The 72,089-nt window shown below is 35.8% G+C and overlaps 1 pseudogene; it reads left to right on the plus strand.

Moving 5' to 3' along the window:
* The first annotated feature begins 35,392 nt into the window (after positions 1-35,392).
* LOC128593920 (heat shock protein HSP 90-alpha-like) lies at positions 35,393-37,468 on the plus strand (annotated as a pseudogene).
* The last annotated feature ends 34,621 nt before the right edge of the window (positions 37,469-72,089 follow it).

A 72,089-nucleotide genomic window follows, 5' to 3' on the forward strand; every position in this document is an offset into this window, starting at 1 on the left:
GCTGGTGGGACTGCAAACTAGTACAACCTTTCTGGAAGGAAATATGGAGAAACCTCAAAGCACTCAACCTAGACCTCCCATTCAATCCTGCAATCCCATTACTGGGCATCTACCCAGAAGGAAAAAAATCCTTTTATCATAACGACACTTGCACTAGACTGTTTATTGCAGCTCAATTTACAATCGCCAAAATGTGGAAACAACCTAAATGTCCACCAACCCAGGAATGGATTAACAAGCTGTGGTATATGTATACCATGGAATACTATTCAGCCATTAAAAAAAATGTAGACTTTACATCCTTCGTATTCATCTGGATGGAAGTGGAAGACATTATTCTTAGTAAAGCATCACAAGAATGGAGAAGCATGAATCCTATGTACTCAATCTTGATATGAGGACAATTAATGACAATTAAGGTTATGGGGGGGGAGCATAAAGAGGGATGGAGGGAGGGGGGTGGGGCCTTAGTGTGTGTCACACTTTATGGGGGCAAGACATGATTGCAAGAGGGACTTTACCTAACAATTGCAATCAGTGTAACTGGCTTATTGTACCCTCAATGAATCCCCAACATTAAAAAAAAAAAAAAAAAAAAGAAACACCAGGAGGCAGAGCGTGGCCGGATATGAAAGAAAGGGACTGGAGAGCAGGGAGAATGATGTTACAACCAAATGTAATTGAGATTAGAAGTCATAAGCCAATAATAGATTTTCTACACAAATCTTTTGTTGTTGTTGTTTTTGTAAGACAGTCTCACTCTGCCACCCTTGGTAGAGTGCCATGGCATCATAGCTAACAGCAACCTCAAACTCTTGGACTCAAGCAATCTTCTTACTTCAGTCTCTCTAACAGCTGGGACCACAGGTGCCCACCACAACACTTGGTTAATTTTTCTATTCGTTAGTAGATTCCGGGGTCTTACTCTTGTTCAGGCTGTTCTCAAACTCCTGATCCTAAGCAATCCACCTGCCTTGGCCTTCCAGAGTGCTAAGATTATACTCACTAGGTGTGAGTCACGGTCCCCTGCCCCTACATGAATAAAAAAACAAACAAACAAACAAAAAAAACGATCAAGGCTGAGGAGGCTTCAGGAAGATAGTCTCTCATGCCTTGGAGATGCTGGGCCTGATGAGGAGTGGATTCAAATTTTCATTTTTGATTCCCTTCTAAGTAATAGAAGGTATCAGAAGGAAAGTTCCACCCTCAGCCTCACTTCTTGGGGCAATAAAGGAAAGTTAACCATTCTTATGACATCCAAAAACAATTTTGCATCTCTTAAGAAGAAAAGAATATAAGAAAGATGACCTGGTTGATTGGGTGAGGCCAGGATGGGGCAAGGGCAGGATTCTTCTGCATTTCCTCATTCTACCCTATAGGAGGTGATATCCAGTCTCGCCTTCTCTGGTCTCTTCCCCTCTCCTTCCAAAGGTCCATAGCCAAGAATTTCCCACAGAAGTGAGGAGTGTCCTCAAACCTCCATACAAAGACCACGAGATGACCTCTGGTCCTGTTCCTGGTTAAGTGACCCCTAGGTCTGTGTCCCCACCCAGCACAAGCTCCTTCCCTGTGCCCTGCAGCATGGGGGTTAAAGGAAATTCCCAAGAATCGCTTAAGACCAGGAGTTGGAGGTTGCTGTGAGCTGTGATGCCACAGCACTCTCCCAAGGGTGACAGCTTGAGGCTCTGTCTCAACAAAAAAAAAGAAAAAAACAACTGTGAAAACTCTCATTTCAAATGCATGACCACTGGACTTGGTTTGGAACAATTGCCAATGTTTTTGTGCTTATCTGGTATTGCAAATGGAGGAACCATCTTTTGTCCTTCAAATCCTGACTATGAGGTGGCTATTCCTGTCCCCATACCCCCACAATGATTTTATAGTTGGGATTTTTACAAATTAAAAAGCAGACCATCTGGAGATCTTGCTACATACAGTTTGCTTTAATATAAAGGACAACAGCTTAGGCTGCATCAATATAGGAGAACACAGGTGTCTAAATAGAAAAAGATTAGCTTCTCATTCAGCAAATGGGAAAAAATTTTTATGTTCTTGAGGGGGAAAAAACAACCTCACATTCTCTAACGTCTATGGTAGTTTATCAACTTTTCATTATTTTTCTTGTTTCTTCACTTGTGCATGTAAATAATGGAAATTATAAAAACATAGATGTTATGAGGAATGTATATATAATTTTATTATATAAAACAGCACACACTTTCCTATTAATGAAGAAGTGCAAAATTGAGTGAATGAGTGAACCCATTTTGGTAATTATATAACTGAATCTAGAGAGGATAGAAAAAAATTTACTTAGTTAAGAATAGTTTTAAAAAATAATCATATTTGCCACAAGTTTAACATTTTTAAAGTCATGCTTTAAGATACTCAGGAAACAAGAATTCTTTATTGCATTCAACATTCACATAGACATATAAAATTTGGTAAATACATTTAAATATATATATACACATTCACATGTAGATGTATGAATATGAATACGTATGTATTAAATATATATACATATATTTAAGTTTATAATTTACTCATGAAGGTATAGGAATGTTAGCAGTGTTTTTCAGATAGGATATGGTCTCAAGAACTGAGAGAAACATTATTTTTTCTAATTTATGAAAGATGATTCCCCTGTTGGGACAGAAAGATAAAAAACAAATTTCGCCCAAACAACCAGAAGACCCAAACTTTGTAAGTTTTTTCCAGTTTCACTAGCCTATCATATGCCAAGAATAATAGATTGTACCAACAATATAATTGTATTATTGAAATGAAAATACAGAGTACTGGCGGTGCCTGTGGCTCAGTGAGTAGGGCGCCGGCCCCATATGCCAAGGGTGGCGGGTTCAAACCCAGCCCCGGCCAAACTGCAACAAAAAAATAGCCGGGTGTTGTGGTGGGCGCCTGTAGTCCCAGCTGCTCGGGAGGCTGAGGCAGGAGAATCGCATAAGCCCAAGAGTTAGAGGTTGCTGTGAGCCGTGTGAAGTCATGGCACTCTACCTGAGGGTGGTACAGTGAGACTCTGTCTCTCCAAAAAAAAAAAAAAAAAAAAAGAAAAGAAAAGAAAATACAGAGTACTTTATTTTGGGCATAATCGGGAGATGGCTACCACAGTACAAATCTTAACTAATGAGATGATTTATTTGTCTTACCTTTCTTTGTTGCAATGCATGGTTTGGTCTTTCATAGAAGTAGTTCTGCAACTAAAATCTCTTTTAGTTTGTTGTGTTACAATCATTTTTCTAGCCCCACCAATAACTCTGTTGGCTTTTGGAGCTGAATATTCCCTCAGTATTGGTTGAATGGACGTGTGGATGGATAGATGGATAGATGGCGGGATAGAGCTAGTGACCATGTTATGTTAGGAACACTACATTTTCTCCTATCTCGTCAGATTTGGTGGGAAGTGTTAGGCAGGGGGCTCAAAGAAGGAGAGCACCTTTATGTAACAGAAGGGCAAAATCAATCACAATAGCATTTGGGTTTCTGTAAAATCACTTTGGTATAAATCATTTGACTATCATTCTGCATTTCCTTTGAAATACCAAGTACCACCCACTCTACTGATGTAGAATAGTTTCCTATACATGAGATCGGCATATGCAAATTAAAAAATCAATGACTAAAGTGACATATGGCTTAATTTTTGCTTTAAATGAAATCTTATCAGGCGTGAAAATCTTTAACTGGAGTTACAATGTATCCTGACAGCATGAACTTTAGCTTTTTTTTTCTTTTTCCAACAGCAGCTATTGGTTTATCATTAGTTTAATCAGAGACAGACGAAAATGTGTTTGTTTTGCACCCTCATTGCAGCTGACTTGCTAAAACTAGAGAAGCAGATTGGAAACATAATATGCAGTGACATTCTGAGGCTAATGCTTAATTCTGTCCACCTGTTACCAGGTAAGTGCATCCAGGCAGCTCTTGAGCTGTCTGAAAAAAACATCTAAAGTAGAGAAAAGATAAAAGGATCTTTTAAAATATGCATATGTTATAAACTACTCCTCTCCAGAAAAGTTGATCATTTGGCATTTTTCTATCACTTCTTTTATAAGGGAGCCCCCTCCTTTTTAACTTCCTTTTATCCACCTTCTCAAAATCTTATTTCAAGACTTGAAAGTGAATGTTATTTTCCATCCTTATGGTTAGCACTCTTTATTTTTTATACCTACTCTCAATGACTACTTTCCCTTTTGCAAGTGTTATACTAAAAATTATCACTACTTTCATTTCAGCAGTTAATATTTTCATTGGTTAAATATGGAAAATGCATGTGCTTTACCTTATACATTTATTCTTCTCTAATGGTGTAGTCATATAGGGAAGGGAGCAAATATAATTTTTAAAAAATCATTATGTATTTGGACGTACTGTTTGCCTCTGACCTTTTGATGTATCATTCTGAGTTCTGGGTAATTTATCTCTCACAACTAGGTCTAAAATACATTATTAGTAGCATCAGAATCAGGGCCATGCCATTATTATTTATCACTAATAGTAATTATGTAACTGTAATATCAGCATACTCTTTATTATATACGAGAATAAATGTGTCCTGTGCCTCACCAAATATGCATGGTTGAATTAGTCTTGTAGTATGACTCATTCTTTTTTAAAATTAGAAATCTTTGTTTTGAAAACAGTAGATACTCACTTTAAGTTATACGAGTCCTGGGTTAGGGAAAGGTTGAAGAGTGAAAAATGCCATCACATATGTAAAAGAGAACAGCTTTAGATAATGAATCAAAGAATTTACAGTATATAGATAGACTTAGTTTATGATTTATAAACTTAAAATGTTCATAATAATAAATTTAGAAAAATGAAAACATAGTCTTTTTTTTTTTTGGAGACAGAGCTTCACTTTGTCACCCTCCATAGAGTGCTGTGGCATCATGGCTCACAGCAACTTCCAACTCTTGGGCTTAAGCAATTCTCTTGCCTCAGCTTTCCAAGTAGCTGGGACAACAGGCATCCGCCACAACACCTGGCTATTTTTTGGTTGTAATGGTCATTGTTGTTTGGAAGGCCCAGGCTGGATTCGAACCACCCAGCTCTGTTATATGTGGCTGACACCCTAGCTGCTGAGCTATAGGTGTGGAGCTGAAAACATAGTCTTATTGATGAAACATGCTTACTCTTTGGAATGATGACTCCTATGTTGAGTTGACTAATTTTGTAAAATTTCATCTGCCTTGATACATATATTTTTAAGTATTATACTATCTTCAATATTTGGTTCAGTTAATGGGTCTTTTTAAAGCAAAAGAATAGTAAATAATATATCATTAATAAATGTGCCTATTTTTTAGTGTAACAGTAAAATAATCTCATTGTAATTTTGTTCCAAAATAATACAAATAGAAAGTTTAAACATTCCTGTAATCTTATAAGTCAGAGATAGTGACTATTAAGAATTCACTTGAGCCACTACCACGCTGTTTTGATCTGTATACATTTGTAGTATAACCTGAAGCCTGATAGGATGATGCCTCCAGATTTGTTTTTATTTCTAAGTATTGTATTGGCTATTTGGAGTTTTATTATTCCATTTAAAATGAAGTACTATTTTTTTCAAATTATTTAAAGTATGACAATGGTGCTTTTATGAGTTGTAGATATATGGCATAGAATAGAATCTAGAGATGAACCCAGCCACATTTTTCATTTGATCTTTGATAAGCCTAACAAAAACATGAATGGGGAAAAAGAATTCATATTTAACAAATGATGCTAAAAGAACTGGCTACTCACCTGCAGAAAACTGAAACTGGACCCACACCTCTCACCACTAACAAAAATTGATTCTTACTGGATAAAAAATTTAAATATAAGACATGAAACTATAAAAATACTTGAAAGTGCATGGAAAATGCTTGAAGATATTGGCCTGGAAAAATATTTTCTGAGGAAGACCTCCCCTCCCCGCAATTGAAGCAACACTAAAAAATAAACGACTTGGATTCGATTAAGCTAAAAAGCTTCTGTGCAGCTAAAAGCACTATAACTAAAGCAAGCAGACAGCCTTTGGAATGGGAGAAGATTTTTACATGTTATGATTTTGACAAAGGTCTGATAACTAGAATCGACAGAGACCTCAAATTAAAAAGAAAAGAAAAAACAAACCCATCCTAATGGCTAACAAATACATGAAAAAATGCTCATCATCTTTAATCATCAGAGAAATACAAATCCAAATCACTTTGAGATATCACCTAACTCTAATAAGGTTAGCCCAAATTGCAGATGCTGTCATGGATGTGGAAACAAGAGAACACTTCCACACTGATGGTGGGATTGCAAATGATACAACTTTTATGGAAAGAGGTATGGAGAATCCTCAAAAAACCTGAAGTAGACCTTACCTTTGATTTTTCATTATCATTACTAGGTATCTACCCAGAAGAACAAAAACAATTTACCATAAAGACATTTTCACCAGAATGTTCATTGCACCCCAATTCATAATTTCCAAATCACAGAAGCAACCTAAATGACCATCGACCCATGAATGGATTAACAAATTGTGATATACCATGGAATACTATTCAGTCATAAGAAATGGCAGAGACTTTACATCTTTTATGTTTACCTAGCCGAAGTTGGAACACATTCTTTTTAGTAAACTGTTCCAAGAATGGAAAGAAAAGTAATAGATGTCCTCAATACTATTATGAAACCAAATATAAACACTTACATACTCATAGGAATGATAAAACACAAATATAATCTAGTAAGGAAGAGTGGGGAGGAGGGAGGAAGGAGGACGATTGGCAGGAGGAGGGAGAGCATTTGGTGGGATCTCGCCTAATGTGCACAATGCAAGGGTATATTTCAAAATAACTAAGAGTACATTTTAAATGGTTTACCACAAAAAATAAGTGAGGTGATGGTTATGTTAATCAGTTTGATGTAAGCATTCCACATTTGTATATCAAATCATTTTATTGTACCCCATAAATGTTTACAGTTATGATTTCAATTAAAAATTAAATTAAGAAAGAATTAAATCAAGCCACCATGCTCATAGCATGGTGCCCATAGACGCTGTCTCAAAAAAAAAAAAAAAAAAAAAAGAATCCCATTGACTCTTTTTTAGGTTTTTTTTTAAAATAGGTTCAATATTTTCTTGCAAATTTGAGATCGTGTGTTTCAAGTAATCTTTATTTTATGTTTTTTAGTGATGCTTACCTTAGCATTTTTCCTTTTCATGAAATACCTTAAGTCATTATTTGCTGTGTAGTATTTCATCATAAGGATGTGTGCTAATTTACCTTAATTTTAATGTTCTTGTGAATGATTAGGTTATAGCATGTATTTATTATTATAATAATCCACACACAACCATTTTCTTTATATATAAAATATTTATATCTGTATTTTGTATAGTTTCCTCAAGAAAATTTCCTATAAGAAAAATAATTTGGTGAAAACTCTGAACCTTTCAATTTATGTTTATATATGTTTCTAAATTATTTTTCAGAAGAGTTTTATCAACTTATACCTATTTCTGGGTGGCACCTGTGGCTCAGTGAGTAGGTTGCTGGCCCCATATACTGAGGGCAGTGGGTTCGAATCCAGCCTCAGGCAAACTGCAACAACAAAAACAAAACGTTACTGCATTAAAAACTTATACCTATTTCTGTAGTTTATAAAAGTGGTTGTTTTTATAACTCCAAATAATAGCAAGTGTTATTTTAATTTTATTGGCAAAATATGGATTAATTTGTATTTATTTGCTTCTAACTTTGAAGATATTTGCATGTGCTTTTAGCCCATTTTATTCTCCAGTTATTTTTTGATATCTGTCCTTTGCTGTTGACATTTATTTGATGTCCTGTGCCCATGAATTTAATATGACTTATTTTTTAAATGTTACTACTATAAAATAATTTAATACAAAGATACATTACATAAGCTGAAAATTTATTTTGAAAATTTTCTTAAATGATTAAGTTTCTAAATATATTGCATTTTCAGAATATGCTTAAAAAGTGAATGATGACTTTTGAATTAGTGTTCTTCAACTTCTGACTACTTTCCACAGTCAGTATATCTATGAGTGATTTTAAAAATTGATCCCAAGTTTTAAGAATCATCTAAATGTAAGCCATTTTGAATCAAAGTAAGAGGTGATGCAATTTTGGGTCACAGTCTAATAAACACCTGAAAATTAATGGAATTTCTTCCCCTTAACCTAAGCCGAATTTACCCCAAGATCATGAAGATGAAAGGCGCTTGTTCATGCAATTACTATGTCATAGGACCTTCTGATTTAGAGTCTGGTAAGATCTGAACATTTTCAGTTAAACTGATATACTTGACATTAACACATGAACTTGTAAGAACTCTTTACTTTCTTCCTTTACTAAAAGTTCCTGTTTATTTTGCAAGGAAGTCAAGACTCAAAGTAAGAGACTAATTTTTTTTAATTTTTTTTAGTCTCTTCTTTCCTCACTCATCATGAAATGTACTGCAGAGTTCTTTTTCTAGGGGAAGCAGGATTAATTTGTTTTGTAAAATAATGGATACATAATGAACAAACTCTTGAATAAATAGACTTTAAGTATCTTAGGTAGATTTTCCATATGGTTTCTTTTAAAAAGAATGTCATCAGATTATGTTTGCTAACTTAGCCCTTTAACTCATTACAGAATAAACTATACAACTTAATGAATAGTAGCTATACCTCCAATCAAAAAAAAATATTAATCCTGTATGAGAATTGAGTTCTTAGGATTCTTGCTTCTCAATTCTTATGGTGCTTTACTAAGAATAATGTGTTCCACATCCATCCAGGTTAACACAAAGAATGTAAAATCTCTCTCTTTTTTAATGGCTGAATAGTATTTCATAATATACATATACCACAGATTGCTAATCCATTCCTGGGTTGGTAGGCATTGAGTACAGTTGATGATCCAATACACGGTTGGGGGTGGGGGAAGGGGAGAGTAGAGAGAGAGAGAAGGAGGCGAGGTGGGGGAAGGGAAGAGCAGAGAGAGGGAAGGAGGGAGGGATGGGGGAAGGGAAGAGCAGAGAGAGGGAAGGAGGGAGAATGTGGTGGGTGAGTGACAGTGTGTGACACACCTTTTAGGAGCCAGACACAATTATAAGAGGGACTTTGCCTAACAAATGCAATCAGTGTAGCCTGGTCCTTGTACCCTCAATGAATCCCCAACAATAAAAAAAAAAAAAAGAGGAAATATTAATCCCATTCTCATTTGAGTTCTAAGAGTCATTTTACTTTTTATCATCCTCACAACTATCATAATAAAAAGGTGAGTTTTGATATTTAGTATCTATCTAACAGAAGTGCTGATAGCAATTAAATGAGCTATTGGATTTAGGTGGTGACTGGCACAAGTCAGTGTACAATAAATAACAATTATGATGCTGATAATATATTTACTTAACCAAATAGATGACTTTAAAATTTCATATATATAAAAAATACCTTGTGACTAGTGAGAATACAGAAAGCGATTGTATTTTTAAGGATCCTAGGGCCTTTGTTTCTTATCTTTTTAACCATATTTCATTTTGATGTAATGTAGCAGAGAGAGCAGTATTTCAAACAGCAAATAATTTTATTTAGGATGTAAAGTATATGTCTCTGTGATTTATCTACCAAGAGGTAAGGTTCTTAATTGCTTTTTTATAGTTTTGACATTAATTAGAGGATGAACAACAGATGAATAACCAAAAGCCCTGCCCACCTAATTAAGTGCCCGATCACTCTTTGCTTTTGGTTTATCTGGATAATACCAAAAATACTAGATTTCCTCTTGGCATCTTGGCACCACCACTCTTTTGAGGGATAGAAACTCTTTCCCAGTACTCTCTTTTTTTCTGTGCTTCTGGCTTGAAAATTGCCAATGTCAGGAGTTCATGTTAAATTTGGAAGGTAGAAGTGAAACAGAAGCCACTATTTTCTGGAATTGATCACAGCCAGGCTCGTGGGCAAAGAATCACAGTTTCTTCCAGCAAGCTCTTGAAAACCACACTCTTTGGTGCTTCTGGCTGAAATGATTACTGTTAACTCCTGTGACCACTGATGGCAATTCTTCTATGACCTGGTCTGACAAGTTTCCTGAACTTCACATGCTCAGCTTTTCAAATCATCATGTAAGAGTTAATTAACATTGAAATCTTCATATCTGGAATACCAAAGTGGCTTCATTTCCTGATCAAATCCTAAGTAAAATGGACAATTTTTTTTTTTTTTTTTTTGAGACAGAGTCTTGCTTTGTAGCCCTTGGTAGAGTGCTGTGGTGTCACCACTCACAGCAACCTCAAACTCTTGGGCTTAAACAATTGTCTTGCCTTAGCCTCCCAAGTATCTGGGATGACAGGCACCCGCCACAATGCCCGGCTATTTTTGGAGGTGAGGTATCTCTCTCTGGTTGGTCTCGAACATGTAAGCTCAGGCAACCCACTCACCTCGGCCTCCCAAGTGCTGGTATTACAGGCATGAGCCACCATGCCCGGCCCAAAATGGACAAATTCTAAGCACAACTTGCAAACATTTTTATCTGAGGTCCCACCTGTGTTTACAATCTGTTTGAATAATTTTAGATTTTGATGGTATAGTACATTTCAATAGCCATACAAATTCTGTTGTTTTTTTTACAAATTACAAAATAAACTAATACAGTATACATACGTAGTCTAGAGTAAATATGTTAATCTAAGTGCTTTTATATTTCTTTTCAATATTTTTTTCATATATATAGGCAAAAAAGACACCAGAGCTGTTAAGATTTTGGGGGCAATGTAGTGGCATGATTAGTTCAGACAAGAGGACAGTGAATTAGGGTGGTCCCTAAATTCAAAGATTGGTTTGGCTAATAAGAAGAGGAAGCACCAAGAAGGCCATGTAAAGGTGAAGGTAAACATTGGAGTGATTTGTCTATAATGTAAGAAATATCAAGGGTTGCTGGGAGTCATAATCCCAGAGGTCAGGAGGGATTTTTTGCTGTAGACTTCGGAGGAAGGATAGTTGTGCCAACACCCTGATTTTAGACTTAAAGCCTATAAAAGTATAAACAAAAAACTTACTATTATTTCAAGTCAGTTTGTGATAAATTGTTAGAATAGTACTAGGAAATTAATACAAATTATTTCTAATAAGCTTTCAGGAAATACATCCCATGATATGTTAAATGTTTTAGAAAAAATTGAAAAGCCTTTTAATACATTCACCTTACAAATTATTTATTTATTTATTTTTATTAAATCATAGCTGTGTACATTAGCATGATCATGGGGCACCATACACTTGGTTCATAGATCGTTTGACACATTTAATAATGCAAACAATAAAGCAAATAAACAACCCCACTCATGAATATAAATGCAAAGATGGTAAATATATTAGCAAACTAATATTGCTATTGTTGAATTAACACTAATTTGTAAATTTAGTGAATATCTAAATTACCGCTTTAAATTAAGTGTTAATAAATATTACCAAATAGGATTTATTTTATGAATTCTAGGGTGGTCCAATATCTGTATGGTTTATTGATATTATCTATTGTCTATTAATTTTATTAAAATAATTTCTCATTTAATCTAAAATATTAATTCATAAATCCTATGAATAAAATGAAAGGCTCTTTAAATGTTACAGACCATTTATGTTAATCCAACAGCCATCACTGGGTGAGAGGCAGAACACGACCCTTTACCATTAGGGACATGAAAATCTGCTGTCGCCAACCTCTTCAGCATTCTAAGAGAACTCTAAATCAATTAATAAGACAGTAAAAAAATAAGAACTGGAATGAAAGAGAAACACTTATTTCATCTTTATTTGTAAATTTTATGGACTACTTTGAAAAAACTAAATAATCAAATGATAAGTACTATTATTAAAAGTCTGGATGATACCTAACCATAAAATATGTATACAAAGTAAATTATTTTGCTACAGACCAGCCAAAAGAAGATAAAAGTAAATTTGAAAAGTTGTTCACAATCACAACCTCAAATATAAACAGCTTAGAATAATCTAAATGAAAAATATAGATTGGTTTTATATAAAATTAAAATATATTACTGTGCTCTATAATGACAGAGTTGGATAAGAACAATGATCAACCATATGTCTGGAATAAAAATATATCACTTTACCCCAAATTAGTAAATAAATTAAGCTCCTTTTATACTTTTTTTTTTCTTTAAGAAATAATAGCTAAATCATTTTTAGGAAAAAAGAACTGTAGCATCAGAAAATACACCACACTATATATTAAATTTAAAATTGGATCAGAAAAAAAGTTAAAACAAAATAAATACTAAATTATGAATAACATAAAGCTGATAGACCACTGCAGATCAGTGGAGAAGGGATAGATTATTTGAAAAACCATATTTGTGGACAAATAGATTATTATTTGTAAATAAAAATGTAGAATTCTTCTTACATTGCATACCACCTAATTGTACATATTCTAATGGAATACAGATTTAAATGTATAAAATTAAATCTTAAAATTTAATTTTAAGGAAATTAATACAGATTATTTCTAATAAGTTTTTTAAATTTAATTTTAAGATTTAAATTTAAATCTTAAATTAATATATAAATTAATCTTAATATATAAATGTAACTAACATTTATATATTTCAGGATTGGGAAAATCTTTTTGTGTCTGACACTCAAATAAGTAATCCTTCAAAATATGTTAAGATATATTTATTATATGACATAGTTAATATATTATTAAATTTTATATGACAAAAAAAAAGAGAGAGAGAAAAGAGAAAGTTACAAATGAGCACCATTAGCAAGGTAAAGAAGTAGTTACAAACGCAAAAATGTTTTATCAAAAGCAGATACCACCTAACCCCAGTGAGAATAGCCCTCACAACAAAATCCCAAAGCTGCAGATGCTGGGGTGGATGTGTAGATAAGGGTACACTTTTACACTTTTGGGTGGGATTGCAAACTAATATAGCCTCTATGGAAAGAAGTATGGAGAACTCTCAAGGAGCTAAAAGCAGGCCTTCCATTTGATCCTGCAAACCCATTACTTGTTATCTACCCAGAATAAAAAAAAAAAAATCATTTTATAAGGACAGTTGCATGAGAATGTTTATTGCAGCTCAATTCACAATCACTAAGTTGTGGCATCAGTCCAAATGCCCATCAATCCATGATTGGATAAATAAACTGTGGTATATTAGGAGATATGGGATACTAGTCAGCCATTAAAAAAGATGGAAACTGCATCTTTTGTATTTACCTGGACGGAGTTGACCCGTACTCTTCATAGTAAAGTATCACAAGAATGAAAAAGCAAGTATCCAATGTACTCAATGCTAATATGAAAGCAATAAACAACTATATGCCCACATGGGGGAAAAATACAATTATATTCAGATGTGGGATGGGGAAGAGGGAAAAGTGAAAGGGAAAGAGGGAGAGACACTAATAAGCTCTCACCTATGTGCAGAGAAGGGCTCAACTACCACCTGAACTTCACTTTAGAAATGCAAACTGTGTAACCTAATCATTTGTACCTTCATATTAATCTAAAATAAAAGTAAATAAAAATAAATACATTTTTAACCTATATTAAAAAAAACTCTGAAACAACTTCTATGCCTAATTGAACAACCAAAAAAACAAATAATCATTGCTGTTTTGATACTTTATGATATAAACAAGAAAAAATGATTTGTTGCCTTGAGCATATTTAAAACACACGTGTGTATCCATATACATTTTTCTTCTAATGGAAATCTATAAGATTATAAATGTCAGTACAACCATTTCCAGGATGTTGAAACCTAAGAACAGAATAAACTTTAATTACGAATAGAAAAAAATAGAATCACTCATATCTAAAAATATAAGTTTGAATAAGAATAGTGCCTTCTTATAATGGAGCATCCTACTCTTAAGAACGGTATTTTGGAAATTAAAAAGCAAATTACGAATCATATATGATGCCAGCCCCTATTACCCTAAATAACCATGACGTACATGGTGTTGCTGGACAGGACCTGGTGAGGCCACATGAGCCTGTGCGCTGCTGTCTTCAGTTGTTTATTCACATACAAGGCCTTTTGTTATAGATAAACTTAAGAAACTGTATGCTTCGTGAACCATGTTGCCAGTCAAGGACCCAGCGTACAAAGTACACTTAGTAACAGGCTTAGTAATGTAGTGACTAGCTATAAATTTAATCTAAAGTAAGAATGCTTTGAAGATACAACCACTTTAAGATAGGAGGCTATTGTGTAGCCTTGTCACCTATGAAGAGAAATCTGTTTAATGCATACTGTGATGAGTAAAAACATTGCTAATGTTGACTATTACTGTGAGAATATAAATAAAATAAAAGTAACAAAGGGAAACAGGACAGCAGAATAGTTCTTTGAGGAGGTACCCTTGCTGTTCTCTCTAGAATTGCAGGCTGTTCTATAAATAAAAATAGAATAATTGACCTCTTCTCTGCTCCTCCATTCACTGGCTTGAGTGACAGATGGAAGGACTCTTTAATCCAGCAATAATATATGTAGTAAGTTTCTTTTTTAAAAATTAAAAGTTGTTAGATATACACATGGAAAAATCTGGAAATATATGAAATATGTGAATATCTGTAATTTTAAATAGTGAGGATAGGATTGATTTTCCCTTTATGCTTTTTTTCTATTTTCTTATCATAAACATACATTTATTGGGTTATTAAAATGCTAGTCACTATGGAAAAGAAGTTTATGAAGACTAATGTTTATTGACATTGAACTGTGCATGGTATATTAAATTTTAAATGATTAGTTACACAATAATCCAGATTGCATAATTCTAACATGTTAAAAAAAAAAAAGCTGGCGTACATAAACCAGAAGTTATCTCTAGGGGATGGATTTATAAGTAACTAACCCAGTTTTATTTTTATCTATTTTTACTGTTTCAATAAAGAAAAAAGAACACACAATAAAATAAAATTATTTTATAAATATGATCAAATTCTTTTGGGCCACCGGCTATTAAATAAATAACAATAGTTGATTTCTGTCCAAAGGGAGTTCAAGTTATAGTTCCTTGGTTAATGTATTCAGTGGGAATTTTAGCTACTATGTTAATATGACTTCCATTTTTCATAATTTACTTTTTTTCGATTCATGCCCTATCCTAGTTCCAAAGGCAACAGCATGAGCATCACCTGGCTGGTTGTTAAAAAAAAAAATGCAGGACCTCTGGCCTGCCTTACCCCTGCTAAATCAGAATCCTCATTTTAGCAAGAACTTCAGATACCTTGTCTGAACATTAGTTTGTGACACCCTGAATTATATCTGCCAAGTTTCCAAGTCACCTCCTTGTGATGTTTGTCCTGATCATCTCAAGAAAAACAGAAACTCATTCTCCTGAATCATTTTTCATCATGGAACCTACCACTACTTGATCTTATAGTTTATATTTATTAGTTATTATATACTAACTGCTTTGTTTATAAATTTTCTGCCTCTGAGTTTATGAAAACTTTGTCAGTGGAATTATGTGGTTGTAAAAAGTGTCGGGGGTTCAGAACTGAAAAGCAAGATTGGTTCCAAGTCACAAGTAGAAAGAAGATTAATACTCACACACTAAATACTTCTTGAACTATTACTACAGGCAGAGTATGTGCTGTGTACAGATCAGTCGAACATTCCCATCCTTATAAAATTTTTGTTCTAGTCAGAGGAGGTAGGTAATATGGAAAATAAATGTTTGATACATTGCGTGGTGAGAGTCCCAAGGAAAATTAGTGCATGAGGAAAATAGAAAGCACTGGAGAGTGCTAACAGCATGATTAGGAAAGGTATCCCTGAGAAAGGGGCTTTGATACCCACTAATTTATGCCCTAATGCCTATGGGATAGTATCCATAGAGGTACTGGAGACATGGATAACTTATTTCTCATAAATGTGGGAAATTATGATATAGAACAGTGGAAAGTTACAGCAGCTCACAGTACACAGCTTTGGGTTTTATTGGCATGTAAGAAGCATGCATGCCCAGCAAAGGAAGGGTTGAAGCTAGAAGGAAATATCTGGAGTAGCCAATATGGAGTTGATTTGATGTACATATTTTACCCTGGCTGCTCCCCTCTACTCTCCCATATGGAAGGTATAAACGATGGCACCCAGAGAGGAGGCTGGAGAGGAAATGATCAGGCAAGGTGTTTTTTTTTTTTTTTCTATTATTTCAAATGAATATGAGAGTACAATTATTTAGGTTACATTGTTCTCACTTGCAAGATAAAGTTTAAGTCGTAGAAGACCCCTTCATCCAGAGGGCATGCTGAACACCTTCACATTGCACACTTTAGGTGAGATCCCACCAACTGCCTTCCCTCCTTCCACCAGTCCTCCTCCCTCCTCTCCCCTCCCCTTGCTAGACAATATTTGTGTTCTATCTTTTGTATTGGTGTGTAATTATTTATATTCCAGTTTTATAGTGGTATTGAGTACACTGGCTATATATATTTTTTCTCATTCTTCAGATACCCCACCAAGAAGAATGTGTTTCAACTCCGTCCAGTTAAACATAAAAGATATAAAGCCTCAATTTCTCCGTATAGCTAAATAGTATTCCATGGTGTACATATGACACAGATTGTTAATAAATACATGAGTTGATGGGCATTTGGGCTGCTTCCACAACTTGGGAATTATTAATTGGGATGCAATAAACATTCTGGTGAAAATGTCTTTTTGGTAACATTATGTTTGTCTTTTGGGTAGATACCTACTAAGGGAACTGTGGGTTCAAATGGCGTGTCAACTTTTAGTTCTTTCAGACTTCTCCATACCTCCTTCCATAAAGGTTGTATTAGTTTGCAATCCCATCAGCAGTGGAGAAGTGTTCCCTCCTCTCCACACCCACACCTGCATCTACATATTTGGGACTTTGGATTTAGTGAAGGGGAGGGTGACCCACTTGGGTAATGCAAAAATTGCATTTGAGCCCAGGGGCAGATAGAGACCCCTTTTATATGGGGCTGTCGCTGTCGGGGATGGGAGAATTCCACAGTCTGGAATTTAGGGTCTTTTGGCGCAAACTTCCTCAGGGTGGGTCTAGCCAGATCCCTTGTGTCTTTGTCTTAATAGAAGAGAAGGAGGAGGAGGAAGAGAAAGGGTTTGTGTGTGGCTGTGTTAGGCCCCCCAACACCATACATGAATTGTGTACTCCTCAGTGAAATCTGTGATAAACCTGCCACTAAATCCCCATGTCACAACTCAGAGCCTGACATGGAAAAGATTAAGAAATGTTTGATGAAAGATAGGAGGAAAAACAGGGAAAGAAAATTTCAGTGTTTCCTTTGGATTGCAGAGTGGAAACATAACTGCTGCCGTCCCTCCAGGAGAATGAGAGAGCATGCGATGCTGAAGGTGGCGTTGTTGAAATGATTGGGCTTGAGGTTCTGGGGGTCTGAAGGTGTGGTCCTACATGTGGACTGACGAACTTGTAAAATCACAAGAGTATCATGGGAATCAAACTCACAGAGAGGCAGAAAAGTGAACTTAGGCAGGTCCAGGGATGAGAGATAAGTAGGTTTATACGGAGTTGTGGTCAAGAAGTGGAATTAGCACATTTCATGCCGTTTCTCCCGCGTGTGTTTGTGATAATGGCCTAAATGCACATCAGCTGTTGACCATTCACAGCTTAAATAGGCATGGAGTTTCAGGCAGGGAACGCCATATGTAAATTTTGCTGAAATCGGATTCTCGTTAAAGATACTTCTGAGGAAACATAACTTTTAACGAGGGGCTTGATTAGTGTACATTCTCTGGAACAGCACGAGAAGGGAAAAGATGTGGGCTCTCTTTCCTTGATGTCAGAAACTGCAGGTAGGTGATTATAGACTTAGCAGGCTCATGTCAGTGTGGTGCTAACCATCCCTCTGACACTGTAGGATCCGCTTGGACTGCAGGCACAGTTTTTGATGAGGCCGCATAACTGGGAACAGAATTTTATTGCTTGCAAAAGAAAAGAGAGACAACTTCCTCACTGGATGCTCGTATCCAACAGTATTCCCAGTTGGCTTTACATCTTTGGAAGCTGGCTCTGCTTGTGCATGTGAATAATAAGACAATTTTTCTTTTTTTTTGGAATTGTAACATATAAATACAAATTTATCGTGAAAATCAAGAGCCATTGAATTCATCGAGTACCACATTATTTTACTTACCTACATAGCACCCTTAGGCACCAGCATTCCTTTATCAATTCCAATTGCTTCCTTGGTTGTATTTTAATAGTTACCATTTAACATGATTTTTTTTTTTTTTTTTTTTTATGACAGCAGAACCTTTGACAAGATGCACTTACAGATTTCAAGTTCTTTTCCCCTTGGTGATGAACTTGGATGAGCATTATGACGGAACATAGGAAAGCCTTTGTCTGAACGGCCAGTCAGGGATTTCTTACCAAATGGAGTTTTTATGGTTTAAGCAGCAGTGATATGTTCTCCACATTAGTACTTGTTGAATGCTTGTTGACTGCCTGGGAGCCTGGGCCAAGGCTGCTGAGTTATAGTTCCTGTTCTGTCATGAGCAGACTGTGAAACCTTGTCCAGGTTACGTTACCTCTTAACATTTCATTTGTAAAATAGTTGTAATCCTGCTCTCCTGACAGGACTGTTGTAAGGGTTAATTAATTACTGTGTGTTAAGTGTGCTGAGATTGTCAGATTAAAGCATTAGGGAAGTGTCACGTTTGTGTTATTATGGCATTATTTTTCTTTGTTTGATAGGAAATGCCATTTCTGTGTAATTTGCTTTAACAGTAAAATAAGCCACTTTATTCAATGCACAATCAAGCCCTTATTCATTGAGGACAAGGCTGTATACAGCTAGAAGGAGGACCAGTGTCAGCTGACACAAGGGCAGCGATCTGAAAATTAGGCTTTGGATACAAAGAAAGCCTAGAAAATGAGAGTTAGGCTAAGCAGGTTCTGAGTGCCCAGGAGATTCATGTTACAGACCCAATGCAGTCTGTTATTAGCAGAGGGTAAAAATTCACGAGAAATTTTTAACCTTAGCAACAAATAGGCAACCAAAAAATAAAAATAAAAATTCATTTCACCGAGATATTTTTGAAGCATTTGTACATTTGGCCCCAAAATTAAGTATCACAAATATTTGATTAGAATTCAAAGGAGATTTTAAACATATGAGGTTATTTAAAGACTTAATAACTTAGAAGTATACTTGTTTAGATATCGTTTTACATGTATAAAATACATTTTAGCCATAGTTTAGGTTATGAAAATAGCTGGTTAATCTCGATTTCTCCAAAAGAAACACTGACTCTTATATCTGAAAACGTTACAGAGCAACACTTAGTACTTGCAGTAATTTTTAGACACTAGTGTTCTAATAGTTACTAAATATAATAAATAAATTGACCATTAAGTACATTTGCTAACAAATAATCATTCGGCACAACTATTTAAAGTGAAGGAGTTAAATAGTGTGACAACTAACTGACTACAGATAAGAATTTTATTTTTAAGGCCCAAAGCAATAGTAGGATCTATAATCCTAGCACTCTGGGAGGCCGAGGCAGGTGTGTTGCTTGAGCTCACCGGTTCAAGACCAGCGTGGGCCAGAGTGAGACTCATCTCTAAAAATAGCTGGGCACTGTGGCCAGCACCTATAGTCCCAGCTACTCAGGAGGCTGAGGCAAGAGAATCCCATGAGCACAAGAGTTTGAGGTTGCTGTGAGCTATGACACCACAGCTCTCTACTAGGGTGAGAAAATGAGACTGTGCCTCAAAAAAAAAAAAATTATTTTATTTTTCTTTTTTAATTTTCTCTTCTCCTTTCTCCTCTCCTCTTCTGTTCCCTCCTCCTCCCCTCTCCCGTCATCTCCTCTCCTCTCTTTTCCTGCCCTCTCCTCTTTATAGAGAGGATGTCACTCTGTCTCCCAGCAGATAAGAGTTTTCTTCTTTTATGTTTACATAGATGGAGCTGAAAAATATTCTAAGTAAAGTATTTCAGGAATGGAAAAAAAAAATCCAATGTACTCAGTACTACTGTGAAATGAATTTATAATCACTCACACTTGCATATGAAAAATGAAACACAACTATAGCCCAGGATGAAGGAGGGAAGGGGATGGAGAGGAGAAGGGAGGGGGTTGGGTTGATAGAGGGAAGGGTTAGTAGGGGGACCACACCTACGGAGCTTATTGCAAGTACAAGTTAGATCTATCAGGTGTAGAACACAAATGTCTTAATGCTATAATCGGGTAAATGAGGTGAAGGCTATGTTGATTAGTAGGATGTAAGCACACCAATTTGTACAAATAATCCACACATTGAATCCCATAATGTCATAAATGTATTCATGATCTATGTACAAATGACTTAATAAAAAAAAAAAGAATTTTCTAAACAAAGTCCTATCCATAATGCCTTGTAATGGCTTGAATCTAAAGATGTATTCAGTATCTTTGTGATATTCAAGAATCATAGTAAGTTATTCATAATACCAGAATTTTACAACTTTTCTTGGTCACAGGGATTTAACTTTATTATCATTTTACTTCAGTACAGAGAGGTCTACCATCTCCATCCTGAAAACCTACAGGAATAGATTTTCTATTGAACCAGTTAGTTTGCTGGTAAAGAGCCTATGCTCATATTTCACTTGCACAATTGCAAGGGATCCCTCATGTTGTCTCTACTCTCCTCCTTGCAATTTTGTAGTCCATTTGCAATGCATAAGCCAGATAAATCCCCTTAAACTATAATTCAGATCATGTTACAATCCTGTTAAACCCCACTAATAACTTCCCAGCATTCGCAGAATGAAACCCACTAGGCTCTATATGGGAGCATCTATTTATCTGCCCTCATTTCCTACCACTTTTCTCCTTACTTGCACTGCTCTCATCTCCCTGCATTTCTCTGTGCTTAGAAAAAGCACTGTACTTGCTCTTTCCCATGGCATTTGTACTTTTTGTTCCTTTTGTGTCTCTTCTTTCCTCCCTTCATCCAGGGATGTGATTAAACACCACATGAGAATGTTTCCATAGCCGTCCTATGTATAACACGACTACATCAGTTAGCTCTTACTTTATTCTGCCGTTAGCCTTCTGTATTACTGTTTTACTCACCTACTGTTACAGTCCTCTCTTGGAGAATAAGGATTTTGTTTTGCTCACTTCTTCAGTGATTAAAGAAATGCTTGGCATATAGTATCTTAATCAATATATATCAAATACTTGAATACATGTTGATATATTGGTACTTTTTAAAACAGTCCACAACCTCTTAGTTGTTACCAACACTATTATTTTCTATTGCATGTTCCTCTATCAGCAGAATCCTGTAAACTGAGTAATAGTTGATACTCAAGCCAAGAGTGGAGTCCCCCAAATATACACATCTTTGTATCTGACAAAATTTCCTCAAAAGCATTTTTTTCATAATGTGATGACAGGCTTGGTTTTGTAACAACAACAACAGTAAATAACAAGTCATTTAATTGTATTCACCTATTAATTACATGTATTACATTTTCAGAAATGTATTTTTCTAATAGAGGGATCAACAATGAAATACAGATATTAAAATCTGAAGAGACTGCCTCAATAAGAAAGTTGTTTGAGTCCTACATACATGTATAACCACCTACAATTAAAGCATGTAGGGGTAGTAATCATGGAAATATCTAGAATAATAAAATGTGTAATTATGAGAGCATGAGAGATGTATACCTTGACATCACATAATACAATCTACTCATCTTGCAAAGTAAACAACCAATCCAGATTCACTGTGACTTACCACGAGATGAACATTCTTTCAGGTTTTCATGCTTCTAGCCCTGTTATACAACCATGTCTCTTTCTCAAGTCTTATCTGCGTGTATTACATGGAAATCAAATTCTCGTAAAGACCAATATATACCTACATGCATACTTTTTCTCTTAATATTTATAATGGTTAAGAGGATTTGCATTGTAACTCCACACATTTAATGTATTCAATTAACACGGCAGGCATGTCCATTGGTTTTTTTAAATTATTATATATACATACAAGTATAGTGTGTGTGTGTGTGTGTATTATTTTCTACATAGCTTTTCAAATACAATGGTTTATGCAATCAAATTTGTAATTCCATAAAATGTTATATAGCCACTAATCTTATCTACATTTTACTATATATAATCTGAAGTATACATTTTCTGAAAATATTAATATGCAATTTATAAAGGCTTCAAAATTTTATTCATGCTAAAAGTTCTCGCAGTATTTTCAATCCAAAATAATATATATGAGGATATCTTTTATGTTTTTAAGAATAAAATTCCGAGGGATGGTCTTTTCTTTTTTTTCAATAAAAAATATATTTTATTTAAGAGAATATACATGCTCCGAATTCAATATGTTAGAAAAGAAAAAATTTAAGGGGATACAAAAGATGACAACAATTTTAAAAACCGAGAGGTTTATGAAATCTTTAGAGAATAAAGAATTGAAGTATCTTTTGGTTTAAAAACAATGCAAACAATATCTTAACATAAAGAATTTGTCTTCTGAGTATCCTCTTTAAAAAAAACACACGTGTACACAATAGAGGATATAACACTTGAGTTTGTTGTGAACAAATAGATTCATGAAGCATAATTTAAATAAAAAGATTCATGAGAAATAGTTGGTGAATCAGTGAATGATTGACTAATTTTACCCAAACACAGCTTCAAGTTAAAAAAAAAAAAAAAAGTTGGTTTTATATAGTAATCACAGTATCAGCAAACATAAAGCCTGCCTTATTTGGTTCTGATAACTACACAGTATGGACAGCATATAATAAAATTTCAGCTCAGTATCTCATAGAATTGTAGCTGATTTTGTGAATAGATGTCATTGGTGAAGCTCCGGCTTTAGTTCCAGTAATACACAATGATCCAGGCCCCTTATGCCTCCAGTTGAGGTCAGAATTTAAAACAAAACCCTTATTTTGCAATAAGAGGCTTCCAGGATCCCCAACCTAAATTAAATTTGCATGTGATTTTATTTCTAACAGAGAGCCCTCAAAGTGCTAAAGACAGGTATGTATAGGATTGAAGATCAGTATAAATTTCTGTGGAGAAACATGCGAATTATTAACAAAAGCAATAAGTTCTGTAATGTCTAAAATCAGATTATGGTGAATTTACTATTTCCAAATCAAGTACCTAGTTTTGACCTGGATTAAAATTAGTCAGCATTTTATTAAGGGGTATCTGTTTGGAAATTCTCCAGAATTCAATCTTCCATATTATTAGACAGCAAGGTATAGATGTGATGGCTACCTATCATCCCTAAAGCACTTTGTGTGAAAACACCTACATAGTTGACTCTGGAGCTTAAGACTATTCACCAAAGTAACCATTGCCCTGGTTGTGAAGGGTGCTATTATCCATCTTCAGGCTTACATTTTGAAATGCAAAAAGTTCAGAAGAAAGATGATATTTATCATATAACTTTCCTAGAGGCTAAGTTGGCTAGACCTTTTGGGTTTGATTCACCTGATACCATCGCATGGTTCCTGAGGAAATAAAAGAAAGTCCATTACCACTTATGTGACTAGTTGCAATCTGGACTATCCTTCAAGTTCAGCATCAAATGCTACCTTCTCTATGGATCCCGTCTTGACATTCCTTTCAGCATTATCAGCTTTTTCTTTATTTTCCTTTTATGTATATGGAAAGACGTGAAACACAGTAATTTATATATGTTTGTTTTGCCGATCAACCATGAATTTATGCAGGACAGATTCCATTCTCTATATAGCCTTTCCCCATTTAGCCTTTATCTTCAGCATCTAGCTCCCTATCTAGCCTAGAGTGACCGCTTAATGTGTTCGCTGGAGGTTTATGTAAACAGACATTCTTTTTTTGTTTTGGCTGGGGCTGAGCTTGAACCCGCCACCTCTGGAATATGGGGCCAGCACTCTACTCCTTTGAGCCATAGCCACCACCCATAAACAGACATTCTAATTGATTGAATTCTTATACATCTATCTTTGATGCATGTATGCTCAGATTACTTCATAAATCAGTAATTAAGACAGTGTTTAGAGGTGTCAGGAATGTGTTATGATTGGCAGCAACACTGTTATCATTATCTACCTACCTATCTATCTATATGCTAATTAAACACCTATTCTATCCAATTCTGGGTAGTATATACATTGTTGAAAAGTTGTGTGTATAACTGATTTCTATGATCAAATAATATTTTAAGTCTAGTATTAGAGCTGTGAAGTGCAAATAACTAGAGGAGTTTTTTGTTTCATCTGTTTAACACAAGAGGAATTGTGTAAAATTATGAAAAGACCATTTCTTTTAAGTTACAAGAGCAAGTAATGGGAGTTTCGTGGTCATGGTCTTAATGGTCCACTATTTATATAACTTTGAGCAAATATAAACTCTTTTACGTTTCCTACCTGTTATTTGTGAAACAGGAGCTTTAGATGGATGATGTCTGTGGTAGGAAGAATGATAGCCTCCAAAGATGCCCATACCTTAAACCTGGGGAGCTGTTTATTATAAATAAATATAAATATTACTGTATGTGAAAAAGGGGATTTGCAGATGTAATTAAGGATAAAGATCTTTATATTATCCTGAATTATGTTACATGATTCTTTAAAAGCAAAAAACCTTTCCTGGATCTTATCAGCGATGAAGATGTGACCACAGGAGAATGATTAGAGAGTTGCAAATTTTGAAGACAGAGGAAAGAGGTCTTAGTCAATGAACTGGGGTCCTCTCTAGAAACAGGTAAGAAGATGAATTCTTGTCTAGAGCCTCCAGAAAGGAATGCAGCATCCCAGTACCTTGATTTCAGTCCAGTATGATCTGTATTGGACTTCTTACTTACAAAAATGTAAAAATAATACATTAGGGTGGTTTTAAGGTGCTAAATTTGTGGTAATTTGTTATAGCAGCAATAGAAAACTAATGTAATTTCTCATTGCCTTTTGTCTTAAAAAATCACCTAATTCAATATTTTGCTATATTTTCTGTTTAAATCATGATGATCAAATATTGTGGTTGTTCAAAAGTGAGATGCATTCATACTAGTTCTGCCTTCAAATTTTTGTATTTGACACACTTCAGAAAATCTCTCCATTCATCACTTGAACAAAGGATTTTGTAAATAATTCCTATCTTCCTTTTACACAATAGAAATCAAAGCCTGCAAGAGCTCATGCCATTTACTTTAGTCAAAATCTGAATGATGCATTGCATAAGTAACAACATAATAGAGCCCTCATATTGTAATCTGGATAGATGTCTGCTGTGCTTTGAAAATCAAATATCATTCCCTTTGACGTTTTGACAAGTAATTTCGACAACAATATACATTTGGCTAACTCATGAATGTAGTACTTCTTGTCCTCTGGATTGTGCGGGGTTTGCACTATGCTAAGAATGACAACAATTATAGAACTGACTTGCATCTGCCAAGTGAACAGATGGTCTTGTGGTTGAGAGGAACAATGGTGGAGAAAGAAAAGGCAAAGGGATGGGGGTGGGGGAGCTGCTAGGGTGGGATAAAAATCTCACAATCCAAAATAGCACTAGTAAAGCTAGAGAAGAATGTAGACAAAGGCATGTTACAATTTATTATTGAAAGGTGTGAAAAAAGAGGGGAAAGGGCCTGCTTATTTCACTCTTCTCATGGACAGATACTGAATCTACAGTATCTACACTTGAATGTAATCTACACTTGAATCTAATTCAAGTGTACTTGAGACCCATAAGCAATGAAATTATAGGGTTGACATTCTCATTTATGAAAATAGTTATTTTAAAATATTGTCATTGTGAGTTTGATATGGAATGACATTTTGCCTTTAATAGTCTACTTTTTGTTTGTTTGTTTATCTGGGGAGCAAACAGAGTTCAAGTAACAGAAACTTAAAGTTACATAGGCCATCCAATATTTTTAAATGAAAAGCAGAAATCTTCCTTAAATATATTGCATTCTTTCTTTATAATTTGAACTTCTCATGACATCTTAAGTTTGGAAATGTTAATATCCATTATTGTATTTTTCCTCTTTAATAAAATGAAACTGACTTTCTGGAGCTAGAGATATTAGTAGTTCATTGTCCCTGTTTCAAAGAAGGGTATGCATCTTGAATCTTGGTTTTTATTTTTTGTAATTTCTCTTTTTGTCCTTGAATTAATTTGTCACATTTTGTACTAATTTATTTCAGAGTTTTATGCAAAATATGCATTATATTTCATATAAGTTTATATTTAATCCATTGAATAAATATCATACAGATTATATTTATATATTTCTACTGATTTGTGTTATAATTTACTGCTAATCTACCCATCATGGGATAAGAAGAGAGTATACCAGTCCAAAGTGTGTTAATGATAAGGATCTAAACGTAAAGAAATTTGCTTTCTGACAAGCTCTTCTACATGATATAAACACAAACTTAGGGCATGGATTTTATGAAAATTATTTTCGCCCTTACTCTTCTGAGTGTAGGGGGCTTATGTTTCATTTCCTATTTTCATTCATGTAATGAGAATGGTGAAAAAAGTAACAGTAAATGATAGGTTATTTTATGTCTCTAGAATACATGATACCAGCCCAGTCAACAGCAAAGAAGCCCGAATTTGCAGCTTAAATAATTTCAGTATGATTCATCCACTTTTATTTTCTTCTCTCTGCTGAATTTGAAGATCTCTGTTTTTTGAAGTAAAACTGATTATAGAATTATTACTCATGAGATGAAGGGTATTTTAGTTCTTCCACATTATACCAATAGGTTGATAGTTTTTTACAAATATTTCCATGTTTCACATTTTCCATGACATTACTCCCTCCTCATTCAACTCCTCCCACTTCCACAAAGTTTCTCCTCAGTCTTGTTCTTATTTTCCGAAGAATCATCAGTTCCTGACAGGTTTTTGTTATTGTTCTTTTTTGGTAGCTATTTCCATTGCAACTGTAATGAATGTCTTATCATTTATTCCTCAATATTTTTTCTCCAGAAAATTCAAGTTACTTTAAAACTAGGTCTTGGGCATTTTACATTAATACACAGCTTTTTTATTGTAAAAAGCATCTCACTATCATCTGACAAAGAGACAATATTATAGTTGCTGTGCCAAATTCTGATTTGGGTAAAAGCTCAAATACACATTGGAGGGAAGTGATCGCCTTTGTATTTACCAGTTCTATCTTCCTTGATTTTCATTCCATCTGTAGCATCCCATCCTACCATCTGGCAAAACTCACCCTACCTGCTATTATACATTTCCCTCCTGAGAAGTCCTGATGTCAATTATAAATTATTTAGAATTAAAAATAATAAGTCATTAATCATTGTTTATTGTAGAAGGCATTTTTCTGAATATTACGTATATTTAACTTACTGAGTCTTATTATTGCAATACTTCTAGGATGATAGGATTATCACGGCCTATGTTTTACAGGTAGGAGAAACAAGGCATAAATAAATTAGTACACATTACCTAGTTGGGTCTTAAACTCAGGCAACACAGGTCTGTGCTAACGTTCCATAAGAGGCAGAAATTAGCTTCAGTGACATGGACATCTGACTCTACATTGCATTATAAATTAGTGGCTGAGGTATTAATTAGTTTAACTTCTTCTCTAATTATATAATAAAAACCTTTGTCCTATTTTAGAGTTACAAGTATCATTGGGCTTAAAAGGAGCTATTTGTGGACAATGAGTCTTCTAATTTCTTGGTATTGTATTATTTATGCAGCTATGTCTATAGTGTCAGGTGTAGGTATACTTTCCATTAGTTACCCTCTGCACCTGGTTCCTGAGATAGGAAATCAAAGGCCTACATTTGATATACCCATCTACTTCCAATCATGCATGCATTTATTCATTCATCATTACTTCTTTACTCAGCAGATATGTACTGAAGGTTACCTGGTCCCCAAACACTATGGTTATTTCTAGTTTGATTGCTTGCAAAGAGGAATATGACATCATTCTTGCCCTAAAGGTCCTCACAACGTTTGGGAAAGTTAGGCATCCAAATATCTTGTTAGAGTGCAATTGATAAATGTTACAGTTGATGTACAGAGGTCTATCGGAACATAAAGGACAGATGAACTATGTCCCTTAGTTGTCTCAGGGATCTAATTAAGGACTTAAAAATAAAAAAAATTGTAGGATATATAGGATTTCATCACATAAGGAAGTATAACTTATCACATCAAACATGCTCAGAATATGAAAGGGCCAATTATGTTTTCAAACAGTTGAAATATTGTAGAATGGCTGAGGTGTAGGTTAGCTAAAGTCTAGAGTTATCAAGCAAGGTCAGAGTAACTGTGAAGGGTCTTTTGTCAACCTAAGAGGCTAGACTAGTCCTTGCGAGTAGGTGGGAAATGATGTCCACAGATCCAATCTGGGTAAAAAAAATGGATTTTTGTAAAAAATTGGAAGTCCATATTTTGGTTAGGAGTCATGGAGAGATAGTGGATATGAGGGAAGAGATTTTGGAACTTTTAGAGCAAGAATGAATAGGAAATGAGTTGAAGGATATGGCAGCGTTAGAAGTGGAAGGTCATGCTCTCTAAGGAGATAAGAAATACAGGGAAAGGAAGTTTCGAAAGGAGTTGAGCATATGTCCAATTTTGAATGTGTAACTTGAAGTGCTTGTACTTACTTTACACAGAAGGGCACAGTACATTTGAGTCTGGAACATAGAGGAAAAAATGAGGAATGGAAATATGTTCCTCAAAGATTTATAACCAAATTAGTGATAATTGCAGCCAATAGAAATTGATAAGGTTATACAGAGAAGAACACGAGGAGAGAAAGGTGAAGAGAATGGAGAATTCTGTTTAAATTGTAGTGGTGAATTGAATTCATTTCACAGGTGACAGGTTAGGAAACATTTAATGAAATGTTTGAGAGATTTAAAGAATAGAGTTTCGGTTATTCACATATCTTGACATTTATTTTTCTTTACCATACTATTATTGCTAAAATACTAAGTTGGTTATTTATTTTTCTTTTGTATAAGTATCCCATGCCCTAGAATTTGTTCTTTGAAGTGGGGGTTCTCTGGATGCCATTAGTAGGTTATTTAAAATTTCTCTCTCTCTTTTTTTTTGTAAAGACAGTCTCACTTTGCCGCCTTCGGTAGACTGCCATGATGTCACACGGCTCACAGCAACCTCCAGCTTTTGGGCTTACACGATTCTCTTGCCCCAGCCTCCCGAGCAGCTGGGACTATAGGCGCCCACCACAACACCTGGCTATTTTTTGGTTGCAGTTTGGCTGAGGCCGGGTTTGAACCTGCTACCCTCGGTATATGGGGCCCACTCCCTACTCACTGAGCCACAGGCGCCACCCATTCTCAGGATGTGTGAAGAGAGGGAGCTTATTCTGTACTCAGTTTCTAGCATTGGAAATAATTCTGAACTAGGAAATAAAAGACTCAGATTTTGTTCTACCTTTGTGCAAAATTTCACTAAGTGAAGCTGACAAGTTATTGAACCTCTTTGAATCATTATGTGAGCTGTAAAAAGGTCATTCAGATGTCTTCTGACTCCACATTTCTATGACAGTCTTTCACCTGTTTTGAGATTTTGCTGCATATTTTCAATTTTCTCTCTTTTTTTTCCCTCTGAACTTTTTTCTTATAAACCTACCACAACATTATATGGAGAAAGAATAGCCTCTTCAACACATGGGGCTGAACCATTTTATTTTAATGTACAAATTAAGAAAATTCATAACTGGCCCTGTATTAAATAGTAATTCAAAATGGATCAAAGATTTAAATATATATTATAAAATTATAAAGCTTCTAAAAAAACACACAACCAGGGCAGCACCTGCGGCTCAAAGGAGTAGGGTGCCTGCCCCATATGCTGGAGGTGGTGGGTTCAAACCCAACCCTGGCCAAAAACTGTAAAAAAAAAAAAAGAAAGAAAGAAAGAAAAAAGCACACAACAGTTAACTCAAAATGGTTCAAAGATCTAAGTATAAATTATATAATTATAATGTTTCTAAAAACACACACAGGAGACAATGTGGGGGATTTTGCTTAGGAAAATATTTCTTGGGTATTACAACAAATTAGTACACAAAAACAGATTTTGTTAAAATTGAAAATGTACATTTAAAGAAACATAGTAAACAGAATAAAATATTCTGAGAAAAAATATTTGCAAATCACATATTTGATGGAGGACTTATAAGTGAAATATGTAATTAGCTTCCAAAGTTCAATATCAAAACAAATGACATAATCTTTAAATATGTATATATAAGGTTTAAACAGATATTCCATTGAAGAAGATATGTAGATATGTAGAAAATGTAAATATGAAAAGAAGTTCGGCGGCGCCTGTGGCTCAAGGAGTAGGGCACCGGTCCCATATGCCGGAGGTGGCGGGTTCAAACCCAGCCCCGGCCAAAAATCACAAAAAAAAAAAAAAAAAAGAAAAGAAGTTCAACATTATTTGTTGTTATGGAGATGCAAATTAAAATCATAATAAAACTCACCATGACTATGGTATTAAAATGGCATAAAGGAAAAAAAAAAAGACTGACCATATTAAGTATCAGTGAGATGCTTGGAGGTTCTATAATAGAACTTTCATATGCTGCTGTTGGGAATGTAAAATGATACACTTTTGAAAGTTCTTTCTTAAAAATCTTAAAATTTATATACACACCTAACATGTGAGCCATCCATTCTACTCCTAGATATTTATTCAAGAAAAAAGAAAGCATATGGTCAAATAATAACTTGTACACACACATTAACAGTGGCTTTCCTTGTATCAAATAATAGCCCAAAGTCTGAAACAATCCAAACGTCAGTCAACTGATAAATGAACAAATGGTGGTATATCCATACAGTACTGTAGAAGGCCTCTGGCATTAGAAGGAATGAGCTATTGATTTATACCACAACATGAATGAGCCTTAAAATATTCATGTTGAATAAAAGAGTACTTACTATATGATTTCTAAGTCATTCCAAAAAATGAAACAACTATTGACAGAAAGTAAATCAGTAGATGCCCGAAAGAGAGTAGCTAAAGAGAGGAATTACAAAAGGGCAAGAGGAAACTTTTGGGGGCTTTGAATAAGTTAATTATTTTGTTCATGATGGTGGTTGCAATCTTATAAAACTGTACAACCGAAATATGTGTGGCTTATGTACTACAATAGAGTTGTTAAAATATATAATTTTTTGCAATGCTGAACATCTAAACTTCTGGAAGCAAATTTATTCCAAGAAATGCTTTTGCAAGCCTATGGTACATATTTATTAATATAAATATTTCTTACACCCATGATATATATATAGGGGTGCATGTGTATATTTGTGTGTGTATGTGGATACGCTGCAAAATGATGCTTCAGTGAATAATGGACCACATAACCGATGGTGATGTCACAAGATTAAAATGGAGCTGCCCTATGCAGGTGTACCCTTTTTTTTTTTATCATTTATGCTGTACTTTTTCTGTAACTTTTCTATGTTTAGATACACAATATTTACCACTGTGTTGCACCATGCTGTACAGATTAGTAGCCTGGGAACCATAGGCCATGTGACACAGCCTAGGTTTGTAGTAGCTATTTCTTCCAGGTCTGTGCACGTACACTCTGTGATGTCTGCACAATGGCACAATTGCCCCATGATGCATTTCTCAAGACATACCCCCATTAAGTGACGCATGACTGCATATACAATTTACAGACTATCTATGTAGATACAGATAAAACACAGGGTTTGGACTAGCAGTTAATTGTTGATTTAAATTTATAAGAACTCAACTCAGTTGTTTGGCTGCTTCTTACTTCTGATTTGATATATACTTTTCAAATATTTAAAAATAATAGTGACTGAGGCTGCTAATCACGTGCTAGCTATTTCTCTTTCCTCCTTTTTTTAGCCCCTCAGGATGAAAAGAACAACTCAAAAGGGAAGATCACAAAGCCTTAATAGGACTTACTCTATGTGGTACAGGTGCCACCACCAGAGGAGTTTATTAAGCTACTGATTTTAGAATGTTTCCAGCAGAGTAGAGAACTAGGATCCAGACTTCTCCAACCCTCTATGGTATAGGACCTAATACCATAATCTTCTTCTATAGCTCTACAGCGCTATGATTTTGTTTTCACTTTTTATAGTTGCTCAAAAGTGAAATGATAGTGATTTAATCAAATTTGAAAATTAAAGATATAATTTATGCAACATAAAATTAATTGATGGAAACTGAGGGAAATTTTAATGGTTTCCCCTTTCAAGAAACCATTTACACAGATCAAATTAACTCAATTTTAGGAGTACTTAATCTGGAATGTGCTTCAGATTTGCGTATGGAGGTTTTTTCAAACTGCACATACCTACACCTTCATTTCATACCTATTGATTTAGAAAAAGAAAAAGAAAACTGAAAAAGCCACAAAAGTGATTTTGATGTGAATTACCAATAAATAGACTGATTTAGAAGAAAGAAATTAAAGGAAAATGTGCCTCCTTAACTAGATAATATAAGAAGACTGCAATTATCTTGTCAGCTCTCATTCTGATGTTAGAATAAACAGCAAAACCTTGGCCGTGGGACAGATTATGCGCCAGCTGATCCAAAAACTGGTACATAGACAGCATGGTAGCTCAGCCCCGTGGAATGGAGCATGTAAACTATAAAAATGCCTTTGATATCTGACGCTTTAACACAATTTAGTGTTATACAGTTCCAGGAGCCCAATGTCACTAATATAAGTGTCTAAGTGTTTCACATTAGTGTTAAGGAAGTTTCATTTTTTGAATATATATGGAATCATTAAGTCAGGTTATTTTGAATCTTTTGAGCTTTGCTGCGCTTGCAAACTTTAGGAGCCATGAAGTTGTGGGTCATAATAACGCACTTAGTGGTCTGATGCAGGGAAAGCACAGACATTTTTAGAACTTGAGAGTGTTTTATGCTTTATCTGTAAAAATGTTTATGTTCTATAGGGTTAAACTTGATTAATAATCTGAACCCAAAGCTCTAGGGTAAACATTTACTTTAAATACTTACATACTTTTGTTTTTCATTTCATGCTCCCAATAATCCTCCTGTGTGATAGGTATTATCCCACCTTACACTTGAGGATGATGAAGCACAGAGAAAACAGAGATTTACCAAGAAGAACACTTCTTTTTAAAGGCAAAGTAAGGATTTTGGTCCATGTTTAAACAACATCAAACATCTACTGTCCTTGGTTGGAGTTTGTTGAAAAGTATTAGGCAAAAAAGCCTGGGTTTACAGCCCTGATTTCTTGATTCCAATACTCCTGAGGGTAGTATTGGAAGGAGGGGCAAAACTTCCCCATTTCTCAGATTGTCGCTGGTCTGTTGCCCTTTGGCCTCTGTGGTCCTATGGCTCTAGGGTACCTATGTACTTACTCAACGGAAGGGTGACTGAGAGGCAGACTCTAAATTCTAATTTTTCTTTCAGGAATTCCTGGTATGTGACAACGTTATGAAGGACTCATGAGATGAAATTCAGGTGATGTTAAAGAGGAGAAAAGAATGGCTCTATCTTAACATTCGAAGAGACTTTGGGAAAAATCACATGTAACAGGGCCACCCTTACTCTTGTTGCTTGCATACAATCTATTCTCGTTAGAGTTCAATTTAGATTTAAAACGTAATAATAAAATAATAATAATGAAAATAATAAGCATCCTGGATTACTGAACATCTGGCTATGCACTATGATATTTACTAATATTCTTACTTCTTTCCTGATAATACAAAAGCATTGTCTACTTTCTTTGAGGAAGATGTATCTAACTTTAAAAGTCAAGTGATAAGGGATTGGTGGTATAGACTCATAGCTCACAGTCACCTTATTTTTGCTATGAGACCTCTGAAGACAAATTTGGTCTCTGGACTACCATAAAACATGGCCTAAAGATGCCATGTATATCTCACTATTTGATTAATTATTCATCTGGATAGCTGATTACCACATTGTCCAAAATATTAATTGATAGCCAGTTACACAATACCTCGAATTTGGCTTAGGAGCAAATGGTCAAAATCGAGGAACTATGTGTCAAATACAAACTGGCAACAAAACCTCCATTCTCACTGCTGAAACTCATCACAGATTTTTTTGGCATTATCACCCAAATCAGGCTTTTGGAGTTTAAGTAAATCAGTTTTCTTAATTTAGCAAAATATGTGCTGTATATATTCCCCAAATGAATTGGTATTCTGCATTCTGTGACAAAGGAAAATATCTTGCAGACCTGCATCATGATTACGTGCAGGATTTGTGTGGGAAAATTCAGAAAACATGCATGAGGTGGATATATAGCAATTTTCCCCTAGGCGGACCATGGCTTATTTTCACATTCAGTTATAAATACAAAAACTGTTCAAAATATAGTGGCATATAGCAATATTTATTATTCCTCACAAAATTCATGGTTTATTGGGTAGTTCTTTGGCTGGTTTCCCCTGAGCTTACTTCTGTGTCTGTTTTCCATAGGTTTCTTGGCAGCTGGGCCCATCGGGATTGTTAGAGTGGCTGGATATCTTGCTCAATGTGGTCTCAATATCTTTTTCCTACTAGTTATTAATTATTCAGTAGCCTAGACCAGACATCAATATGGTGGCAAGGCTAAAACAAGAAGGCTCCCCCAAAGATTATACTTTTAGATGCTCAACGTACATCACATGTTGTAATATCACATTAGCCTATGCAAGTGACATGGCCAAAGCAAGATGTGAATACCAGAAAGCATGTTTCATTTTAGCTCACCATGTACCAGTGGTGGTAACGTAAAACCATAGCATTACACTGGGGCTATGGGAAATGAGGATGAGATAGAAAAGAAGAAAATTTTTAAAAGGTAGAGGGGGAATGAGAGATAAGATGTAAAAATTTAAAATCAATGTAGTTGCCAGGTGTGGTATCTCATGCCTGTAATCCTAGCACTAAGGGAGGCTGAGGCAGGTGGATTGCATGAGTTCTGGAGTTGGAGACCAGAACTGCTGATGAAGAGCAAGACCTTTTGTCTAAAAAGTAACCCGGCATTGTAGTGGGCACCTGTAGTCCCACCTACTTGGGAAGCTGAGGCTTGAAGATCACCTGAGCCCAAGAGTTTGAGGCTGTTGTGAGCTATGAAGACTCCACAGCATTCTAGTGAGACTAACAAAGTGAGACTGTTTAAAAAAAAAAAAAAAAATCAATGTAGTTGTTTGCAAAGACTGTAGTTTTAATAGAAATTGTGCCACAGAATAAACAACACTATTCAAATAACTTTATAGAGTTGCTTCAGCATCCGGGTGCTGCTGTACTGTGGAACCTGTGTGGTCCATTAGCCAAGATGCCTGCGAAAACCCAGACCCAAGACCAACTGATGCAGGAGGTGGTTGAGATGTTTGCCTTTCAGGCAGAAATTGCCCAGTTAATATCATTGATCATTAATACTTTCTACTCCAACAAAGAGATCTTTCAGAGAGAGCTCATTTCAGACTCATCAGATGCTTTGGACAAAATCAAATATAAAAGTTTGACAGATCCCAGTAAACTAGACTCTGGGAAAGAGCTGCACATTAATCTCATACCAAACAAACAAGATCGAACCCTTACTATTGTGGATACTGGCATTGGAATGACCAAGGCTGACTTGATCAATAACCTTGGTACTATTGCCAAGTCTAGAACCAAAGCGTTCATGGAAGCTCTGCAGGCTGGTGATATATCTATGATTGGCCAGTTTGGTGTTGGTTTTTATCCTACATATTTGATTGCTGAGAAAGTAACCGTGATCACCAAACATAACGATGATGAGCAGTATGCCTGGAAATCCTCTGCAGGAGGATCATTCACAGTTAGGACTGACACCGGTGAACCAATGGGTCATGGAACAAAGGTTATTCTCCATCTAAAAGAAGACCAAACTGAGTACTTGGAAGAAAGAAGAATAAGGAGATTGTGAAGAAACATTCTCAGTTCATTGGCTATCCCATTACTCTCTTTGTAGAGAAGGAACATGATAAAGAAGTCAGCGATGATGAGGCAGAAGAAAATGAAGACAAGGAGGAGGAGAAAGAAAAAGAAGAAAAGGAGTCTGATGACAAACCTGAAACAGAAGATGTTCGTTCTGATGAAGAAGAAGAGGAGAAGAAAGATGGTGACAAGAAGAAGAAGATTAAGGAAAAGTACATTGATCATGAAGACCTCAACAAAACAAAGCCTATTTGGACCAGAAATCCTGATGATATAACTAATGAGGGGTATGGAGAATTCTATAAGAGCTTGACCAATGACTGGGAAGATCACTTGGCAGTGAAGCACTTTTCAGTTGAAGGATATTTGGAATTCAGAGCTCTGCTTTTTGTCTCAAGATGTGCTCCTTTTGACCTATTTGAAAACAGAAAGAATAATTATTTCCTGTGAAATGTTGCAGCAAAGCAAAATTTTGAAAGTTATCAGAAAGAATTTGGTCAAAAAGGTGCTTAGAGCTCTTTACTGAACTGGCAGAAGACAAGGAGAACTAAAAAAGTTTTATGAGCAGTTCTCTAAAAACATAATGCTTGGACTACATGAAGATTCTCAAAATTGAAAGAAGCTTTCAGAGCTATTGCTATATTACACTTCTGCTTAAGGTGATGAGATGGTTTCTCTCAAGGACTACTGTAACACAATGAAGGAAAACCAGAAACATATCTACTATATCACAGGTGAGACCAAGGACCAGGTAGCTAACTTAGCCTTCGTGGAACGTCTTCGGAAGTATGGCTTAGAAGTGATATAGATGATTGAGCCAATTGATGAGTACTGTGTCCAACAGCTGAAAGAATTAGAGGGGAAAACTTTAGTGTCAGTCACCAAAGAGGGCTTGGAACTTCCAGAAGATTGAGAAGAGAAAAAGAAACAGGAAGAGAAAAAAACAAAGTTTGAAAACCTCTGCAAAATCATGAAAGATATCTTGGAGAAAAAAGTTGAAAAGGTGATTGTGTCAAACCGATTGGTTACATCCCCTTGCTATATTGTGACAAGTACATATGGCTGGACAGCAAACATGGAAAGAACCATGAAAGCTCAAGCCCTGACAGACAACTCAACAATGGGTTCATGGTAGAAAAAAAAAATACTTGGAGATAAATCCTGACCATTCCCCATCATCGAGACCTTAAGGCAAAAGGCAGAGGCTGATAAGAACGACAAGTCAGTGAAGGATCAGGTCATCTTGCTTTATGAAACTGCACTCCTGTCTTCTGGCTTCAGTCTGGAAGATCCCCAGACACATGAAAACAGGATCTACAGGATGATCAAACTTGGTCTGGGTATTGATGAAGATGACCCTACTGCTGACGATACCAATGCTGCTGTAACTGAAGAGATGCCACCTCTTGAAGGAGATGATGACACATCATGTATGGAAGAAGTAGACTAAGCTTTCCCTGACAAATTACTTGTATATGTGTTCAATACTTCATTCCCTCTAATAATACATTTTCAAGTATTTTTTTGTTTGTTTTTAACATTTAAAAATTCTATATGGCATGATATAATACTTTAAAGGAAAGAAAATATTTCTTTGTACATATAAGTATGATACTGTGAAACGTTAGGCACTGAAGCAGAGCTAGTAATGCTTTTTTGGTTCACATTTTCTTATTTTAAGAGATTGAGGTAAAGTGCAGTAAGATGTATATAACCTACATTAATGTGTTGGCCTAAAGTATTTAGCTATCAAGCCAGATTCCTTGGTAGGCCAAATCTTTTTGTCAATGAGTATTCAGAACGTAACTTGATGTTTAGAAGAAGAAAACCATTTGTTCAAGTGACTTAAGTTTATCGTCTAGGCTCTACTTTTTAAACTTTTCATCCCCTTGTAGTTTTTGCATGTACTGGTACTTTAGAAATATATAGTGAAGCAACTTGATGAAACTCTACGCAGTGCTTATTTTCCAAAGGAAAGTTACTGTTTAGAGGAGCAAAATTAGAAACTTATCCATGCGTGTTGTAAAGTTATCTGAAAAGTGAGGCTTGTGAATGGAAATGTAGTGCACAAGTCACAATCTACTTAAAAAGGGTTGTAACAAATATACTTAAGTTTAAAAGTTGAAAAAAAACGAAAAACAAATAACTTTGTAGAATTGTACAACATTCCATACATACACTAGGTGTGGGTAATGATTTTTTCATTTTAAATATTCATTGTACTTTCATAGACTTTACAGTAGATCATAGTAATTAGAGAAAAAAACTTCAGATCTAAACTTCATGGGTTTAAAGTTAGGCTTTGTTACTTGATAACTATGGACCTTGGGATAGTTAATAAATCTGACATTAATTTCCTCTTATGTAATGTGAGCTGGATCATAGTACCTATTTTATGATGGTGTGGTAGGATTAAACAGGTTAATAGATGCACACATAAAGTGCTGGGAATAGTGCCTGACACATAGTAAGACCTATATAGTTTGTCCATTACCATTACCATAATTATCTCTGATACTGTTGTTGCTTTATTATGCATTTTAACCCCCTCCTAAATTGTTAGATCACACAGCCATTCAACTATAGTATCCCTGCAACCCCTGAGAATTACTCTAATTTGAAAGAGATAACTAGGTTTCATAAAGTACTGAGTACATTGGATTCTTTTTCTTCACTCTTGAGATATTTACTTAGGAGAGAATGTGTTCCAGCTCCATCCATGGAAACATAAAAGAGGTAGAGTCTCCACCTTTTTTAAGGCTGCATAGTATTCCATAGTATACATATACCACAATTTATTAATACATTTATGGGTTGATGGGCACTTGGGCTTCTTCCATGACTTGGAAATTATGAATTGAGCTTAAATGAATAATCTGGTGCAAATATCTTTGTTGCAAAGTGATTTTTGGTCTTTTGAATATACTCCTAGTAGAGGAATTGCAGGATCAACTAGCAAGTCTATTTTTAGATTCCTGAGTATTCTCTGAACTTCTTTTCAAAAGGAATGTATTATCTTGTATTCCCACGAGCAGTGCAGAAGTGTTCCCTTTTCTCCACATCCATGCAACATCTGTAGTTTATATTTACTCACACTTTCCTATATAAGATAGATCACAACTTTAGCCCAGGATGAAGGAGAGAAATAGAGTGGGAAGGGAGGGGAAAGGAGAGGTTTGATAGAGGAAGGGTAAATGGTGGGACCATATCTATGGAGCATATTGCAAGGGTACAAGTCAAATCTATCAAGTAAAGAACATAAATGTCTTAACACAATAATCAAGTAAATGAGGCAAAAGCTATATTAATTAGTTTGATGTAAACACTCCAAATTGTATAATAAAATCAACACATTGTACCCCACATATGCATAAATGTATTCATGATCTATGTGTATATGACTTAATAAAAGTAAAAAAAAGAAAGAGATAACTTGAGAAAAGATGACACACACGTGAATACAAAGTGCCTTGAATATCAGCTGCTTTAAAGTGAATTGGGAAAAGAACATTTTAGGAAGAAATAAAAGTACCTTGTATTGATTCCTCTGTTTACGATATCTCATATGTTAAAAATTAATATATGTTTATGTTATTTAACACGTTAACATTCAAGCATAGAAATCATTTCTAAATATGTCTTCAGAAGTCTTCTGATTTGAAGTTATCAATGATTTTGTTTCATATGTGAAAGTTTTAATAGTTCATATCCCACATTTATTGGAATAAATTCTTTGCCCCTTACTCCTTTGTCTCCCATTCTTAATAAAGGTCTAGAATTGGAACTAAGGAAATAGAGATGACAATATCACTTGAATTCTGAGCAATTAAACTGACTCAGTATTAGAAAATATTCCTATTGCATTTCAGATAACCGAATCTTATAATGTCATGTAGGGTCTGATCTACATAGAAGGAACTAAGAAAAATAAGAGTTGACATGTATTTGCACCATGTTGAAGTAGACACGTCATTATGTGGTTGAGAATGAGAGTGTCTCAAAACAGGAGTGCTCCTTCAGCCTCAATGTCAGATAGAGCAGACCCAGCAGCATAGCACAGGACTGCAGCTTGGTGATATCAGCTGTTTTTCATCCTTACGTAACATGAGCAAAAATATATATAACTGTGGTTGAAATCCCTAAGACTTAGAAATTGTTCACTAATACGGTCTCCTAAATCTTCACTGAAATGTTCAGCTCCCCTGAGTGGACAGTTCAGAACCAAATGACATCTCTTATTTGTTCCTTTTTGAGCAATGTCTTTGAGTTGTAGCAGTTTTGACTTTCTCTCTGATAATCAGAAAGGAGAGCTTCTACCAAAAATCTAGCACAGACATTTCCCAAAGAGAAAAGAATTCCTACAACTCATTTCTAAGACAACCCCAATTTTTTTTTTTGAAGAAAAAATTGCACAAGAATGTCACAAAAAGGAGACATTCAAGTAGAAAACACAGGGAAAATTCTCAGCATCCTTAGTAATACAGGAAATATAAATTAAAAGTACACCAATACATGACCAGAAACCTACATGAATGGCAAAAAAAAGAATTTCCCAAATTGGCAAAGGTACAGTTTAAATTCAATTAAATTTGGCCTAAAATTGCCTTTATACATAGCAAACCACAACCTAACTTAATATGTGAACAGACTACAAACTAATTTAAGAATGTCTTCTAAAAATAGACAAGTCTTGGCCAATCATGGCAGCTGAGTTTTCAGCCACTTACAAGCTGAAAACCACTCAGACATGTCCAAATAAGGCAAACACCAAGCTGTAGCCTGCCCACATCTGGATGGTATTTCCACTTCATTCTATAAATATTGCCATTGCTGAATGGAGTACTCTGAATCTTTACTGATTCAGGATGCTGCCCGATTCATAAATCGTCTCTTTGCTCAAATAAATGCTGCCAAAATTAATTTAGCTAAAGTTTTTCTTGCAAGATTTTCAAAAGAAATGGTCCAGAGTAGATCCTCGGTGATCCCAGGGCTCATTGTGCTCATTAATTGCCACAGCAACTGGGGTTGTGAGCTCTCTCTCATATACCAGACTCCTTGAATTCATATTTTGATGTCTCTAGTTTATTTGAGCAATTTTTGGACTATACTGGGTCCAGCATCAGATTGAATCTGATAACTAACTGGTTGCATCCAAGTAGAGGACTCAGGTAGGTACCTTTTGCTAATGGAGTCATCTCAACCTTAGGAATCTGAGACATCACCTTTGCAACTCTAGCTAATTTTATGTACAAGAATTTTATCCCAGAACATCTGCATTTTTAAGAAAAAAATAAATAAAACTTGACCTTACTAAAGACAAGTTAGAATTAAAATAATCACAATGCAGAAGTTGTGATCTATTTAGATAAAATTGTCCTCCTGATGGGAAAATAAGGGATAAAAGATGCAGCAAAATCAATGAAATAATTTTTTTTTTTTTTTTTTTGCGGTTTTTGGCCAGGGCTGGGTTTGAACTCACCATCTTTGGCATATGGGGTCGGCACCCTACTCTTTTGAGCCACAGGCACCACCCTGGAGTAAATTTTTTTAATTAATATGAATTATATCTAAAAGATTAAATGAATTGAGGATTTTTCTCTTTAAAAGATGACTTATAGATGACAAATAAAAGAATCTTAAAAGTCTTTTTCACAAATATCAAAATTTTAAATCTAAAGTCAAAACTTTAGATATCGAAGGAGGACATCTTGTTCCATTGGCCAGAAAAATAATTTGGATTCAGATATTCTTTAATAGATTAGTTTTCATTATTATATCTACACATGGACAAAATTTTATAATGAAAGGTACAGAAAGTTAAGAGATCTATTTGTATCTATATGCTTATGTATGTTTGTATAGAGACATGTATTTATAAGATTTTTCTATCTCCTATGATATAACTAAATTAAATTGTAAAGAGATCTATTTATTTGTATTTGAGAAAAATTAGTGCATATAAATGAAATATTCTCTCAGAAAAATGAGCACTAACACAAATACTTTTCCAGTGTGTGACTTGGGCAATTCTTGGTAAATAAAGAATACTGCTGGTTGGTTTGACTAACATAGGCACGTGATCAGAGTTTTCAGCATTAAATATAATAGAGATGTACAAGTTTTCTTACCTAGATTTACTGGTAAGATAATTTTATGTTATCTCTATATTACAAAATTCATCAGCAAATAATAATAAGAAGAAAAAGAATAACCTAAGATTATGACTGGCCATTTAATGATTTAATCTTTACAGGCAATCTAAGCATAATTTAAAAAAAAATAAGTGAGTTAATAGATGCAAGTAAGATAACATTCCCACAAAAAATTTGCCATTCCTATACCTCTTATACCAGAAAGCATTTACATTTTAAACACTAAGAATGAAAATTTGAAGCTGATGCCAATCTATATTAAAAATTTTTCATTCTCGGGCGGCGCCTGTGGCTCAGCGGGTAGGGCGCCGGTCCCATATGCCGGAGGTGGCGGGTTCAAACCCAGCCCCGGCCAAAAAAAAAAAAAAAAAAAAAAATTTTTTCATTCTCAGGCCTTGCCAAAATAATAATAATAAATATAACAAAGAAACAGAAGAACCCAAAGAGGGGAGAGCTGTGTATTTCAACCCATGCCATAGCATACCATTGTGCCCTGAAAGGATTTTAGGTGTGCCATGAAAAATTTTTAAAGATCATTAATTAAATTACTTTCAAAAGGAGTTCAAGGGGTTCAAAGTACAGGACATATTCTTTATTTTTTACTCTATTTTTTTTGATCAACATAATTTAAGTGTGCTGCAGAAGTTTGACATGAGAAAAAAAAGTGTGCCATGAGACAAAGAAGGTTGGAGAACACTGAGATAGAGGTAACATCTTTCCTCCTTTACAGTTTTTTACTACAGAGAAACTAATGACATTGGGACTGGCAGCAAACATGTAAGAATGGCATGGTCTGGGACACATTGACAAATTGCACTTTGAGAACACATATGATTCTAGAAATTATGATTTACACATCTGTGGATCTACAGATTGCAGGTGTGACGATCTACAATTGCTTGCTTCCTATTGTTCACTAGAAAGTAAGACCACTAAAGGTTAAATATTCTAATTAACATAGGTAACTAAAATTGCTACACATAAGAAAAACAACTCTCTATGTAAGTGGGCAAGCAAGGAAAGATGGGTGTTTCTTAAGAAAAAGCTCTAGAGGGTGGAGACAAGATGGCTGACTGAAGCCAGCTTTCCATAGAGGCTCCCATCCAGAAGGAGAGTTAAAGGACAGAAATTTAGCAAGTAACCTGGTGGATTTGAGCTGCACCAAGAGAGAAGGTTGAAGAACACACATAAACCCCGCTGTGGCGAGCTGCGACCACAAGGATACATACAAAAGGTACAAAATCCATCAGCAAGCGAACTGGAGTAATCGTCTCTCCCATAAGAACAGCTCAGAGTGCCCCACAAACAAACAGGCAGAGTTCAAAGGTCCTCCCACTACACTTCACTGGAGATACCCTCTAAAAACTGGACCTACCTCCCCTACTAGGCTGCCATGGCGTTCTCTTGCCAGACATAAAACTATAAAACTGTGTATATTCTCTACCTGCAACTCTGAGCTCGCAGCACTTCCCTCCACTCTCACTCTGAGGTCTGGAGGCCTGTCCCCCAGGAGTCCAGATTCTTGGGTGATTTCTTGAGGGATGTGGACAGTGCCTAAACTGCAGCTGGTCAGTGCTGACTCTGGGGCACAGGAGCGAGGAGAAGACGGTCGGCTGAAGGAACCACACCAGAGAAGCAGTTCCCTGAGGCATAGAGCAGCAGCCGTCTTTTAGCAACAATACGGCTCACTCCCGGATATTCTGAAGCCACACCCCCGTCTCCCTGGGCAACTAGAGGAGGCCAGCAACCACCACGAATAGATCTGGGATGGAAACACAGGCCCTGTGAGTAAAGGATTTGCCTGAGGCAGTACTGACCTGGGTGGAGCGCAGGGACTAGAAATGCACTCGCAGACCCCAGAAGTTTCCAGGGCAGGGCTGACCCAGAGGACCGCTTACTGAGCCTAAGGCGCACCTTGCCCTCAGGGGATCAACAGCCTATAGACAAAGGAAGACAGCAGGATAGAACTGACAGGTAACTGAATACAAACCTGCAGGAGCAAAGACAGGGCCTGAGGCACAGGCTCTGGAAACTCAAAACAGCTTCTCTTCTGAAGGGGAATTTAGCAGGAACAGAACCAAAACCCTGCAAAGTTGTTCTGTTCTGTTCTATCAGTAATATCAATCAGGGGCAGGTCTGGAACTGAGTGAACACCCCCCAGCCTTCATCAGTGCCCGAGGTTGTCAGGCCTCACCTCCACCTGCTAGATAGAGGCAGACCACAGCAGCCTGGCTGAACAGAAATATATTTCCTTGTGATTCAGGCAGGTACAAACCCTTAGAGGATCTGTTAACTACAGGCAACTCGGTCAGCCAACTGCAGGGCTATCAGTGACTGGGTGTGACAGAGGTGCAAGGTGGGGAAGGAGGCATCAACCTTCCCAGACTGATCTATTTGCTGGGTGGCTCCTCCTGACTCTATGCAGCACTGGAGCAAGCCATATCAGAGTAGTCACCAGACCCCTGTGATCCAGTTCCCAGAGACCTCTTAAACTCTCCCACCCAAGACAGGTGCTGACTGAGACAATTGATTTAGACCTTTTGAACTTTGCCAGTCACCTGAGGACTATTCAGGTGGTGCCCTGGGTGTGTGGTTGTAGAAAGGTTTGATTTTCCTTTTCCAATTGTTGCCTGTGGTGGGTGGGGTGACTTAATTGTTGGTATTTCTCCACAGCAGAGACTTCAACCCAAAGTAACTGTTTCACTAGGGTTGAACAGAAACCAGCTGATACAAGACAGAACCACTTACCCCATCACACCAAACAGGGCCTCAGTTTCTCAGGCCATAGCACTGTACGGGTCCTCAACAAACCTCCGGGGAAAAATCAAAGGGAGTAAAACAATCATGGGGTGGAATCAGGAGAAAAACTCCGGTAACATGAATAACCAGAATATTGCAGCACCCATCCCCCCTTCAAGGAAAGATATGGCAGATGTAACTGAAGATTGCATTCATAAACAACTGGCCAAGATGTCAGAAATCGAATTCAGAATTTTGATTACAAACAAGATTAATAAAGTGGAGGAAATTTTGGAATTAGAAAATAGAGCAGCAATTCTAAAGTCAGAATTAGGAATTTGAGGAGAAATTCAAAAGTTGTCTTAAGAATTTAATGAATCTAAAGACAAAACCACCAAAGATTTAGACACATTGAAGCAAGAATTTGCAGTCCTCAAAGATCTGAAAAATACAGTAGAATCCCTCAGTAACAGAGTGGAGCAAGCAAAGAAAGGATTTCTGACATTAAAGACAAAGCCTTTGAATGCTCCCAAACTCTCAAAGAGGAAGAGAGAAGCGAGTGTATGATGCCCCATGATCATATCAATGTATACAGTTATGATTTAATAAAAAAAAAAAGAAAGGAAATGGATCATTTTCTCAGAGAACTCTGGGATAATTCAAAAAAGGCTAATATCCAACTCATTGAAATCCCTGAAAGCGATGAAGTGGCCTCGCTAGGCATAGAGGCCCATCTCCATGAAATTCTCTTATAAAAGAGAATTTTCCAGACATGCCTAGAGATTCTGAAATTCAGATAGCAGACAGTTTCAGAACTTCAGCATGACTCAATCCCAATGAGACATCCCCCAGGCATATCATAATTAACTTCCCTAAAGTTAATATGAAGGAGAAAATTCTCAATGCAGCCAGACATAAGAAAGCCATTACCTACAAAGGGAAGAATATTAGAATGACTGCAGATCTCTCTGCTGAAACTTTTCAAGCCAGAAGAGGGTGGTCATCAACTTTTAATCTCCTAAAGCAAAATAACTTTCAACCCCAGATCCTGTATCCAGCTAAACTGAGTTTCATTTATGATGGAGAAATTAAATACTTTAATGACATTCATATGTTGAAGAAATTTGCCGTAAGTAAACCAGCTCTTCAGGATATTCTCAGACCTATCCTACATAACGAACAACGCAATCCTCTACCACAAAAGTAAACTCACTCAGAAACTTTTGATCAAACTCTAACTTCCACACTGGCGAAAGGATTAAAAATGTCCACAGGACTTTTAAAAAACTCGATACCCCAAATTTTACCAGACTTATCAATATTCTCCATTAATGTGAATGGCTTAAAATATCCTCTAAAGAGGCATAGGTTAGCTGACTGGATACAAAAACTAAGGCCAGATATTTGTTGCATACAAGAGTCACATCTTACCTTAAAAGACAAATACAGACTCAGGGAGAAAGGATGGTCATCCATATTTCAGGCAAATGGTAATTAGAAAAAAGCAGGTGTTGCAATTTTATTTGCAGATACAATAGAATTTAAACCAACAAAAGTAAGGAAGGATAAGAATGGTCACTTCATATTTGTTAAGGGTAATACTCAGTATGATGAGATCTCAATTATTAATATCTATGCACCCAACCAGAATGCACCTCAATTTATAAGAGAAACTCTAACAGACATGAGCAACTTGATTTCCTCCAGCTCCAAAATCATTGGAGATTTCAACACTCCTTTGGCAGTGTTGGATCGATCCTCCAATAAGAAGCTGAGCAAAGAAATTTTAAATTTAAACCTAACCGTCCAACATTTGGATTTAGCAGACATCTACAGAACATTTCATCTCAACAAAACTGAATACACATACTTCTCATCAGCCCATGGAACATACTCCAAAATCGATCACATCTTAGGTCACAAGTCTAACCTCAGTAAATTTAAAGGAATAGAAATTATTCCTTGCATCTTCTCGGAACACCATGGAATAAAAGTTGAGCTCAGTAACAACAAGAATCTGCATACTCATACAAAAACATGGAAGTTAAATAACCTTATGCTGAATGATAGCTGGGTCAGAGATGAGATTAAGAAGGAAATTGCCAAATTTTTGGAACAAAACGGCAATGAAGACACAAATTATCAGAACCCCTGGGATTCCGCAAAGGCAGTCCTAAGAGGGAAATTTTTAGCTCTACAAGCCTTCCTCAAGAGAATGGAAAGAGAAGAAGTTAACAACTTAATAAGACATCTCAAGCAACTGGAAAAGGAAGAACATTCCAACCCCAAACCCAGTAGAAGAAAAGAAATAACCAAAATTAGAGCAGAATTAAATGAAATTGAAAACAAAAGAATTATACAATAGATCAATAAATCAAAAAGTTGGTTTTTTTGAAAACGTCAATAAAATAGATAAACCTTTGGCTAACCTAACCAGGAAAAAAAGAGTAAAATCTCCAATCTCATCAATCAGAAATGACAAAGATGAAATAACAACAGACTCCTCAAAAATTCAAAAAATCCTTAATGAATATTACAAGAAACTTTATTCTCAGAAATGTGAAAATCTGAAGGAAATTGACCAATACTTGGAATCACGTTACCTTCTAAGACTTAGTCAGAATCAAGTGGAAATTTTGAACAGGCCCATAACAAGTTCTGAAATAGCATCAACCATACAAAACCTCCCTAAAAACAAAAGCCTGGGACCAGATGGTTTCACATCAGAATTCTACCAAATCTTTAAAGAGGAACTAATACCTAATTACCTATTAATAACTAATATTACACAACCTGTTCCTTTAAAGAGGAACTAATACCTAAATACCTATTAATAACTAATATTACACAACCTGTTCCAAAAGGTAGAAAGAAAAGGAAGACTACCCAACATATTCTATGAAGGAACATCACCCTGATCCTTAAACCAGGAAAAGACCCAACAAGAAAAGAAAATTATAGAACAATATCACTAATGAATATAGATGCAAAAATATTCAACAAGATCCTAACAAACAGAATCCAGCAACACATCAAACAAATTATACATCATGACCATGTTGGTTTTATACCACGGTCTCAAGGCTGGTTCAATATACGTAAATCTATAAGTATAAGTCAGCACATAAAAAAATTAAAAAAACAAAGACCATATGATTCTCTCAATTGATGCAGAAAAAGCTTTTGATAATATCCAGCATCCCTTCATGATCAGAACACTTAAGAAAATTCGTATAGAAGGGACATTTCTTAAACTGATAGAGGCCATCAACAGCAAACCCACAGCCAATATCATATTGAATAAAGTTAAATTGAAATAATTTCCACTCAGATCAGAAACCAGACAAGGCTGCCCATTGTCTCCACTGCTTTTTAACATTGTAATGGAAGATTTAGCCACTGCAATTAGGGAAGAAAAGGTGATCAAGGGTATCCATATATGGTCAGAAGAGATCAAACTTTCACTCTTCGCAGATGATATGTTTGTGTATCTGGAAAACACCAGAGATTCTATTACAAAACTCTTAGAAGTTATCAAGGAATACAGCAGTGTCTCGGGTTACAAAATCAACATCCATAAATCGGTAGCCTTTATATATACCATCAATAGCCAAGCTGAAAAAACAGTTAAGGACTCTATCCCATTCACAGTAGTGCCAAAGAAGATGAAATATTTGGGAATTTATCTAACAAAGGATGTGAAAGATCTCTATAAAGATAACAATGAAACTCTAAGAAAAGAAATAGCTGAAAATGTTAACAAATGGAAAAACATAACATGCTCATGGCTGGGAAGAATCAACATTGTTAAAATGTCCATACTATCCAAAGCAATATATAATTTTAATGCAATCCCTATCAAAGTTCCACTGTCATACTTTAAAGATCTTGAAAAAACACTACTTTGTTTTATGGAATCAGAAAAAACCTAGAATAGCCAAGACATTACTCAGAAATAAAAACAAAGCAGGAGGAATTACGCTACCACACCTCAGGCTATACGACAAATCGATAGTGATCAAAACAGCACGGTACTGGCACAAAAACAGAGAAGTAGATGTCTGGAACAGAATAGATAACCAAGAGATGAATCCAGCTATTTACCATTATTTAATCTTTGACAAGCCAATTAAAAACATTCAGTGGGGAAAAGATTCCCTATTTAACAAATAGTTCTGGGTGAACTGGCTGGCAACCTGCAGAAAACTGAAACTGGACCCACACCTTTCACCATTAACTAAGATAGACTCTCACTGGATAAAAGATTTAAACTTAAGACATGAAACTATAAAAATACTAGAAGAGAGTGCAGGGAAAACCCTTGAAGAAATTGGTCTGGGTGAATATTTTATGAGGAGGACCCCCCGGGCAATTGAAGCAGCTTCAAAAATACATTACTGAGACCTGATCAAACTAAAAAGCTTCTGCACAGCCAAGAACACAGTAAGTAAAGCAAGCAAACAGCCCTCAGAAAGGGAGAAGATATTTGCAGTTTATGTCTCCGACAAAGGTTTAATAACCAGAATCCATAGAGAACTCAAATGTATAAGCAAGAAAAGAACAAGTGATCCCATCGCAGGCTGGGCAAGGAACTTGAAGAGAAACTTCTCTGAAGAAGACAGGCACATGGTCTACAGATATATGAAAAAATGTTCATCATCTTTAATCGTTAGGGAAGTGCAAATCAAAACTACTTTGAGATATCATCTAACTCCAGTAAGATTAGCCTATATCACAAAATCCCAAGACCGGAGATGTTGGCGTGGATGCGGAGAAAAGGGAACACTTCTACACTGCTGGTGGGAATGCAAATTAATACATTCCTTTTCTTAAAATGTTTAGAGAACACTTAGAGATCTAAAAATAGATCTGCCATTCAATCCTATAATTCCTCTACTAGGCATATACCCAGAAGACCAAAAATCACATCATAACAGAGATATTTGTACCAGAATGTTTATTGTAGCCGAATTCATAATTGGTATTCATGGAAAAAGCCAAGTGCCCATCGATCCACGAATGGATTAATAAATTGTGGTATATGTACACCATGGAATATTATGCAGCCTTAAAGAAAAATGGAGACTTTACCTCTTTCATGTTTACATGGATGGATATGGAACATATTCTTCTTGTAAAGTATCTCAAGAATGGAAGAAAAAGTATCCAATGTACTCACCCCTACTATGAAACTAATGTATGGCTTTCGCATGACAGCTATAACCCAGTTACAACCTAAGAATAGGGGGAAGAGGGCAAGGGAAGAGAGGGAGGGGAGATTTGGGGAGAGGGAGGGAGATTGGTGGGATTACACCTGCAGTGCTTTTTACGAGGGTATATGTGAAACTTAGTAAATGTGGAATTTAAATGTCTTAGCACAATAACTAAGAAAATGCCAGGAAGGCTGTGTTAACCACTTTGATGAAAAATGTGTCAAACCATCTATGAAACCAGTGTATGGTGCCCCATGATCACACTAATGTACACAGTTATGATTTAATTAAAAAAAAAAGCAAAAAAAAAAAAGTTCTAAGTCATGAGTGTGCTTTGTTCTGTTAGAATAAAAGAGTAATTTTTTGTCCTAAAGTGGAAATGACTGGTCCAAAATGGTGAAGCAAAACTATAGGACAAATTCTGAATGGATTAGAAAGTTGCAATAGGTTTGGGAAAGATGTATGCTGTGAAAGGAATTTTATGTGTGGTCAAGCTGGCTAAGATTAGAAGGACATTATAACTTTTTCTAAAAGTTAAAAATTAAGCATTCATATTACGAGTGCAACTGATGCAAAACTAGAGTTTGGCCCTCTCTGTTAAAACAACAATCTTTTCTTGGACTACTGGACTGCTCTTAAGGAACTTGCAAAAGATTATTTCTTTTTTCTTATACTTTAGATAATTGCCCTGGGAAACAGAGAGTCTGAATTTTATGAAAATAATTTCCTTGCTTCATGTTGTCTTTGTTAGGTTATCACTTAAGAAATCAAAATCCTCTCTATTAAAAGAGCTAAGCTTTTTCCACAACTATGTTACATTCTGTATTTTCCTTTGAAATCTTTTAATTACTACTTTGATTGAATACATGACTATTGTTCACAGTACTGTGTGATCCTATTTTGATGAAATGTTTTAAGCCTCTGATATTTTTGATGAACTTCCCCAAATCAAATTGTAAATTGTTTTTATTAACTTGGAATTAACTTTGGGATTTTACACATAATTTTGGAGAGCGTTTCAAAAGGATACTTCTTATAAAGATGGAGATGTTAAACTAATTAGGCATATTTGCCATATTAAATTATATGGGAAATGTTAAGTGACAAGTAATGTTCAGACTTCTTTGAGCTATATTTGTATGGATGTTTTATTAATACATGTTTCAGAAATTATATAAAATTTAAAGAAATCTAATAGTCCTGGTGTAATGCTATCAGTTATACTTCTAGTTATTATCTTAAAACATTATGTGTAACAGAAATAACTGAATTTTCTTGTTAAATGTGTAATTGTTGTCCTGAAGTCTCACCAGATCCTTAACCATGGTGATTTTAAGTCTTATCATTCACAGATGATTGTTCAGGACTTTTCTGAGTAGCTCCAACCCTAGATAGTTTCATTTTCAAGGAGACTCATAGAAATGCTTCTGTTAAGTATAAGTTTTTATAACCTTATGATTACACCAATGGTCTGGGTAAAAATTCTAAGAACTTTCAAAAAGAAGCTGAGTGGTTCATAACGCTGCTAATAAAACATCAAGAAGAACAAGAATTAATTAAATACTGAGAAAATCATTAGGCAGATTTTCATGCTAAATCAGCCAGTACTAACATTTTTAAGATAGACAATTTAAATAAACTTCCTAAGATTTATACAAGTCAAATTACCTGTAATGACCAGTTTAATAAACAGTCTATGATTATAAAACAAACAAACAAACAAACAAACAACAACAAAAAAAAAACCTGGCATCTAAGGACATTAATTTGATGTTAATCATGCATTCCCAGAAGTCCCAGACAGCTATCTAGTTTTCTGCTGAAAACTAGAAGCTTCCATTATTAAAAGCTCTCTACTATATAACTCATCATGGAATGAGCAAAATGATCTAAATCCTGAAAAAAAATATTAGTGGGGTGACTTTCTAAAATTGCTGGAATTGTTTATAACCAATGGTTTGTTTGTCAAAATCATAATCCTGGAAAGATAATCAAAACTTCAGGGGGTATATTTGCACACCCGATGGACAATCTGACCATTTACAAATGGGCTGCATTCAATTGTTACCTTCAGTGTGGTATCAGTAAGGTGATGTGTCTATAATCCGTGGAATACTAGGGATATCTGGCTGTCATAAGAAGCTAGGAGAGAGGCGGAGAATAGATTCTACTTCAGATCTCTAGAATGAATCAATGCTACAATATCTTTGATTGATTAATATAGTCTTCAGAACTATGACAGAATAAATTTCTGTTCTAAGCCACCAAGTTTGTGGTAACTTGTTAATACAGTCCTGGGAATCTAATACATTTTCTTTATCACTCCTCTTCTGCTCACATGTACTACTTTACAGAGGCCTCAAGAGATATGAAAGTTCACATGATCGATCTTATCCATGTATGAGCTGGACTTTACTGTCAATAGATCAGAACACTCAGGGTATTAAAATAATAGAAAGTCAATAGTTTAGATTCATTGCTGTCTCCAACCTGGTCAATTTTTTACATAAAAGATAATTTTAATTTTTAATTATTTGGGAAAGTGACAACAATCTAAAATGGCAACGACACCACACAATTATTAAAACCACTAATTTAATGGCTACTTTGAACTACAGGCAAGGACAAAATCAACCACCTGGATTCACATCTTCCTTCTACCACATATAGCTTAAGAATTTGGAGAAACTTTCTTCATGTTCCTTATGTCTCAATTTTCTTTCTTTTCTGTAAAATATTGATGATAATAGCATCTGCATCATGGTGTTGTAACAATTGCAAAAGATTCTTGTAAATTTATGTAAGACATATGGTCAGAAACGGACAGTAAGAAGTACTTGATAAATCTTAATTGATTTCAAATGGTAAACATTTTTGTGGTAGTCTTACTTTTTCTGAGACTACTAATAATTACTAATAATTAGTCTAGTCATTGACTTCTGAATAATATGCATTTGCACAAAAGGATTTATGTAATCATTGAAATTCCCAAGCCCATTTGAACTTATTCCACATAAATTCCTTATGCGGAACTAGAGTTTAACAAATATTACTTCATCTTTGGGACAAATATACTCCATCTTTCTGAGTTTTTCAATTAATAGTTAAAGAAGCTGCAGTTTTAAGAGCTGGACTGGAGATGACACTTAAAACAGATAGTAGCACAGGCGTGTCTGGTGTAATCAGTATGGTTGATAATGACCACTGTGACTTCATTTATTTGAAAATGTTCAAGGTTGTTAAATAATCACTCACTCAGTGACTCTGTTGATTCTTCTTCTAAAGTCAGTTTTAGCTCTTAGAACAAAAAGAACTAAAACAACGTATTTATGAAAACTCCAACCTACACTATATGCAAATTAATGAAAACAAAAAGGAGGAAATATGTTTTCTTTCTTGCTGTTTTTAAGATGTATATAAGGAAAGCTTATCTAAATTATTCTAAATGAGTTGTCCATAATGGACAAAAAAAAAAATAGGTACAGAAAGGAAGAACACATGATTGATAAAACAATGAAGTTACAGAGTCAATCTATCAGCTTTTCTATCAATGTGTGCAAAAAATTTTACAGGTAATTTATATTCTATTTTTTAAAGTTTTTTGTCACAAACACAATGCAGCTCATATGATGGCAGGTCTCTAGTTTGACATACAGCACATAATAATTTTAAAAGCAATGTTATTATAAAATCATTTGTGCAATAGTCAAATAAATTTTCAAAGGGAAAAGCAAATATGCATTAAAAATATTTCCACAGGGCCTTGCTCTTCTAATGGAAATGCTAAATACAATAGCAAGAAATGTTTGCTAATTAAAATCCATTTTTAAGCTTTCAATTTCATTGTTTTTCCTATTTAAATCAGTAGAAAGAGGAAAACAAACAATATTTTTAAAAGGAGGAACCTGATGAAAAGATACCATATGTAAGTGCTACTGTGGACTGATGTTCTGTTATTTTTTATTTTCAAAGGGAAATTGGATCACATATGCATAAATATATATGATGAAAATAATTTTTTTTTTTTTTTTTTGTAGAGACAGAGTCTCACTTTATGGCCCTCGGTAGAGTGCCGTGGCCTCACACAGCTCACAGCAACCTCCAACTCCTGGGCTTAAGCAATTCTCCTGCCTCAGCCTCCCAAGTAGCTGGGACTACAGGCGCCTGCCACAAAGCCCGGCTATTTTTTGGTTGCAGTTTGGCCGGGGCCGGGTTTGAACCCGCCACCCTCGGTATATGGGGCCGGCGCCTTACCGACTGAGCCACAGGCGCCGCCCAAAAATAAAATTTTAAGGTATTATTTTATTTGCTGTGTTTAATCAAAGCAGGTGTAGCTCACATTTCAGAATGTTTAATTTTTAAACAAATTATAGCTGAGAATTTGGTTTACTTTCAATGAAGAGTATTCTGAGTCTACTGACTGTGATACAGAGAACACAGAATTGATCTGTTGGTAAGTTCTTGTACTGATTCTGTTACAAGCTTGCTTGAAGTCATTCCCCCGGAAGTCCTAGATCAGATAAATTCTTTATAAACCATATGTTACACTCTAGATAGATACACTCTGTCAACTTCACATACTTACTATTGAATAAATTAGGTAAAACATGCACGTAACATTACTTTTTAAGGTGATAATGTGAAGAACAAAGTGAGGTAATAACAATACTAGTTTTCTTGGAACAGATAAATGCATTTATAAGTCAGGGTTCAATCAGGAACATAAAAATTAGTGTTTTAAGAGAATGATTTAAAACAAAGTATTAGTTTGTTGAGGCTTTTTGAAGGCAAGAGGAATGAAAGTCAGGAAAGCTGCCAGAGGTCTTCTGGTGGTAAAGAGCTAGAGGAGTCAGAAGAAGCTTGTAGCTCTGATCTTAGATGCTTGAAAGGGAATAGGCAGTTTTGCAGGAGGACAATGGATACCACGGGATTACCCCTCTGTTCTGCTTTAAGCTCATATGTCAGCCTGCTTTTGCAGTGGGAGCCACCGTGGCTGCTGGTGCTCGTCTACCAGATCGCCTGAAAGTGATTCTAATGGACAGAATCTAGTCATGGACCTAAATGCCACAGATTCTGGAAAATGTAGTTCTTGGATTTCCAGCTTCCACCTAGGATGGGGTCTGATAGATTGAGCCCCATCTAAGAGGAAATTGGGGCTCTATTAACAACAAATGATATTGGCATCCAAAATCAAAACTAGATTATAAAATTAATTATAGTGTTTCTAGTATACATCAGCAGATAAAGGATTTGTGAAGGCTTTGCTCCCTCAAATTACACTGCAGAGATAAGGGACTATTCTAACTTTGCTTAAAAATAGATTTATTCTGGAAGTCTGTGCCTGCTGTATTACACTTACGTTGTTGTGTCTTGTACTCAGGTGTGACTGAATTCAGAGAATAATAATACTGAAAACGATGTGCCTTAGCAGAAGATTTCACTACATATAAATGAAGACCAAAGAGCTTGCCGAAAGAGTTTATATGTTTTTGCAAACTTCTATGGTATCAGTGTGTTCTTGAGTATAACTTGGTAGTCTTTGAAATCTGATTCCATAGCTTCTGATTGATACCAGCTATAAAAGTATCTGTGACCTTACAAAGACTTTTGGTTCAATATGATTTCAAAAACAAAACCAATTAGTTAATATGGGCTACAAATTAGTTAATGTGGGCTTCTGCCTCAAGAAGTCTAGTGCATATTAAGAGCCCAAACTTTGGGAGGCGGAGCAAGATGGCAGCCGAGTAACAGCTTCCTTGCATCTGGGCACCGTGAGTCTGGGGAGATAGGACTCCAGGCATCTCTGGCTGGTGGGAACTGCCTATCATCACTCCTATGAGGATACAGGGAGTCAGCGAGAGACTTCTGGACCCCAAGAGGTGGACTAAAACCGTGGAAAGCCGGCAAGTGGTCGCGTGTGTTCAATCCGTCTAAACCCGCCCACAACTGTAAGTTCAGTAGCAGCGAGACTGCAAACCAGAAAGGCCTTACCTGTGAACTCTTTTGATGTCCTTGGACTTGGCACTGAGTTGAACTGCCTTGGGGAAGGCCTGAACGGGAGTGCGGAGAACTTTGGCCATTGTCTAGGGCCCCAGTCTGAGCCGCTGAGCCAGACGGAGCTGATAGTGTTTGGCGGTGGGTCACACGGATCCATTGTCAGTGATCTGCCCCGGCAAGCTCTGCCCTCAGGGTCGCAGAGCTAGAAACGGGTGGGAGCTGGTAACCCAGCAACCAAGTAGCCTAAGGGTGGGGTCTGAGCCACCTTGCAGCCCTAACCCTCAGGGGCAGAGTGAGATCGGTTTTGGCACACTGAGTAAGTGCATAGCCACTTCAGCAGCGATTCCAGCGAGAAAGCTGGGAAAGCTTCTGCTCAGCAAGTTTACAAGTTCAAAGTGCCTTTTAAATAGGCTGAAGAGAGATTTAGGGTGTCTACCTGCTGGGGTTTGAGAAATCAGCAGCCTCCAGTCGTATCAGAACTGTGACTAACATCTCATACCCCAGAAGACCACGTGTTGCCCAGACAATATTCAATAACATATACAAACTGCTTTGTTTTTGGTTGTGTATTTTTTTCTTCTTTTTTTTTTTGGTTTGGTTGTTTTTTTTGTTTGTTTATTTTGACGTTGCTGATGTTCTTTTGTTTTTTTAATTTCAATCTTTTCCACACAGATCCCTTTTTCTTTCTCAATTTTCCTAGTTTAATTATAATTTCCCATTGCTGCCTTTTATAATAACTTCAACTTCATTTTTGCTAGTGTTTCTACCGATATAATTTGGTTTTTCACCCAATTTTATCCCCGTAAAGTTTTCTGTTTGCTTCTTTTGGTTTGATTTATAGCATTTTTGTCTTTCCTCTCTACTTGGTGGAGGTGGGGTACTGTGTCTGATCAGGTTAGCAAAGAGCTGCTGACCTCAAGGGAACCACGCAACTGGGCACCCCCAGAAGGTGGGGTTTTTTAAGGTTGTGTCAAAGTACCCTACTGTACACCTATATTGCCCTGTCTCCCTCTTTCTGTGCCTCTCTTCTTTTTGTCAATATTCCTTATACCCATCCCCTCTCCTTTCTCTATCTTTCTTTTTTTCTTATCACTCGGTCCTCCTTTCTTTCATCCCCTTTTTTTGCTCTTCAACCTTCTCACCCTTCTGGTCCTATAACCCTCAGTCCACAGGCACAAGAACTTAAAGAGCAAGAGGAAGTGAAAGGAAAATTAGGGCAAGGAAACAGATAAAAGAAATCACTCATGAGGAAGAATCAGCAGAAAACTCCAGGCAACATGAAGAACCAGTCTAGAACAACCCCACCAAGGGACCATGAGGTAGCTACTGCAGATGATTCCACCAGTATAGAAATGTTAGGAATGACAGAAAGGGAATTTAGAATACACATGTTGAAAACAATGAAAGAAATGATGGAAACAATGAAGGAAATTGCTAATAAAGTGGAAAATAACCAAAAGGAAATCCAAAAACAGAATCAAATAAGAGATGAACGATATGAAGAATATAAAAAGGATATAGCAGACCTGAAGGAACTGAAACAGTCAATTAGGGAACTTAAAGATACAATGGAAAGTATCAGCAACAGGTTAGACCATGCAGAAGAAAGAATTTCAGAGGTAGAAGACAAAGTTCTTGAGATAACACAGACAGTAAAAGAGGCAGAAATGAAGAGAGAGAAAGCAGAACGTTCACTGTCAGAATTATGGGACTTTATGAAGCGTTCCAACATACGAGTTATAGGAATTCCAGAAGGGGAAGAAGAATGCCCCAGAGGAATGGAAGCCATACTAGAGAATATTATAAAAGAAAATTTCCCAAACATCACCAAAGAGTCTGACACACTGCTTTCAGAGGGATATCGGACCCCAGGTCGCCTCAACTCTAACCGAGCTTCTCCAAGACACATTGTGATGAACCTGTCCAAAGTCAAGACAAAAGAAAAGATTCTGCAAGCTGCCAGGAGTAAGCGCCAGTTGACCTACAGGGGCAAATCCATCAGAGTGACCGCAGACTTCTCTAATGAAACTTTCCAAGCAAGAAGACAATGGTCATCTACCTTTAATCTACTTAAACAGAACAATTTTCAGCCCAGAATTCTGTACCCTGCTAAGCTAAGCTTCAGAATTGACGGAGAAATCAAATCATTTACGGATATACAAACATTGAGGAAATTCGCCACAACAAGACCAGCTCTACAGGAAATACTTCAACCTGTTCTGCACACTGACCACCACAATGGATCAGCAGCAAAGTAAGAACTCAGAAATCAAAGGACAAAACCTAACCTCCACACTGATGCAAAAGATAAAATTAAGCAATGGACTCTCACCAAATAAGACGAATAGAATACTACCACACTTATCAATTATCTCCATAAATGTTAATGGCTTGAATTCCCCACTGAAGAGACATAGATTGGCTGACTGGATTAAAAAACACAAGCCATCCATTTGCTGTCTGCAAGAAACACACCTGGCCTCAAAAGACAAATTAAAGCTCCGAGTCAAGGGTTGGAAGACAATTTTTCAGGCAAACGGAATTCAGAAGAAAAGAGGAGTTGCAATCTTATTTTCAGACACATGTGGATTTAAAGCAACTAAAGTCAAAAAAGACAAAGATGGTCACTTTATATTGGTCAAGGGAAAACTACAACAAGAAGACATTTCAATTCTAAATATTTATGCACCCAATTTAAATGCTCCCAGATTCCTGATGCAGACCTTACTCAGTCTGAGCAATATGATATCTGATAATACCATCATAACAGGGGACTTTAACACACCTCTTACAGAGCTGGACAGATCCTCTAAACAGAAATTAAACAAAGATGTAAGAAATTTAAATGAGACCCTAGAACAACTATGCTTGATAGATGCATATAGAACACTCCACCCCAAAGATAAAGAATATACATTCTTCTCATCACCCCATGGAACATTCTCCAAAATTGATCATATCCTGGGACACAAAACAAATATCAACAGAATCAGAAGAATTGAAATTTTACCTTGTATCTTTTCAGACCATAAGGCACTAAGTTGGAACTCAACTCTAACAAAAATGCTCAAGCCCACCCAAAGGCATGGAAATTAAACAATCTTCTGTTGAATAACAGATGGGTGAAGGAAGAAATAAAACAGGAAATCATTAACTTCCTTGAGCATAACAACAATGAAGACACAAGCTACCAAAACCTGTGGGATACTGCAAAAGCAGTTTTGAGAGGAAAATTCATCGCTTTAGATGCCTACATTCGAAAAACAGAAAGAGAGCACATCAACAATCTCACAAGAGATCTTATGGAATTGGAAAAAGAAGAACAATCTAAGCCTAAACTCAGTAGAAGAAAAGAAATATCCAAAATCAAATCAGAGATCAATGAAATTGAAAACAAAAGAATCATTCAGAAAATTAATGAAACAAGCAGTTGGTTTTTTGAAAAAATAAATAAAATAGATAAACCATTAGCCAGACTAACTAGAAATAGAAAAGTAAAATCTCTAATAACCTCAATCAGAAACGATAAAGGGGAAATAACAACTGATCCCACAGAGATACAAGAGATCATCTCTGAATACTACCAGAAACTCTATGCCCAGAAATTTGACAATGTGAAGGAAATGGATCAATATTTGGAATCACACCCTCTCCCTAGACTTAGCCAGGAAGAAATAGACCTCCTGAACAGACCAATTTCAAGCACTGAGATCAAAGAAACAATAAAAAAGCTTCCAACTAAAAAATGCCCTGGTCCAGATGGCTTCACTCCAGAATTCTATCAAACCTTCAAGGAAGAGCTTATTCCTGTACTGCAGAAATTATTCCAAAAAACTGAGGAAGAAGGAATCTTCCCCAACACATTCTATGAAGCAAACATCACCCTGATACCAAAACCAGGAAAAGACCCAAACAAAAAGGAGAATTTCAGACCAATCTCACTCATGAACATAGACGCAAAAATTCTCAACAAAATCCTAGCCAATAGATTACAGCTTATCATCAAAAAAGTCATTCATCATGATCAAGTAGGCTTCATCCCAGGGATGCATGGCTGGTTTAACATACGCAAGTCTATAAACGTTATCCACCATATTAACAGAGGCAAAAATAAAGATCACATGATCCTCTCAATAGATGCAGAAAAAGCATTTGATAAAATCCAGCATCCTTTTCTAATTAGAACTCTGAAGAGTATAGGCATAGGTGGCACATTTCTAAAACTGATTGAAGCTATCTATGACAAACCCACAGCCAATATTTTACTGAATGGAGTAAAACTGAAAGCTTTTCCTCTTAGAACTGGAACCAGACAAGGTTGTCCTCTGTCACCTTTACTATTCAACGTAGTGCTGGAAGTTCTAGCCAATACAATTAGGCAAGACAAGGAAATAAAGGGAATCCAAATGGGAGCAGAGGAGGTCAAACTCTCCCTCTTTGCTGACGACATGATCTTATACTTAGAGAACCCCAAAGACTCAACCACAAGACTCCTAGAAGTCATCAAAAAATACAGTAATGTTTCAGGATATAAAATCAATGTCCACAAGTCAGTAGCCTTTGTATACACCAATAACAGTCAAGATGAGAAGCTAATTAAGGACACAACTCCCTTCACCATAGTTTCAAAGAAAATGAAATACCTAGGAATATACCTAACGAAGGAGGTGAAGGACCTCTGTAAAGAAAACTATGAAATCCTCAGAAAGGAAATAGCAGAGGATATTAACAAATGGAAGAACATACCATGCTCATGGATGGGAAGAATCAACATTGTTAAAATGTCTATACTTCCCAAAGCTATCTACCTATTCAATGCCATTCCTATCAAAGTACCTACATCGTACTTTCAAGATTTGGAAAAAATGATTCTGCGTTTTGTATGGAACCGGAAAAAACCCCGTATAGCTAAGGCAGTTCTTAGTAACAAAAATAAAGCTGGGGGCATCAGCATACCAGATTTTAGTCTGTACTACAAAGCCATAGTGCTCAAGACAGCATGGTACTGGCACAAAAACAGAGACATAGACACTTGGAATCGAATTGAACACCAAGAAATGAAACTAACATCTTACAACCACCTAATCTTTGATAAACCAAAGAAGAACTTACCTTGGGGGAAACACTCCCTATTCAATAAATGGTGTTGGGAGAACTGGATGTCTACATGTAAAAGACTGAAACTGGACCCACACCTTTCCCCACTCACAAAAATTGATTCAAGATGGATAAAGGACTTAAATTTAAGGCATGAAACAATAAAAATCCTCAAAGAAAGCATAGGAAAAACACTGGAAGATATTGGCCTGGGGGAAGACTTCATGAAGAAGACTGCCATGGCAATTGCAACAACATCAAAAATAAACAAATGGGACTTCATTAAACTGAAAAGCTTCTGTACAGCTAAGGACACAATAACCAAAGCAAAGAGACAACCTACACAATGGGAAAGGATATTTGCATATTTTCAATCAGACAAAAGCTTGATAACCAGGATCTATAGAGAACTCAAATTAATCCACATGAAAAAAGCCAACAATCCCTTATATCAATGGGCAAGAGACATGAATAGAACTTTCTCTAAAGATGACAGACGAATGGCTAACAAACATATGAAAAAATGTTCATCATCTCTATATATTAGAGAAATGCAAATCAAAACAACCCTCAGATATCATCTAACCCCAGTGAGAATGGCCCACATCACAAAATCTCAAAACTGCAGATGCTGGTGTGGATGTGGAGAGAAGGGAACACTTTTACACTGCTGGTGGGACTGCAAACTAGTACAACCTTTCTGGAAGGAAGTATGGAGAAACCTCAAAGCACTCAACCTAGACCTCCCATTCGATCCTGCAATCCCATTACTGGGCATCTACCCAGAAGGAAAAAAATCCTTTTATCATAAGGACACTTATACTAGACTGTTTATGGCAGCTCAATTTACCATTGCCAAAATGTGGAAACAGCCTAAATGCCCACCAACCCAGGAATGGATTAACAAGCTGTGGTATATGTATACCATGGAATACTATTCAGCTATTAAAAAAAATGGAGACTTTACATCCTTCGTATTAACCTGGATGGAAGTGGAAGACATTATTCTTAGTAAAGCATCACAAGAATGGAGAAGCATGAATCCTATGTACTCAATCTTGATATAAGGACAATTAATGACAATTAAGTTTATGGGGGGGGAAGCAGAAAGAGGGATGGAGGGAGGAGGGTGGGGCCTTAGTGTGTGTCACACTTTATGGGGGCAAGACATGATTGCAAGAGGGACTTTACCTAACAATTGCAATCAGTGTAACTGGCTTATTGTACCCTCAATGAATCCCCAACAATAAAAAAAAAAAAAAAAGTAAAAAAAAAAAAAAAAAAAAAAAAGAGCCCAAACTTTGGAGCAGGATACCTTAATTTAAGACCAATTTCAAAAGCATACTAATAGCACGGTACCAGTCAAATTTCTTAACATTTATACGCCTCAATTTTCCCATTTACTAAATGGGAATAAAAAATCACCTACTTCATAAATTACATTATGGACTTAGATTATGATAAGCTATTTTTAGAGTATGCTGTCTTTTTTCCCTTATTGTACTTAAGAGAACATTCTAGGGGCTAAAGTTACTATTTGCTAGACTTTTTATCACCATAATACAGCATGATAAAATGCAATCCAGGTTGAATTTGTTTCCTACCTATCCTTTGTCAGGCAGTATGCTATGTTTTTATACATTTTCTCATTCCTTTTTATGCCCTCCCACCTTTATGTACTGACCTGCTTTGACAAGGGCATTGTGGTTGAGGAACATAGACTCTGGAGCCAGAATGCCATGTTGAGATCCCAGCCTGACCACTTAGTAGCTGTGTGACACCATGAAAGTTTCTTAACTTCTCTGTGTCTCAGTTTCTTCCTTTATAAAAGTGCTATTGTGTGTGCCACTTCTTTTGTATTTCAGGTTAAACATAAAACACTTAGCATGATTTATAGAGTACTAGCTACTACTATTATTATTGCTCTCAAAGTGATTGATATGATCTCATACACCTATAGATATCTTTAAAGTTCCTGCCAATCAAAAGCAAGTGGCCCAGATTTTCTGCAGTTCCCTACTGAGCAATGTGATTGGATGCAAGAACATGCTTGCTTTCCAAGTATTTTGCAAATACTTATTCTGAAAAGTTTATAGAACACAAACAAAAATGAATACATACATGTGGTTACAGACACATATATACATATTCATGTTTGCATTTTTAGCAAAACTCGCAATGCACATTTATAGTGTTTATAATGTTGATGCCACTTTTGCCAAATACAGCTGAGATACGAAATCTTTTTATTTGCTTCCCTTTACTTACACCTCTCTATATATGAATATACTTTTCAGTCTTGCATATACAGACACACAAAAATATACCTGATTCAAATACTTCTCTGAAAATATTTAGAAATATCTAAGAACATTTAAATTATTTGAGAGTTATATGAACAATTTCCTGGATTTCTTTCTTTATGGATGACTTTTTTCATCTTGCTTGGGCCCAAACTCTTTTTTAACAGCATCAGTTTAATTAAGCATTAAAGTGTTTATAGCTGAGAAGCCTCAGCATAGCAGGTTTTGTTTTCTTCAAGTTGAAGATAATCACTGGATCCAATCCAATAATAATAATAATTAATATTAATAATAAACCCATTAGTTATACTAATTAATGTTTATTTTGTAAGAAATATACTAAGCCTTAAATTGATGCCTTTAATTGGAATGAAGTAATTTAATTTTTCACTGCATGTACTATGTACTGATTCTGTAAAGTTTCTACAGTCATAATGTTATTTATAAAATTGAAGAGGAAGAAAAAAATATATCATCTTTTTAGCATAAGGTCATTGATTAGCATTTTCTTCCTTATGGATATTTGGAGTAATCCAATGGTGTTTGTCTGTGAATCACTCAAATCACTGTATTTACTGATTCATATACCGAGTGACAAAAGCTACCATAATTTATATTGCTTTTTTAATAGGTATAAAAATACATTTTATTAACAACAATTCACCCTAGAAGTAAAAGAATATTAAATATATCATGTATCAATTAAGTAAAATCTATTGCTTAATTTAAGAATGTCATGACAGTTTCACATATATCAGCTGTTAGTAAAAGTTCCTGATTAAAGCTTTCAGTTCTCAAACTTGTATAATCAACCCTCTTTGGAATAAGATAAATTTATTAGCAGAGTCTTGATGGAGGATTCTTAGGAATCCCAAGAATCTAATCTCATTCTTAGAGCCCATGATTCGAATCATTGGAAATAGATTCGAATCATGGGCTCTTCAGCATGTTTGGAAGTAGACCTCACCACCTTCCAAAAATTATGCATCTATTTGTTTGACGTGTATGAATAGGCTGTTAACAATATGATGAACTGCCAAGAGGGAGTATGTTATCATCAAGTCCTGAAATCAGCTTAGTGCCTATATATAGTCAGGAAACACTTACACAGAGGGCTCCTAGCCTGGAATAAATATAACAAGTGTACAAAACAGGTAAAGTCTAGGTCTTTATGAGCCTATAGTTAGAAATAGATATTGAAAAATAAAACATATATACATATATATGAGATAGGTAATATAGACACATACACAGATAATGTCTGAACTCAGGCTGCCATAAGAAAATACAATAAATTGGGTGGAATAAGCAACAATTTATTTTTCAAAATTCCGTGGGCTGGGAAGTTCAAGTTAAAGGGCAAGGCTATGAGTTTCTTGGTATTGACACCCTTTCTGGCTTGTAGATGGCTGTCTTCTGGCTGTGTCCCCACATTGTGGAGAAAGAGAAGAGAAACCATCTCTCTTATCTTGCTTCTTGTAAGGCCACTCACTAAACCCGTGATCAGCACTCCATCCTCATGGTCTCATCTAAACTTGAGTACTTTTCAAATGCCACATCTCCCGATGTTATCACTGCGAAGTTATGACTTCAACAAATGAATTTTGGGGGAAGAGAATTCAGTTCATTGCAGAAATAAATGGACATTTAGACTGGATTGTAAAAAAGCCTTCTTTGGGGCGGCGCCCATGGCTCAAAGGAGTAAGGTGCCAGCCCCATATATCGAAGGTGGCAGGTTCAAACCCAGCCCTGGCCAAAAACTGCAAGAAAAATACCATGGTATAACTTGGTGTAATTTATATTTTTAAAAAGTTTCCCTAATGAAGAATTGTTCAAAGCCATAAATCTGGATATGAAAAGTCAGTTAGGAAGCAGTGATAGTTATTCTGGTGGCCATGGTCAGTGGCTGGTACTGGTTGTAACTCTGGTGACAAAGAACAGTAAAGGAATTTAGTTCAATATCAGAATGACAACTAATGGGCCCTGGTGATGAGTTAGATGAGGAGATGGTGGTGCAAGAAGAATCAAAGTTGACTGCCAGCTTTCTGGAGCAAATCCCTTAATAACAGAGGTGTTATCAAGATGAGGACACAAAAAGAGGAGGTGCTTCATGGGGCATGCTCAGGAGTTCTAGACATGTAGAATTCGTAGTGACACAGATAAATGCAAATGAAGCAGTCACAGAAGCAGTTGGTGAAGTAAGGATTGAACTCAGAGGATAAGTCTGTGCTGAGGTTATTAAAATTGGGATTATTAAATAAAGACATCGTTTGAAGACGAGGATGGATAAGTTATTTTAGCTTTGGAGTCAGAGGAGTGACATTTCAGCATTAGAGGTTCTATATTAAGTTTGGACTTTGATAACAATGATCCAAGAAATAGGAAAAGATAAATCATAAAGTATAGGAAAGGTTTTTGCTAGGATGCAGTTGTTTAGAATGAAAAGCTAAAGGATAATTCTTCTGTTTTAATATAGGAGGGAAAATGGGTCTTCTTGCTATTGGACTTGTTCATTTTATAGTGGGATGTTAAGAGAGCCCCCATATGTTTTCTGTTTCCTCAAAATAGATTCATTATTTGAGGTAAAGCAGTGAGGAAGGATGGAGAATGTGAAGGACAATAAGTTGTAAATACTTATTGGGGAAAGAGTTGAGGCAGTCCGACAGGCTCTCATGTGTTTAAAGGAAGCCAGTGACAACAGTCACCTAGGATTTGTTTTCGGTAGCATTCAGCTGAGTTCAGACTAAAAGATCAGGTTTTACAGGGGCCAGGGTACAGACTATGAGACAATGGATTAAATATTTGCAAATTGTTGTAATATAATAATAGGTTTCAGAGCCTGAGCTAGATTTGCAAGAAGTAAGGTAGGATGAAAAGTTTGGATAAAGTGAACATGGTGAATCAATGAGTGGAAGGTCTTGACACTTTATCTCTTGTTTAAATTAATCCCTAATTGTTCTTGAAGTCTCAGATCAAATTTTCATTTTCCAGATTAATCAAATACCTAATGAACTAATTGCAGGTGCCCTGTGTTGTACACAAAGATGTGCTGCTCATATCTCCTCAAGGAAGGACCTGATAGCAGCTGTACAGAATGTGGTCATCAGATGGCTTTCAGTTATTGGCAACGTCAGGGTTTTCTCAGCTGCATATAGCTGCCTTTTCCAAGGTTGTATCCTTTCCAGAGTTGCCTGAATCCAGAGATGCCTGAATCCAGAGACTGAGAGAGATGGGGTTATAAAGGTCTCCCATTCTAGCTCGGTGAGGAACATTAGAACATACTAATGGAAATTCACTTCAGAGCCCCCTTTGCCTAAGTGGCTTTGTGAAATGTTCATGATACTTCAATATTTTCTCTTCATTAATCTTTCCTTCTGTTATGGACTGAATCTTTCCCCCCTCAAATTCGTATGTTGAACCTCAACCCCCAATGTAACTATATTTGGAGACAGGGTCTTTTGAGAAACAACCACAGTTAAACAAGGTTGTAAAGGTCAAACCCTAATATGACTAGTATCATTATGAGAAGAAGAAGAGATGCCAGCAATGTTGGTCTATCTGTGTATGCATAGAAGAATGACCATATGAGGGATAAAATAGGAGCAGCCTTCTACAAGTCATCAAGAAAACTCTCACCAGAAACCAACCCTCATAGAACCTCACTCTTGAATGTATACCTTCCGGAACTATGAATAAATAAATTTCTGTTGTGTAAGCCACACATTATGTCGTGTTTTGTTATGGCAGCCCATGTAGTCTAATACGCTCCCAATTCCTTTAATAGATGGTTATTCCTAATAAACATCTTTTACCCCAAACACTCATTATTCTGCATCTGCAGAACAACAACCTTTCTGCTTTGATTTCCCCCCTGAATAGCAACTTCAAGGAGGACTGGAAATATTATACTGTTTCCTTCCATAATCCTACCATGAAAATTACTTATAGTTGACTTTTCCAAACTAGGTTGTAGACTCTTTGATGGAAGAAAGTATGCCTCATTTACAAGTGTATCTGGAGACAACACCAACTTTTCTTAAATGGTTAGATGATCATGGCATCGTCATGTCATTTGCTTGCAACAAATTTTCCAGAGAGTGCCTACCTCTGTTCAGTGTTCACTTTTGAACATTGAAACCTAGGTTTTGCTGGTCACTAGTAGTGTGACCTTGGATATATGTATTCCACTTTGTGATATCTAGATATACCTTGCCTCAAAATTACTCTGGCTTTCTATGCTATGGACAATGGTAAAGTGGTCCTGAATGAACATTTTGATGGCTTTCTTAGACTTGCTTTGTGTTTCTAATTCCCAATATTCTATCCTATATCCATTGCTGCATCCAGAAAAACCTAAATAGATATTCTTTCCAGGTGGATCAAGAAATCCTTTCACATGTTTATGAAACATGTTTATGAGAATATTTTTTCATCTGAATGCTCCAAGTTGCTCATTTGATCTCCCCTTATGTAGAATAGGCATAATTTTATCTTTATGTTTGTAATAGCATTAAATATGAAAAATTAAGAGCTATAAACTACTGACTTATGTCTTAGTTTGGTAACAATATCATTGCCAGACTAAAGAAGAACTTGGTAGCACGGTAGTTTAGGACAGAACTTTAGGAAGATAGTAGTTACAAGGAAAAACAAATAGGTCATATTTTCCTAACCCATTTTTTTCTTTTAACAAGGAAAACCAGAACAACAAACAACTCACACCATCTGTCTTATTTCCATGAATTTCCAGAGAGCTAGTTAAGTATATTGTGCTAACCCATGTTTAAATAAAATGCTTAGAGCATGTTTACACAACTTTAATCCCTTCACTGACCACTGTCCATAAAACAGGATTAACTTTTTCCCTAATTAACTTTTTTTCTTTGCAAATGAGCATGTAGGTTTCTGTCCACCTTGTTTATGAGTAAGCTTTATATCCATTTTAACAATGTGCAGGACAACATACATTTTTTTCACTTAATTACATGCTTGAATATGTGTGTTTTTGTCTTGAGGGGCAGGAAAAAAAATCAACAGGGTACTGACATTTACTTACTATCGTATTCTTGCCCTGCCTATGTCTGTCTGTCTGTCTGTCTATCTATTTATCTATCTATCTATCTAATCTTTCTATATATGCATTTCACACATTCTTGCACCAATGTTTTTGCACACAGCATGAATTAAGATGCCAAAGGCCCTCTATGTAACCCTCAACTATCTGTACCCCATTGGTTTCCCTTAAGCAATCTTACCTCTCAGTGAGAAAAAAATAATTTATGTCAATACACTGCCAATGGTTCAGAATCTCATTGGAACAAAACTTGAGAATTTTGACTCTTCTAAGTCATTTATATTCCATTAGAATATTTTATTACATTTATATATTACAAGAGGTGATGTAATTCATTGTTAGTCTTTCTTTACTTTTAAAAAGATATTATTTGCTATCATAATTTTCTTAGAAAGAAAAAAAAATAACACTGGGATAACTAGTAAAATAATCTTACTTCAGATCTTCCTCTCCCTGATTTTTGTTTTACAAATAATACTTTCCCCAAGGTGATTGCTATAGAGAAAAAGCAAACTAAAATAAGAGCTAGGGAAGTTGAGAGAGGAAGAAAAAGGTGGGGCTAGGAGAAGGGAGTGAAGGAGAGAGAGCAAGAAAATCAACGCCAAATTTTTCTTACTAACAACTGACTACAACATCTTTACTGAAAATTGAGCATATTTTGATTTTGGCTTGATATCAAACTGTTATCTTCTTGACATGATAAAATATTTATATTTTATAGTTAAAGAAAACAAAGTTGAATATCATTAAGCTAAGAGTAATGTATATCTAATAGCTTATAAGAGCCTATAGCCCATATGAAAATGTAGTTACTAATCATGCTTGCTTTTCCTAAATTTGCTTTAGTTTAGTGCCTGCTGCAGCTAAGATGTTAAATAGATTTGCCTAACGAATGAATGAATTGAAATTTCATGAGCTTCTGTGTTTAATTTTCACTCCTCATGATGAACAGACTTTATTCCAACTCAAAACTTCTCCAAATAAATTCAGCAGTGTAATGAAGGCATGCCATTTCATAATGCAAGATATTACTTTTATGATCACTGCTTGCATTTTATTAATGTACTAGATAATACATTACAGAATTAGTTTTTGGGTAGAAGTTATTAGGAGGCAGTGATCTGGAGGCAAGAGGTTGGCTAAAATAAAAGGGGAAAGACTCTCCAACCAAGATGTGTCTTGTCTTTTATAATGAAAAATTATTAAGACTTTTTGGAACTAAATAATTCCCACTTTGTTTTTTAATGCCAAAAAGCAACTCTGCACGTTGAGGGCCTTGCCAGTAGGAGACGGCCATTCTTGCAATCAGAACTACTAGAAGAATGATGTTTTTTTTTTCAGAATGTTATCCTGTTTTTACTTCTGAGTCTTTGTTAATATAGTTAAACAAAAAATGAAACCAAGCCCAAGCAAACAACAAAAACAAAAACTCAGCCATATCTTTCTTGTTGATGTTTCAACTATGCTACTTTGCAGAATCTACTCACAATATTGAGACTAGACCTTTTTTGTTTTTCTTTTTTAACCAAGATCATATCTAAGACCTTTTAGAATTATCTCTAAAACTGTGCCTTTGTGATACAACTTTGACTCTTGCCAGCAATCTCTGAATTCTTGAACATATTGCCTTTGTGCAATTCTAGAGGATTTGCACACTTAATGCGTACTTAATAGATACCAGAGGAATAATAATGAATGATCCTGTTTTATAGATGAGCAGAGCTCATCTAAAGCAGATTTTGCATTATGTTGCACCACTAAAATGTATTAGTTTTTACAATAGAAGAATAACATGAGTATATTTCAAGATGATCAAGTCATATCATACTACTTACCTGTGATCAATTTATAAATAGTAATAATGTTTTGAAATAATGTTTTAATATTGCTAAATTATTGATGGATAGGTATGTCTGCAAATGATTCCCCCTTCACCATTTACATTTCATTGAAAAACAAGACTACTTTCTACACATTCCTTTAATATATTTTTAAATTTTTTAATTCAGGTATTTCACTTAGAATGTAGAAATTGAGCTGAGTAATTTCCACTGACTTAATGAAAGATTCTAAAGGGAAGCAAAATACAAGCTTATATATAAAATTTAATAAAAAAGCATGCAATTATTTGAGACCCAAACAGGGTCTGATACCTAGTAGACAGTCTATTTGAATGTCATATGTGAACATTAATTTTATGTGTCAACTTGAGTACGTTATCATACCCAGATATTTGGCCAAATACCAATCAAGATCCTCTATGAAAGTATTTTTAAGATGAGATTAATACTTAAATCAGTGTACTTTGAGTAAAGCAGATTATGCTTCATAATGTAGGTGGGCATTATCCACTCCAGCTAAAGATTTTTCAGGAATAAGACAGGTCTCTTGAGGTAAAAGGAATTCTGTCTCCACACTCAACACCAGTTCTTCCCTAGGTCTCCATCCCCCTGGCCTGGTCTTCAGATTTCGGATTTGCTAGTTCCTACAATCATATGAGCCACTTCCTTAATCTACCCACCCTCTTTACTGACTATCATTCCCTGGAGAATCCTGACTAATTAATATAGCATGGTCTCCACATTCAAGGAATCACAATCTGGCAGGGATTAAACCACATACAAAAAGACATGTGAATATACACACTCTTTCAACTACAATATCGGAGAGGTAAGTGGTTTATAGATGTTCACATATCTGTAAAAAGAATGTCACAATGACACTGACTCTGAATGAGAGTTTCTTTTATGATGTTCAGTGGGACAGCATGTTTGTGGTTACCTGTACATATGCTTTCCCAGCCTTCTCATTCCCAACCACTCATGAAAAATGTGCTTATGAGAAAGTGGCTGAAAGATCATCAGAGAATGTATTTCACAGCCTGTGTATTATATGACAGATCAGCTGGGTGTGTCCTCATTTTCTGCAGAAAGTTATCAGGACAAGAGACTGCAGAAATAGCACAGTTAAAAAAAAAAACACAATGTAAAATTCATTTCAAAAAATGGATCCCAAATGAATGCAAAACACTGCATATAGTGCAGGGGATGTTCAAAAACATTAGAATATTAGGCACGTTGGTGAGCTAGGCATATATAGAATGAACTGCAGTATTGTGATATAACAATAGATAACATTCTATGAAGAATAAGATGATGTTTCTGAGGAAAGAACTGGAATCACAACTACCACCTGCCAATGAAATCATATTCAATTTGACAAAACTAGTATCCTATTTCTTAGAATTTAGAAAACTTTATGTTCTTACAACAAAAAAATGAAGCAGGAAAGGGAGGGAAGTGAAGGGGGAGGCGGGTAAAGGGAAGGGGATTGGTGGGATTACACCAGCGGTGCATCTTACAAGGGTATATGCGAAACTTGGTAAATGTGGAATGTAAGTGTCTTGGCACAGTAACTGTGAGAATGCCAGGAAGGCCATGTTAACCAGTGTGATGAAAGTGTGTCAAACGGTCTGTGAAGCTAGTGAATGATGCCC

This window comes from Nycticebus coucang, chromosome 9 (genome assembly GCF_027406575.1).
Source record: "Nycticebus coucang isolate mNycCou1 chromosome 9, mNycCou1.pri, whole genome shotgun sequence".
In the NCBI taxonomy this organism is placed as follows: Eukaryota; Metazoa; Chordata; class Mammalia; order Primates; family Lorisidae; genus Nycticebus; species Nycticebus coucang.